The sequence below is a fragment of the Alexandromys fortis genome, unplaced genomic scaffold, assembly GCF_014885135.2.
Source record: "Alexandromys fortis isolate MF-2015 unplaced genomic scaffold, M_Fortis_MF-2015_v1.1 scaffold_64, whole genome shotgun sequence".
Lineage (NCBI taxonomy): Eukaryota > Metazoa > Chordata > Mammalia > Rodentia > Cricetidae > Alexandromys > Alexandromys fortis.
The window spans coordinates 808,668-880,607 of NW_026067976.1; the positions used below are offsets into that span (position 1 = coordinate 808,668).

Consider the following 71,940-nt stretch of genomic DNA (forward strand, 5'->3'; position numbering starts at 1 on the left):
GAACAACAACATTTTTGCAAACTCATCAGGGAAGCGGCAGGTTCTCGAGGCTGTTATGTTCCAGTCACGGCACCAAAGTTACTCAAGTGAGGGTGATTACAGGAGGCCAAGAGTTAGGGAGGCTGGCAGGCGGGAACAGCTCAGCTGTGGAAATCCACTCTGGGGGTCACGGCTCCCTCATGTCTTTATGTCTGGTCTATCTTTAAGTTATTACAAGACTCCAACATTCTCAGGTCTAACTGTATACAATTTGACTTTTAGTTCTGAAATTTTCTTCTTTAATGGAGCTGGTGGCATGGTAGGAGAATTGGGTCCTTCTGGTTGTCTATTGATCATAACATTTTACCCATCTGTCTGATTTGCTCATTTGTGAAGTTAGATAATGATGTTGTACCTGCTTACCTCAAGGAGACACACAAGGGAAGGAAAGTAAGTCGGTATTTTCCAAAGCATAGCGTAACACTGGAGTTCCTGAGCCAGTCCTGGGTGATGCATGGACTACAGGTGTAATGTTGGGGTACAAGAGTGCAGGGAGGGGGGCAACTTCTCACCCAAATTGCCTTTGAACTCACAGTTCTTCTGCCTCAGCCTCCCAAGTATTTGGCTACAGATATCCACCATCACAGCAGCTCACAAGTTGCTTAAGGTCTGTGTTGTGCAACATATCAGGAAAATATGATATTGCCAGAAAATCCATGATCTTACTGATAAAGTTGCTTAAAGTGAGGTGAGGTTGGAGGTGAGTCACTATGAAGAAAAGTACTTAGAAAATAACATTAAATGTTTGAGATCACATGTTGGTCTTGCAGAGGACCCAAGTTCAGTTCCAAGCACCCATGTCAGGCAGCTCACAATCACTCTGCATTTCTAGGGGGTTCTGATGCTTCTGGCCTACAGTCATCTGCATTCAACATGCATGCCCGCATGTACACACACACACAATTTTAAAATAGCTTAATAATTTTTAAAAAGTAATGAGAAGAAAATAACAATAGTGGTCTGAGAATTCAAACATAGTGGAGCAATACAGTGACTGTGTAAAATATAAATACACTCTTATAAATACACCAATTACCTATTCATTGCACTTCATGATAGTGGTTTAAGGAAGTATCTGGACATGTTTTGTTACTAGCACAGCAAATCTAAGTGCACTTGCTTGCTTAAAAAGTGATTATTTGACGAACTGGATAGATAGTTCTCGAAAGAAGAGATACAAATGGGCAATACGTACATTAAAAATTACTATATGCTTATCCAGAGGAGAAATGCAATAAAAACTACACTGGTTCCTTCTCTCCCTAGTCATAATAAGGATCAAGGAACAAATGACAAATTCTGGCAAACATGCAAAGCAAAATGAACACTTCCGCATTCTAGGGGGGAAGGGAAATGGATCCAGCCACTGCTGAAATCTGTGCAAAGGTTCCTCCAAAACTGAAAAATAAAGCTTTCCATATGATCTTGCTCTGTACCATTCCTGGGTATGCACACAAAGGAATCCAAGCCAGCTCACCATAAAAATGCCTGCACACCCACATCTACTGTAGACACGCTGTGAAGTCAGCCTACGTGCTCACCAATAAATGAATAAATGATTATTTGCTTCGCTTAGCTGACAAAAAAAATGGGTTCATTGTGATGTCTTCACACACATATATCATTATACCTCGTTCTTACTCACCTACCCACCTACCCTTCCACGCTGTACATACCCTTCCTTGCTGTTGTTCACTCACCCCACCTATGTCCCCCATTCTTCTGCTTTCATGCTGCGCATCATCCTTTATCACTTGCTGCTCCCCACTGCCTCCCAGTGCTCCTTCTGCCTCGCGTCCTACACACACACAGGTTTAAATCTAGCATCCACGTGTGACAGGCTTTGACTTATTTCATAGAACATAATGATCTTCCGTTGCATCCAATTAACTGGAGATGTCATAACTTCATTCTTCTGCACAGCTGAATGAATTCCGTCATACGTAAGGGCCACGCTGTCTTTACTTATCTACTGCCCGGAATCTAGGCTGGTCCTCTCTCTTGGCTATTGTAAATACTGCAGCAAGGCACACCTGCACTCATCTCTGTGGTGTGCTGACACAGAATCCTTCAGCAATATACCAAGGGGTGGCATAGCTGGGCCATATGGTTGTCTTATTTTCAGTTTTTTGAGGAAGCTCCATACTGCGTTCCACGGTAGCTGCACCAGTTTACGCTCCTACAGGCATTGGGCAAGAGTTCAGTTTCTCTACATCCGCATTTGCTGCATGCTTTCCTGATGGCAGCCATGCTGACTGCCGTGAGTTAAGAGTCGCAAAGCAGCTCTGACAGATGTGCTGGCTGCATTTCTCACTGTGCCCACTGTGTGACCTCCCTGCCAGCAAGATGCTTCAATGCGGTCCCTAAACGCTTGATGACCTCTTGGACCGCCAAGTCTCACCTCAGAGACAGACATGCATACACTACATGGCAGAAACAACTAAAATTCACTCATTCCCCTCCAAAGGGAAACTTACGTCTTTGGATCCAGAATGTTAAAGATCTATGAGTGGAATGGCACCATAGAGAAATCAATACTTGTTATAGTCAGATTATCCATAATCCACTTTATAATAGAATATATTGCCATTTGAATCATGAATCACAATTCTAATTTGAGCAGTGTGATATTTATATCACAACATTCAAATCTTGGTGATTACAAAGTAAGCTAAGTGAATTCAGTGAGCCCAACAAAATGGAAATTTGAACATACCTGAAAACTGGTCCCTGAACTATTTCTGATAGGATACAGACTAAAATAGAAGGGTTATCTTTCCATTGCATTTCTGTTTCCACCCAACCCTGGAATAAGACCAGCTTCCAGATGACACAGGCAACAGCAGGTGGGTGCCTCAGTGGCAAGTTCACAGTGACTTCTACAAAGAGAGTCATGCGGGGGTCCGGAGAGCAGAGACCAGAGGGGAAGCCACACTGTGGCCACCAATATTCTCTTACATTCTTTGGGAAGCAGCACACTTCTGCCAGTTCCTTTCTGGTTAGATTTGGATCAAACAGTCTATTAAGAATTCCATTCAGATAGACTTTAGATTATATGGTCAGGACCTCCTCTGTACTGTGTGGTTATCATAATATTCTTTCAGAGATTCCTTCCCTGTTCCCCCCTCCTCTCTCTCTTTGTGTCTCCCCCTTCCTCTCTCCCCCTCCTCCCTCCCTTCCCCCCTCCCTCTTTCTCTTTCCTCCATTCCCTTCCATCTGTCTTTCATTAATAAACCCGAGGTCGATCATGAAAATATTCTTTTCCCTAACTACACTCTATCAGTGGTTTTGCCACTCCAACAGGGGACTGAGGGAACAAAATATGGTATTTTTCTAATTCTAGAACTCACTCTATACTAGGTCCCACACTTCTGAAAGATTCCCCCACCCCAGATCTTTTCTCAAATTCAGTGTAATTTAAATTACATCCTATTGTTTATGTTAAAATTGTCCCAAATTAAGCCGTTTGAAAAGTTCATCACAATCAGCAACATAGTTTCCTGAGCACACGTGTTGAGATGAGGTCTATTGTGAAGCCTCAGGTGGCCCGGAATTCACTGTATAACCCAAGGGAGGCCTTAAATCAAAGCAATCCTCCTGCCTCAGTCCCCTGAGTTCTGGGATTTTAAGTGTGCACTACTCTGGCTGACTAATATTTCTTTGATAATTTTCTCCTTTTTTTTCTTTCTTTTTTTTCAGTTTTCTTTATTTTTCAAGACGGGGTTTCTCTCTGTAGCCTTGGCTGATCTGGAACTTGCTCTGTAGACCAGAATGGCCTCAAACTCCCAGAAATCTGCTTGCCTCTGCCTCCCAAGTGCTAGAATTAAAGGCCTGCACCACCACCATCCCCTGGACTGTTAATTTCAAGTACTAGTGTAAAAGCAGCATGCCAAATGAAAATTCCTGAGTTTGCTGCACATGCTTTTGTTAACTCTTGATTTTAACTAGCTCGTCACTTTCATTTCAGCGTGGTCTAGGCTGATGACCACATCAAAGGCTTTTGAGATGAGGGTGTCAGGGTTAAAATCCTAAAACTGCTGCCATCATAATGATACTGAACTCTGGCTTACCATGCTCTGGTTGAAGCTTTCAGTTCGACTATGTCTTGGTTTGTGATGACATCTAGATTTCTCACTATTGAATGCCTGAGTATTTTCTAATCTACAAACGACAAAATCAAAAGAATTTAATGCTGTCTTCATTTTCGAACCAAGTTCTGCTTGTTGAAAGCTTTAACCCTGCCAAGGTTTTCTCAGACGTGCTGTCATTTAGCAGTCAATTTAAGAAAATATTAAGATAATGGTTTTATTACTTATTTACTATATAATATAAATGTTTTAATGACTATACATGATTGGATACTCATTTCTTACAAGCCAGTCTTAACCTGCTTTATTGCAAGTATAAAACATGGAGGGTGTTAAATGATATGTAAACTTTTTTCATTTTCACATTCATTAATTTTGGGGGGAGTGAGGTGTGTGCCATGGCACACCCATAGAGATTAAAGGGAAGTTTGCAGGAGTCCGTTCTCTCCTTCCATCGTGTGGATCCAGAGATCAAACTCAGGTTTGACAGCAAGTCCCCTTCCCCACTGAGCCATCTCACAGGCCCAGTAATCTTTCTTCTTCAAGTGTGACATTCTATTTCTGTGTTGTGATAAATTTTACAGCAGAAATTACTGTCCATGCTAGAACATAAAATTCAAAAAAAACCTGTGCTGGGCTTGGCTTGGTGGGTGTGTGGCTGTTGTTCTTGGTCACTGACGAACTTCGAAGACTTAGAAGAGCGTCTGAGGTATGACGGGCACTTAACAAACACTTGTTGATGACGGTTAGGTTAAATGAACAGCCAACACAGACCTGTACCCCATTGTGTGGATCCAGAGATCAAACTCAGGTTTGACAGCAAATCCCCTTCCCCACTGAGCCATCTCACAGGCCCAGTAATCTTTCTTCTTCAAGTGTGACTTTATATTTCTTCAACTATATATGCTCGCTTTAGAGAATGAGCTCCATGGCTAAGACATGATGTGATATAATTAGCAAGCAAGTTATTACATGTAAGAGTACAATATACCACCTGCGTACCAGAAGGAGTCCAAATCCACCCAACACGGCTGAGGCGAGTGGGACTGTGTAGAAGGAATGGCCTCAGTGCTGAGAGGGAAGCAACTGTCCCCTAGAAATGGAAAACTCCTGATTTAGCTAAATAGTATTTTGATTCCATCTCTCGTTACCGATACATTATTTAAATGTGGTCTTTCAAAATAGGCATATTATGGGGGCATTTTGGATATTTATCTGATGCTTTTTTTTTTTTTGGTTGTAGTAATCATTCCAAGGACATACTTGCCCAAAGGCCCATGCTACTGAATTGTTAACAACTCCTTGGATGCTCATATTGCTGAAATTGATATATAATTATTCTGAGTTAAGAACCAACTAAGTGCCGGGAGGTGGTAGCAATTTCCTTTAATACCAGTGCTCAGGAGGCAGAAGCAGGCAGATCTCCATGAGTTCGAGGCCAGCCTGGTCTACAGAATAAGTTCCAGGAAAGCCAGGGCTACATGGAGAAACCCTGTCTTGAAAAAAACAAAAAAAAAGCAAAGAGCCAATTATGTTTCATGTATAAAGACAAGGGCCAAGACATACAGTGACCAACCTGCAAGCAAAAATGTTCCACCAACACCCAGATTGTGGCTTTTAAGTATTATTTCCTACTCAAAAGAAATTGTTGGTAATAAGTATACAACAGGAAGTGTGCAAGATTAACACTAGAACACACCATCAGAAGTTAGAGATTTTGAGCAAGACCATTGATGTCATGCCAAAATTCAGGAACCAACATACAAAGGACCAATGACAGAGCTCACACATCAGCAAAAATTCTACAGGATTGAAGCAAACTAATTAAATCTCTAACAATCTTCAAACCATTAATCATTCTCAGAATATGCTAGAGATAACTCATCACCTTGAAAACTTACGAGTGCGTCAGAAAACACTTTAGTGCTTGTCCTGACTTTCTTGGATGATGATGACCAAGCAGTGGTGAAGAGCAGGTCCTCTTTCAAGATAGTCCCCCCCCCCCGCAAAATAAAGACAATAAAGATACCACTGTTCCTCAGTTCCCTAACAATAAGAGAGAGGACCAGAGAAACCAGCGATGCGTGCACGCTACACTCTCAGCACTTAGGAGGCTGAGGCAGGGAGGTCAAAGGTTAAGGCCAGACTGAGCAACTTTGTAAGACCCTGTCTCAAAAGCCCAGGATAAGAAGGGGAGGGAAGGAAGGAAGAAGAACATGATGAAGGAAGGAAGAAGAACATGATGACATAAACACACACACACACACACACACAAAGTGGGATATATGAATCCTGTAATAATTATTACCAACTAATGGAATAGAGAAAATGAAGCCTCCTGAAGAGGAGGTGGGTTGTACATAATTTGAAGAGTCCAGAAATGATTCTGTATTTCCTCCTCGCCTCACTAGGAAGCACTGTACTTGGACACACAGATGACACCGTTTTGTCACTACTTCTCTCGGCCACTTACCTAATTCCATTCCCACTCTCATAGTGAGTCCGTATCCAGTGTCACGGACTCTAACATCAACACCTCAGTGACCTGCATGATAGAGAGTACTGGGACCACTTTGACCCATTCCCTCTAGCCATTCTCCAAGCTTCAAGCCAGTTTATTATTTGGCTTGTCTTCCTCCTCAATTGTGAGCACTCCACTCGACCAGGATCTGGCTGAAACCCTTCCACTGAAGCTATGTTTCAACCCTGCTTCACCTCTCGCTGGGTCTGAGTCACAAACATCCCGAAGGCAGCTGGGCTCCAGGGACAGATAATTGTCTCAGTCTGTTGTCCAAGACAAACACATTAACATATCAGTCTTACATATGCAACACCATCACTGAAGTCTATTCAGGGTGTGCTATGGTGTGAGCTACCTGAAAAAACTAATAGTTTGGAAAATAATTGCTGGCCATGTTCCTGCTTCTTTCCTGTGGAGCCTACCACAGGTGCTGCCCTATACTACCTAGTGCAAAGGGCAGAGGCTCTGAAGCCACACAGGTTAGATCCCACCTCTGTGATTAGGTAATATGCAAGTTACTTATTTCTCTGATTATTTTTGTCTTATCTGGAAAATTGCAACAGGAGTGTATGTTACAGAGGAGTTTTTATGGAGGTGGAATGTGATACTGCTTTGAAAGCACTTGGAACAGGAAACAGAATAAGTGTTTGTTTTCTTTCTTTCAAATCAGTGAATATTATTCTTTATAGAGATAATAGTAAATAACACAATAATATATGGGAAACAAGTTGAGCAGGTTTTTAGGGGGAAAGCCCATCGAGTTTCCTCATAGGATGTTTCCTGTTGTCTTGTTTGTGCTTTTAAAACAAGATCTTGCCCTGTAGTCCAGGCTGGCCTCAAACTTGCCACAATCCTCCTGCCACAGCCTCCCAGATGCTGAGATTCCAGGTGGGGGCAGGGGTGGCAATAAACCGTCAAGATTGGCGTCCTTCAAGTTCTGTTTGCTACCGGTAAGGACCACCCAGACTGGCGGAACGGGCTGGCGCTGTCCTTGGTGCTGGTAATTGCAATAGCGCGCTCTGTGAGCGTTGCCCCTACCCCAAATGCTTTTCCCTCCGCTGGACAAGCAAAGCTCCCATTTCTTCCTCATGAAAAATTCTCAGTCATTCTGCTCATTTGCTTTTTTCCTGTATTACTGCGATTTTCTTGTGTTCCCTTTAAAGAAAAACAATTCTTTTTATTTTCTTATTTATAAATGGTTTAATCCCCAGAAATGTTGACTATACAGAAGGTAGCTTAGAAATTGGTTCAAAGTACCTTTTACTTTGCAAGCTTCTGAGAAGTCCAAAGCTCACGGATTACATGAAGTAATGTGATTGTGGTGACTATTTTTTTAACGACTTCTGCATATCCTGGAGATGCAGCCTAGTATGCGAAAGGCCCTGGGTTCGGTAGCCAGTACTAAAATAATTAAGCAAACAGATAAAGACTCTCTTCAATAAAACTCCTCTAAAACGTTCCCTGAACCTTCATCCAGAGTTAAACTCCTCTCTTTCTTAATACCAAAATATCTCAGCAAAAAGAACATATTAAAATTTATCCATATTAAAAGTTAAAATATAGAACATAGTCAATAGTCAATAAAAGTATATTAACTAAATTTAATTATTGGATCCATTAAAAAAATAGTCCCTACAACATCCTTAAAAGACAGACTCCTGGGGCTAGAAAGATGGTTGTAAAAGAGCTTGTCGCATAAACATGAGAATCTGAGCTCAAAATCATAGCATCTGCATAAAAACGGTGAGCATTGTCCGGCTCACAGCTGTCACCACAGTGTTGGGGGAGTGGGAGGGGCAGAGACAGAATCACACCCAATAATATCAACCTGCTGGTTTAGTATTTCCACTTGGTAGCAAACACCAATGCCATTCATTCCAGCAGCTCAGATTTCCCACTATCCATCATTCTTCCTCTCTCCCGTTCTACCTGGGGAACACCTGTGACAGCAAATAGATTTTGGGGCTGGTTCCCAAGGAAAAAAAAAAAAAAAACAGAAACAGTTCATGCATGTCTCACTTAGATGGAGACTTTCTTTATTCCTTGCCGAAGACTAAGAGTTAAGCAGCCATCAACAAATGCTACTTCATGGGGAATCTCACAAATGGGTACCAGAAGGTGGGTCCTGAAGCCTTTGGTTTTTAAAAATAAAACAGCCCCCCCCCTTGAAGGCTGTCCTCATCAGCACTCTGAACCTGTTTTGGAAATAAGAACTGCCCAGTCATCTTCATGCATCTCCCCAGAGCTGTTTGGCCACAGGCGTACAGCTTGTGGCTCTCTTCCAATTTCACTGCAGCATCTGTTGTAATATTTTAAATCTGTAAAACAGTATGTTCGGCCCAACTCCCCTAGGAAGATTAGGGGGAAGTGCAGCACTTGATCTTTACATCTTCAGAAAAGGGCTTAATGACAGGTTCAGCCTGTTTAATGACAGGCCCAGCACCACGCCCGTGTTTTATTGTTTCATTATTCCTGCGTAAATGCCCTTTATTACACATGATAACTAAAAATCAAATACTGGCTGAGGTGGGTTAAAACAGGTAAGAGGGCAAACTAAGTTATACGGTGGACACGTGGAACCGGACCTTCGGGGTTGTGGAAGGAGGCCTGGCTAGTTACACACTGGTGGTCTTTGAACTTCCGGATTCCAGGGACCCTCCTATCAAAGCTTCCCAAGTAGCTAAGCCCACGTCCAGGGATCTTATTTTAAGACCTACTTTTGTATGTGTGACGTTATCTCTGTCTCTGAAACATTATTATTTTAACTTCAGAATTACAACCACAGCTCAAAGGGGGAAAAAAAAAGTGAAAACACGCGAAACAGGATTCTTGGAATGTTTTACTATTTTTTTTTTCTGGTTGACTAAATAGTAAGACATGGCCAACAGAAAATTGCTTTATCTGTCGCAAGGTGTGAAACTCGTTAAATTCAGATACCACCTAGAGATGAACTAGCCTCGCATGACAGATGCTGTCACTTTCAGACGTCTTCAGAAAGTGGGATTTTTTTTTCCTAAAGACTTTCCTTCGACCTCGATTGCAAGGGAACGATTAACGTCTCCAGAGCGAAACCCGCAGGCCTGGACTAAATAAACGCCTCTGCTCCGCCTGCTGGGTACAGACGCTCAGCTTTTTCAAAAATAGCCAACCCACCGTGTTGCGTTTACGGACTCGAGAGTTCACTCTTCTGCGCATGCCTCTAGGACCTCAAGAGGTGGGCGGTGTTGGACGAGGGGTGTGATCTGAGAGGGCGGGGCCGGCGGCGGTGCAGTTCGCCAGCCGCTGCTCATTGCCCGCGGGCTCCCCACCGCGCCCTGGTCGCCTGTGCTGGCCGTGCGGTTCCCAGGCGCTGGCGCTCGAGCCCGTGCGCTCCCAGGACAGGCACGGAAGCTGCTGGGCCCCCCGGGAAGCGGGGGAGTCGCTCACCGACCAGGGTGCTGCAATCTCGGCCAGCGGAGGACCATCCTTGCCGCTCCGCGTCGCGGCTGCGAGAAGAGGACAAGGGCATGCTGGGCGGCGGCAGTGACGCGGGCCTGGCCACCGCCGCCGCGCGGGGGCAGGTGGAGACGGTGCGGCAGCTCCTGGAAGCCGGCGCAGATCCCAACGCCGTCAACCGCTTCGGGAGGCGCCCAATTCAGGTAGCAGGGGACCCCGGAGCCTCGCCGGCAGGGGGCGCACGAGCGCGGTGCCCTCCGCGGCTGCGAGTTGTGACCGCGCACCACCTGGGCAGCTGGCTGGTGCTGGACGTGTGCGGCCCAACGGGAGGCAGGTTTTGAAAGAGCAGAAGCTCTGAAAAACAAAAATAATCGAAAAAAACCCACCGCACTTGCGTGGCTTTTTCTTCGTTTTGAGATGCTGGGTCTGGAACCCACGACTCCGTATATGCTGGGCGGGCAAGTGCGCTACCCTTGAGCAACATCCCCAGCCTCCCGATCTTTGTATTGGTGGGAAAATACCAATATTTATTCAGCCATCTTACAATCACAGATACAAGGCCGACATTCGGGGAGCGAAGTGGGAAAGGAAGGATCAGACAGAGGACGACACGATAAAGATGCGTAGATTACCAGTTACACGGCCTGGATTCAAGGAATTCCACAAAATTGTAGTATGGAGGGAGAGCATTCACTGAAAACTTGTAAACAACGGGGGGATAATTTCTTTTTCTTTTTTTCCTCAAAAACCAAAATGTATTCACAGGACTAAGGATTTCCCAAATCCAGCGCTTAATTTCCTGTATGCGGGCAGTGATATGGTGGGGTGTAGTGTTTCACTGTTTAATGCGAACAGGCAAAGCGCTCCCTATAGAATTGTTGGGTCCTTTCAGAATGAATGACAAGGCAGTTCGGTTCCTTAAACTTTCTCTTAATTTGTTCAGTGTTTACTAATCCTGCTTTAATTAGTGTTGACTTTATTTCTTGACAATCTAGCACAATGGTTTTGTAGTCTGTTGATTATTATAGCAGCCTTTGTTGTTCACCTCCATCCCTCTCTGGAACTAAGGAAACAAGGGCTCTTGTTAATAGTGTGGATTTTTAAGAAAATAAGTATTCATCCCTCTTGAAATTTTAAGAAAAAAAGGAGGTGTTTAACAAAAGAATATTTAAAGCAACAAAAACATTGTAAAGTGATTATAAAGACCTTATAGAAAAGATTTTCTTATAATCTTATTTTCTGTACTGAGAACTTTTAAATCTTCCTTTTGTGGCTGTAAAATTAGCCTTTACCTCACTAAAAGAAATAATAAGATTGGTATATTTCTTGAAGGAAGGAATGTTTCTAATGTTCATGTGATAAAAACTGACACATGACCACTGCCTCTCACTACATGTAAATTTCTAAGCCCGTAGACCAAATGTTTAGGACAATTAGATACCTAAAATTGTTTTATTATTAATTTAATATCTGCATAGCATACAAAATAGCTACTATAGTATTACATCTCCAAAACATCATTTTCCCTAACATATGCATCTTTGTGATTTAATAGCTACCAAGTAAGCTTTTTTATAGTATTTTTACATAGAAAAATACTTCTTAGCATTAAATTTTCATACAATGTAGATGAATGTCAATTTCATATTACAATGGATTGCTCTAAACTTTCCACTGTATGTCATACTAGGTCTAAGATATTATAAGATGCTAAACATTTACAACAAATAATTTGTTTCTGTAATGTATAAGAAGCTTGAAACATGGTAACTTTCCTCTGATCTCCACTTCTAGCTTAAATGATCAGAGTACAGTTTGTGAGCGCAGACATTTGACAGGGAAAGAGCAAAACCTTTTTTAAACTGACTTGTGTTTTGTTTCCTCCTCTAAAGCACTGCTCTAACTTCCAAAACAGAATAAGCAACAGTGAGTACCTATTTTACATGATGCCTCAGTTTGCTTTCTGTTGCTGCACTGATAACCATGACCAAAAGAAACCTGGAGAGAAAGGGGGTTATTTGTTTAGATGCTACATTGCATCACCATAGAAGTCCAAGCTGGAACTGAAGAACTACTTCCTGATTTGCTTCGCAGGCTCTAGTTCAGCCACCTTCCTGACATCTTCCAGGGCCACCTACGGGTGGGGTACACCTAGAGCAGACTGGGCCTTCCTCATATCTATCATGAGTTAAGAAAATGTCCCACAGACTTGCCTACACAGGCCAATCTGAGGGAGGCTTTTCCCAGCGGAGGTTTCTCTTCCCAAATGACTAGCTTGTGTCAAGTTGATAAACCAACAAGCATATACGGTTAGACCTAGAGGGATAAAGAAAGCAGTCTAAAAAACAACATAAAACGTTATCAAGCTTGGCTCTGGTGTCCTGCCTGCAAGTTATGCAATGCTGGAAAGTAATCAACCAATACCTGATTTGACTAAAGGCTCACTCCACAAGATGAAACCCATCTCCAACACTTCTTGGGCAACCAAAAACCAGAACTAAAAAGTCCCGGGTCCTGGGTGTGTGTGGGGGGCACCAAATAGTATTGTTTCAAAAAAAAAAAAAAAGCACTAAAATGACTCATACTGACATCCTACTGTACTCATAGATCAGTGCCTTGCTCAGCCATCACCAGATGGGAACAAATACAGATACCCACAGACAGACACTATGCTGAGTGTGAGAGACCAGTGTTTCCACCAAATCCCTCCCCCTCAGAGATCAGGAAACCCTGAAGAAGAGGAGGCTGAAAGAAAGTAAGAGCGGAGCAAAGCTCATATGAGCTCAGGGAGACTGAGGCAGCATGCACTGGGCCTGCGTGGGTCTGCACCAGGTCCTCTGTGTATGTATGTCTTCAGGCTTAGTATTTTTAAGGCTCCTGTGTGGCTCTCTGAGTCTTGTGCCTTCTCTTGGGCTCTTTCCCTTCTGTTTGTTTGGTCCAATTCCAACATACTAGTTTTTGTTTTGTTATATTTTATTTTGTTATTATTATCCCTTAGTAGCCTGTATGTTTTTTTAACAAGAGATAGAAAGGGCGTTAGTCTGGATGAAGGGAGGTAGGGAGGGGCTAGGAGGAGTAGAAGGAGGGAGAACAATCAGGGTAAATTATGTGAAGGAAAAAAGTTCGTTTTCAATAAAGGGACAAATAAAAAACAAATAAAAATCCCGGTTCAAACTGAGCTAAGAAGTCACTTAAGATAAATCCCTCTAGCCCAGTATTCCATATTACAAATAAACAATTTGTCTGCCCTTTCCTGTTACTTTACCTGTAGAGAATAAAATAGAATCTATTTTGAGTTCAGCCTAAACTATAGCGGGAGTGGATTACACAGGCAAATGAGAAACCAGACACCTGAGGTTTGCCAGCTCCTTCGCTGGGCTGGCTCTGCGTGCGCCCTTCCCCCCCTCCCCCCCCCACTATCCAGACTCACCCTGAGCACTCTCTTCCTCCCCCCCCCCCAGGTCATGATGATGGGCAGCGCCCAGGTGGCAGAGTTGCTGCTGCTCCACGGAGCGGAACCCAACTGCGCCGACCCCGCCACTCTCACCAGACCTGTGCACGATGCCGCTCGGGAGGGCTTCCTGGACACGCTGGTGATGCTGCACAAGGCAGGGGCGCGGCTGGATGTGTGTGACGCCTGGGGCCGCCTGCCAGTGGACCTGGCTGAAGAGCAGGGCCACCGCGATATTGCGAGGTATCTGCATGCTGCCACTGGAGACTGATGCCAGGTTCCTCAGCCTCCCGCAAGGACTTTTTCTCACCCCAGCACCGTGTAGGCAGACTGCAAGCATGAAGGGAGCTGTGTACAACCTGCAAGACTTTCAAAACTCAAAGCCTACCCAGGAAGGCAAAGCCAATCAGAATTAACTCCCTAAGTGTTTTCCTGCATCTAGATCTGGTCCTCTGCCCTCACCCTGAAGCCAAAGGGATCACCAATTCGATTTCATATTGTGTGAAGTTCCCGGGGGGCTCGTTACCCTTCAGGGTGTGGTGTAAAATAACAAGGGAAGTTCTTGAATCTCCACAATATGATGTTGCAGTGGGAAGGGGGAATTGAAGACATTTGGGAGGGAGCTGTCAGTACTTCCCCAGGTGAACTCCAAATGCAGATGGTTCACAGGCTAGAGGGGAACACTGGAGTCTAGATGGATACCACCAAACTGCACCTGGGGCTTTAAGCGCTGTGATGTGCCCGTGGTGATTCGCCTGCAAAATGGCATTCTGTTGAAACTGAGGACCTGCCCCCCAGCTCCACCTGGAAGATAGTATAAGATGAAGGCAGATCTCTGTTGAACTCTGTGAACCAAGGTGGCTTGATGCTCTGGTTCCTGGCAGACTCACCCTACACAAAGTCGAGTGGTGAATTCGTATGTAGCAACTTGTTTATGTAAAATAGCTTAAGAACCCCTTTAGGTAGGCATTTCCTACATTTGAATTCTTTAGTAACAGTGTATTTAATGAGTTATGCTTTTAACAGTGTAACTTCTGGTCCTCAGCAGAGGTGAGACTGAGGTGCAGCTTGTTACTCTATGGTTGTTTTTTTTTTTTTTCTTCCCTTCTTTCCTTCTTTTTTAAGGCAGCACATTCCTTGTAGCTCAAGCTAACCTCCAGTCAGGGCACCACTGCCTTAGCCCCCTAAGTGCTGGGCTTGTAGCAGGTATCCCTTCTGTAGTACAGCGTCTTAGTCAACTCCTAGTGGCAATGCACACTCTGCTTTAGTCCTTGACCTATTTATTTCTCTGATCTTTGCTTCCTGTATAGTGAGTGTCTGGGGGGGGGGGCTATTGTAGGTGCCCTTTTAAATGGCACATGTACCTGTTCTAGCCAGCTTCAGAGGGCTAACTCCTAGAATGTAAGACAAAGAGGTAGGGTATGAACTTACTGAAATTAAACGACAGCTTGTGAGCTGCCTTGCTTGTCTACTGAACAAACTGTGGATACACTCTGTGGGGCTTCCATTTGGCTTGGTTCATTACAGCATTGAAACGGTTGATTCATCCTTGTTTTAATAAAGAATAAGCAGTATAGAGAGACTCCAAGATGTGAATAATCTGGCATTCAAGTGTATTTCCAGAGCACTCAGGTCAAGTGGCTCAAAACCATGCACAACTCCAGCACCAAGGAAGTTCAATACCTCTGCCTCCACAGGCACCTTCATTCATGCCCCCCCACACACACACACAATTTTTTAAAAAGCTAAAATAAATCTGGGGCCTGGAGCGAGGTCTCAGTGATTAAGAGCCATTGTTCCTCTAGAGGACCCATTTAGTTCCCAGCAACCATATCAGGTCCAGAATATTATCACCTCCGCAGGCACATATACATGGCAGGCACTCAAATGTTCACACAAATTTTTAGAAAATTAATGTATTTCCATGGGCTTACCACTAACTCACAAATGTTAAAAGATTCAAAAGTGCTCACGGCTTCTATCCTTTATAATAAACCTATTTTTAAAATATGCTTACTTATAGTAAAAAAAAATGTAAGATTTGTATTTTGTGCTTCTAGATGTCAAATATAGTAAATATTCACCCAAAATAGAGAAGAGGAACCAGAAAAATTCATTTAAGAGTAAAGACAAGGAGGGGTGCCTTTTAACTGGGTACACAAACTCCCCTACCAATTCCTTATTTTCCAAATTAGCACATTACCAAAGATGAGTTGAGAACTAGACCCCATCTTCTCAGGGAAGGAAAACATGTTTATCGATACAGTTTTCACTAGGCATGCTTTAACACATTTGTTCCTTCAACACTTAAACCTTCCATGATGTGCAAAAGTAAGTCGATTTGGCCCCCAAATGTGGATCTTTGAAAGTTTACAAATAATGGAATTTATTTTGGCTTGGGGAACAGATTTGCAAGTCTGGCATCCAGAGGCCACACCTACTGTGGGTTTCTTGCTACATCATAATGTGACAAAAGGCATCATGTGGAAGACCCTCCCACCCCTGAGAGGGCTAAGTCTCAAGCAGTTGGGCAGCTCCCATTAATTAACTCATTAGGGTGGAGCCTGTTCTAGTCTCCTTCTGCTGCTGTGACAAACACTGACCAAAAGCAACTTGGGGAAGGAAAGGGTTTATTTGACTCCAGCAAGGGAAGCTAAGCCAGGAACTCAAGGCAGGAAGTAAAGCAGAGACCGCAGAGGAAGGTGCTTATTGGTATGTTCCTCTGCACTTGATCATCTTGCTTTCTCATAGAAACCAGGACCACCATACCTGGAGAGGCACCACCCACAATGGGCTGGGCCTTCCCACATGAACCAGTAACCATGAAAACAATCAAAGATTTGCACACAGGCCTATCCGATGGAGGCACTCCCCAGTTGAGGTTTCCTCTTTCCAGGTGACTCTAATTCACAAGAACTACCCAGCGCAGTGGTCCCTTGGTTTCCAGCACTACTCAGCATAGAACCACTGGGGGTTAAGTTGTGACCACTGCTTGAGGAGACACATTAAAGAATAGCAGAGGCTCATCTCATTACCCTTCATACCCATGACTTTACACAAGGCTTTCTCTCAAGCTCTTTGTTATGGACCCACTCATCCTTTATGTGTGTTGCTCAGTTCTGCTGAAAGAACAAATCCTTGTGGCTAATGAGATGGCTCAGTGGTTAAGAGCACTGGCTGCTCTCAAAGGACCTGGGTTCAATTCCCAGCAACCACATGGCTGCTCAGAGCTGTCTGTAATTCCAGTTCCAGAGTATCTGACACCTCACACAGTCAAATATGCAGGCAGAACACTAATACATATAAAGTAAAATTTAAAAAAAAAAGAACAGATCCTCAGGGAGCTTCCTCATTAGCTGATGACCTATTGATGACTAGGGAGCCTGTCCTGAAGCTTTCTCTTGTAGACCAGGTTGGCCTGGAACTCACAGAGATCTGCCTGCCTGCCTGCCTCTGCCTCCTGAGTGCTAGGATTAAAGGTGTTCTCCACCACTGCCTGGCCTCCTGAATCACTCCTCTGTGATGACCTGCACGATCCTCTAGCATAGAACTAAACCCTGATGACAAAACTGGATCTTCCTGGTTTTTGTACCTGAGCATCGTGCAGCCTCTGAGATGTAGTTGGCCCAATGAACAGAAAGGTAATTGTAAATAATCACTATTCAAGGTGGGGGGAGTAAAACTTATGATTGCTACATACTAGATTGCAAATATCAATGCTTACTCAGAAAACCAAGTTTCAAGGAATAATAAAGTCCTCCATGTGTGTAAAAGATATTCTAGGGGGCTGGAGAGATGGCTCAGTGGTTAAGAGCATTGCCTGCTCTTCCAAAGGTCCTGAGTTCAATTCCCAGCAACCACATGGCGGCTCACAACCATCTGTAATGAGGTCTGGTGCCCACTTCTGGCCTCCAGGCATACACACAGACAACGTTGTATACATAATAAATAAATATTTTAAAAAAGATATTCTACATTTCCCTTTACAGTTTGTATTATAAGTTTAACTCATAATCATATGCATTCGTAGAGTACAGAATGTTAGGATTCCTAGCCGGGCAGTGGTGGCGCACGCATTTAATCCCAGCACTCGGGAAACAGAGGCCAGCCTGGTCTAGAAGAGCTAGTTCCAGGACAGGAACCAAAAGCTACGGAGAAACCCTGTCTCGAAAATAAAAAAAAAAAAAAAAAGATTAGAATTCCTGAGCACAGTGGGGAATGGTTGAATCAAGCTAGTCAACACATTCATCATCACAAGCAGCACTAGGCTAAGGGAAACACAAAGGCCACAAGTCCTCCCATATGTGAAGACTCTGGAACTCACCAAAGCAGATATTTAAATACCACTCACAGACAGGAGGCATGTCACAAAACTTCAGAGCAGAGGAAAATGTTTGTTTTGCTTTTGTCTTTAATTCTAGTAAGTATTGTGGTAAATACAGTAGAGTGTGCAGATTTTCATGTGCTACAGCAGAAAACTGCAGACAGTTCCTACCACAGTGACTACATTTTTGTTCCCACTATACCATTCTGTCCTCAAATCATGAATGATACATGGATAAACGGGTATTTTTCTAAGGTGCAGAAATACATGATCTTTCTTTTACCCTCTGGGGGTGGCTCTTCTCATATAAAATCTCAGAAGTGTAAGCGTATTAAACATGATTTGTACTAGCTTTCAGAGACTAACTCCCCCCCAAAAAACTCAAAACTACCAACAGAAATCTTTCATCTCGGTCTAAAGAGACTTGCTAAGTCCTCCTGTAAGAGACCCTCCCCCATCCTAGCTCCACTCCCTGGGGATTCCACCTCTTGGTGAGGCCCCAGAGTCCCCTTAACTCTTTCCTGCCTAGCCTCTCAGCCTTCCCTGCTAGCTCACCCCCATCCTTTTCTGTCAGCCACCGACCTGCAGCTACACTGTCTACAGAAGATCCCCAGCGGCCACATCGTTCTGAGACCCAGGGAGACAATTTTCACCACCCTCCGTGGCCTCCATCCTCCTCTCCATAGCTACTCTTACTCCTGTAGCAGCCTGCCTGCAGGACTTCCTCCCATCCTGACGCCATCTTTGGTGCCCCTCTCAGTCTTCTCTCCCAGCCCATCAGCACCCCTTTGTGTCCTTCACCGACCCAGGAAGACACTCTCCCAGGAAATCCCAGTCACCACACTTGCCTAAGATCCAGAGTGGACAACAGCAGCCAAAGAGGGGAACCATCAGTCAACAAAGACAAAACCAAATAGCTACACCACAGGACACCTCCAACATCATAACTCCAGATGTTTAGATACAAGCACCAAAGCACAAACATGAACACCCAAGACAGTATGCCTCCTCCAGAAGCCAGTAACCATATTGCAACAGGCCCTGAGAAGTTCAGCTTAGCTGAAGCACATAAGAACCTCAAAATGGCAATTATGAGCATGTCCAAATCCCTTAAAGAGGGCATGAATGGATGCCTTAATGAAGACTGTATAAACACAAACAGCTGAAAGAATAAAAACATTTCAAGACATGAAAACAGAAATAGAAAATATTTCACTAAAGAAATTCCAAATTGAAATTAAAAATTTAGGATGTGAAACAAAAGCCGCATAGATATTCCTTCTAAGGTGAAGAGTAAGTTGTTGCTTTCTCCATGAAATGGAACCCATACCTGGCACTGCTAAAGTGGCCAAGAACCTAGAACAAGAACAAATCATAGTCAAGGGGGAAACCCACTAGTATTATTCTGCTGAAGAAACAGCAATAAAATGACTCCTAATGACATACACTACACCTATAGAACAGTACCTCGCTGAACCACGTCAGTGAAGGTTCCCTGCAGATGGGAACAGATGGGAACTAACACAGAGGTCCACAACAAGGTGCTGAAGCACCCAGTCCTAAATGAGGTGTCATTATCAAACCCCCGCCCCACAGAGCTTAGGGAACTATGTGGAAGAGGAGGTAGAAAGAGTTTAGGAGCCTGGGGGGTGGGTGACATCAAGGCAACTGTGTATTCTAAACACAACAGGGTCGATAGACCATGGCCTCAGACTGTGGCAGCATATACAAATATACAAGTGGAAGCACTGAAAGGGTGGAGTGGACACTGGGCCCCACCGCTAACCGGGAAGCTGCCTACAATTGATACCCACTGGCTAAGGCAGATTTGTTTTCTTCTATGGAGTCTCACTGGGTATATCAGCCACACTGCCAGGGCAGGCCCCATACTCAGAAGGCCAACACAACACAGATTCAATGGTATATTTGTGAACTTTTTGCTTTGTCATTTTTGTTTTGTTTCATTGGTCTTTTAATTGTTTCTGATTTTTGTTTTTGTGGGTTCAGGGGCTTTTGCCTTTGTTATTTGTTTTTTTTGTTTTGTTTTGTTTTTGAGAAAGAAAAAGACATAAAGTTGGGGGTAGGTAGGAAAGTGGGCAGGGGAAATTAGGGAAGGGAAAAAACACAATCAAAATATATTTAAGAAAAAAAATGAGCAAATATTATAGAATACTCATTTTCATACTGAGCTGTAAAAATGAAAAATATAATTCTAACCATCATTTAAATAATCAATAGTGGCCAAAAATAGAATTTTAAGGATATATTATTATATAATAGCTTCAAAGGAAAATCACAGAAGTGGTAATATGATATGTAAAATCCCTTAGCTTCTCCTTTATTCCTTTTGGCCCAAGGTATTTGAATTTGCTAGTTGAGGAAGAGTGACTCAGAAATTCATTATCTCTTAAAATACAAATATTTGACATCTGTTATTTCATTCCCAATTTAAAGAAATGGCGGGATAATTCTCAGTGACAGCTTAATATAATTAAAAATAATTTTTAAAAATTTATAAACTTCACAATAGTGTAGTACATTGTTTTATTAGTTTGTTTGTATAAAGCAAAATCAAAACATTCTTAGAAATCAACCACTACCCAGCTGTACTGAAATGGTGGACTGGACAAAAACTAATTAGGCTCAAGGCCGTCTGACACACAGTTTGGGTGGTGTGTTTGTTAGCAGTGCTGTGAGGGAGCTAAGTTCATCAGGATGTAGCCCTGCTAAATTCAATTGGCTTTGCAAATCCATGAAACAAAGGCAGCTAACTATTGTCACAAGCCTTTTTCCTCATTCCATTGTAAAACTACAGAAGAATAAATAAACCTACTAACTTCTGTGTATTAGTCAAAACACACAGACCCTCTCCACTTGATTCCAAGAGGGCGGCCGGAGTCAGGCTTCCCACTACAATCCCTTATTCACTTAGTCTTTCACTTCTCATCGTGGTTTTTTTTTCCCCTTGGTCTAAGCATATATTGGAGGAAACAGGTAACTTACTGTAAAAAATTTGCTCTGTTCTAATGGTTGTGATTACTTACTTCTGAACTAAGAAATAAAAGATGTTCAAAAGATGGTCAAGATTCATAAAATCCCCCAAAAGATTTGGAACAGCATTATGTAGATTGTTTTTAGCTATTTCATCTCTATATAGCAGTGAACAATGCATTGTCCAGTTTATCTTCAGCTAGATACTACTAATACATTCCCAACTGCCCTTAACGGGAAATAGTAAAACAAGTTATGTATATATTTATATAACAGTTAACAGAGACTTTAATTGCCTTTACAATGACTCTTTGACTATTTTTTAAATGAAAGACAAGCGAATTTCCTTTGATCCTGGTGCTTTTCATGGCAGGCTCAAAGCTTCACTATGCCAATCCTGTGCCACTCTAAAAAAAAGCAAAGCAGTAGGATTAAATATCCACAAAAGTTGCAGGATATATCTGAAGCAGTCTTGCATATGGCAGAAGCCAGTGTCCTCAGATGCAAAGAGGTCTGCTACCGTGTGTGTATGACCATCTAGCCACAACCATATTCTGATTTGGTGGGCATATTCCCATTACTAGCATAACTATTGATTAATTTATGAAAATTCAAGTTAGTGTAATTTGCTGTCATTTCAACATTCAGTTATTACTACTCATGACTGGATGGACAGATTTTATATTATTAAAACTAGTTTCAAATACTTAAAGAAGTAATAACAGTTGTACCTTAATAGTTTGAAAAAAATTCTCCAATTCTACTTGAAATTCCTGCACAGATTAGGGGAATGAAAAAAAGAGAAACTAAGCACTCTTTCATGTTATTAATTAATTTCACATGTGAATGCTAAGCCACATAGCTTTAATTAATCTCAATTTCCTTTATGTATAAATATGGAAGCTGGATTAGGGTCTTTCTACATTCTTATCATCACTAAAGGTCTATGCTTTTTGAATCTCTGTATATCTTACAGTGATATATGTATGTTGTGTGTGTGTATATATATATATACATGTATATATATACAGAGGAAGATAGATCTGTGTTTATTTGTGAATATTCATTTCCATATCATATTAGCAATTATTTTTGCCATGATCTAAGCAAAGATATATAAGGGACAGGGACAAGAGGGAAAACACTGAAACTCTGTGCTCTGGAGAAAGGAGAATCCTTTAAAATGTTACTATAAGTTCTACCCCGGAACCACCCCTGTTGCACTAGTTCACTGAAAAATTAACAGAGAAATCTGACAAAGGCCATTGCAACAGAAATACATGGCTTAATTTAAGTTTTTCTCAGTTCATCTTAGTTCTGATTTTTCTGTTGCTTTTTCTATTTTTTTTTCATGCTAACTGAGACCCCTGAACTAAATAGTTTCTTATAATAATCTAGGCAGGCAAGTATGATATAGAATATGGGGATTAGCTATTCTAAATTACTATGAGTACACTGAAAATGTGATTTTTGTGTGATTCCACTCTATGTTTGCGTAAGAATTCAAAGAGAACATGGACTTGCAGTTGCTCTCAGAGGAACTCCCAAATGAGAGAGTGACCTGGAAGGTTTCTGTATCCTCCCTAGAGATGTAACACTCTTAAATCCAGTCTCTGTATCTCATTAGGCTGAAAATAGTTTCACTGTATAACTAAAAACATTAAACAGTAACAGTCTAGTGCATTCACAAAAATGGACAACTGGTAACAAGAGTTTCTTCTTCCAAGGGTGACAACTGGGAAAATGTATGCACCGCAGCTCCTTGCCTCTCTAGGGATTAGGATGCCCCAAGATCTTTCCCTTCTCCTCCAGCGCTCTTGCTACCCCGTGCAGAGCTGTACTCCTGTCTGGAAATGATCTGATCACCTTTACTAGTCCCCTCTCTGGACAGCCACTGATACCGAGTGTTGCCACAGCAAACCCACTCTAGGATTTGCAGTGGCTTTTTTATGTTTAAATCCTCAACAGAAAAAATGGAAGGTTGTCTTCTGGGGGAAAAATTAAATGGCACTTCATTCTACTTTCAAGCCTTTATTATATCATATAGACATAATAGATATAATACATGATGGATGTTGGCCCCATTAGTTACTAGAAGGCAACAAGTTTAAAAACCTCTTTCTCTTGAAAAAAATGGGCCCCAGAAGGCCCCAAGGCTCAGAAAACACTGGAAAAATTCATACTTGCTAACCAGCCCCAGGTTGACTCGACGACAATTGATCTGTGGTGGTTACTATAATTCTTGTTGGTGGCAAACTTTGAAATAGTTCAGAAAAGTAGCAAGTATTAAATAAAATGTGAAACTTTTATACTATTTTGTTTGTTTGTTTTTCAAGACATGGTTTCCTCTATGTAGCCCTAGCTGTCCTAGAACTTGCTCTGTAGACCTGGCTGCCCTCAGATTCACGAGATCCACCTGCCTCTGCCTCCAGAGTGCTGGGATTAAAAGCGTGCACCACCACACTTGGCTTTTAAACTGTTCTTACTATCCAAAAGTACCTGTTACTCAACAATTTTAAGAATCATTCCAGAAACTATACAAGTGTTTGTGTGCATGTGTGTAATTTAAGCATGACTACCCAACAGACATTAAAATACACGTAGGATTATGCTATTCCAGCAGTCACTCTCTGCTGTCGTCATGGGCTCTGTGACAGCCGCTCCCCACATATACAACTGCGCTCCCATTTTCACAGCTATGAAGGCTTGCCTTTGTGGGGAGTCATGGTTTTTAGAAAACATCAATGTCACCAAAACATCATGTTTTATGTTTATTCTTTCTGCTTTTGCTACTGTATACTGTTATAAAGAACGTTTTCTCCAGACTTCCACGATCCACAGAGTGAAACAATTTGAAGTGAAATTTCTACAGTTAAAGAGATATTTGTGTCTTCACAATTTTTCTGTATGTGCATATATTCCTCACGCTTACAGATGTGTGTGTGCACATATATAACACACATGAGCTTTAAGGCTGATTTAAAGCTCATGTGTACATATATAAATATACACAAACATCTAACATGCATGTCCCTATACTTCTGTATGCTATCTGTAAGTACAGTATGTATGTGTGAGGGTGCATGTGCCTGTGGAGAGGTCAAAGGGTGAAGACAAGGGTCAATCTCTCCACTTTAAATATTGAGGTAGGGTTTCTCACTTGAAGCCAGAACTCGCTGATTTGGTTTGTCCAGTTAGCCACCTTGCTCAGGGAATCCCCTTTCTTCACCTCTAGCAGTGGGATTATAGGGTCTTAGTTCAGTCCTGTGAGACAAATGCTTTGCCCAGTGAGCCATCTCCCCAGCCCCACAGTGTCTTCTGCCTTATGCCTTGGTGGATTTGAGTCTGAGTGTGTGCCATCCTCATAAAATTTGTAATGAAAACTGGTCAGTTGGAGAGCTGAGATGCAGCTTGGTGAAGGAGTGTTTGCCTGGAACTCTGGGTTCTATTCCCAGAACACCTCAAAAAAGGAAAAGGTCCTCCCTACCTGAAAGACAAAGAAAACACTGTGTGCGGGAGGAGGGGGATATTTTCTATTCCTCTCTATAGAATGAGTTTGCTAATCCAAAACAGTACTGTTTTCCTTTATAAAAGACATAAGATGGACCATTAGTTTTTCAGGCCACTGATAAACAGCAAAGTCCCCATTACCACTGATTCTGTTTGCAAAGTGACTCACAAATAACTCACTGCCCATTAGTTGTCTCTGGGGCAACAGAAAGACAGCACCACTTGAGTCCAAGGATGGTCCTGCTGGGTCTAACCTGCACACTTGAAGCCAGGCAGCGTCCAAGGCTTGAGTCACCTGTAAAATAATGACAACCATCTTGAACTCAAAGGGCAACTCTGAGAACAAAATGGGTGATTCGAGTTTAAGTTAAAACTCATATCACCAGTTCATTATTCAATTTTTTGAAGAGCACGTAGCCAAAAGTCACTTGGGACTCCAATATCTTTATGATTATATTTACACAAAAATAAAATTTCACAACTTCTCCACATACAACTGATAGAGAAGCGACATCAGGGAATGGAATTAATTTTAAAAGTTCAGATTTTTCACTTTACATTCTTCAAAGAAAGGCTAGAGTAGCCTGCCTACTCAAAGGGCCTTCCTGGGAAGTGGGTAAGTGCCTTATGCAGAAACTTGGAGGAGGCCAAAGCTTTGTGAGGAGGGAGAAAGTTCTAAGTAGAGTGGTCAGAAGCCCCAGGGCCAAGCACTGTCTTTGGGAAGTTCGAACTCTGAGTGACGCTTACCCAAGTGCCCCTAGAATCTCATCCCATTTAGCCGACCTGGGCCTGAGAGGTTCTATTGAAAGTCGCACACCGGGATGAGGATGGAAAAGCAGCGGCTGGCCCGCCAGACCTCCCAGCTACAGCAAGGCCTGAGCTGGGTTTTAGTAAACCCCAGGTCTCGCTTTCCTCTGTGTCTAGGGCTGGGGCTTAGAGCTCTGTAAAGACCCTTGCCAGCTGTCACCCTGATGTGGACTTTTTACAGCAACCAGACCACTAGGCCCCAGCCTGTAAACTGGAAGCCACCGAGTCTTGGGCCCGCAATTCCAGGTTCCGAAAGCTAGCCCGGCTTCCACGTCATCTCGTACAGCTGGGCCACCCAGGCCCGCTAGGACCTTGCCGGTGAACTCGAAACAGGTCCCCTCTGTCCGGGGAGCAGCGACCCCGGGAAGCTGCCGCGCGCCCGCTAGAGGCGTCCTGGGCTCGACTTCCCGCTTTCGCAAGCGCAGAGGTCCGGACCCGCGACTGACCCAGCGCTTTCCCGGAGTCCCGGGTCGACTCGGCCCTCCGTTTTTACCGCTCCTTCCTCTCCTTCCCCCTCTCCCCCCGCTTTTCCTGTTCGGCGGGGTCCGCGGCGGGGGAGGAGGGAAGGGGGGGGGGGCGGCGGGGAAAGGGGCAGCCCGGAGGAGGGGGGAGGGGATCGCGGAGGGTGGGGACGCTGGGCGGAGAAAGAGGAAGACAGGCGGACGCTCCTCTGGCGCTCTCTCTTAAAACCGAAAATAAACACGGTCCCCGAGCGGCGGCCTCGTGTCTGCCCATCCACTCGGGGACCCGCCGGGCCGCACCTACCGGTCCGCAGCGGAGCACAGGTCCTGGGTTCCCATGCAGGCAGAAGCTCTTCTCTCCGCGCGGTCCTCTGCGGAGGAGCGCAGCTACATGGCGCTCGCGTTCAAAACGCCCGCGCGCGTCCTGATTGGCGGGCTGACACATGGCAGGCCTCGCTGATCTTCCTTTTTCTCCTTCAAATAGTTGAATTCGGAACCGGGCAAGCCTCGCCGAGGGGCGTCGGGCTGAGAGGAAGGGGACCGGGACCCAAACCTGACCGCAGCGACAACGGACCCGCGCGCGGGGCGTGCCGAGCCAGCCGCTCTAGGTGACCGCTGCAGCCAGGGGGCGGGCGGTGCGCACGCGTCCCGAGGCGCCGGCTGTCACCGCGAGGGGTGGCGAGCGCGGCGAGCGGCCGAGGCGGGAGGCGTGCGCTGGGCGGGAGGCAGCGGGACCCCGGATGCGGCCCGCCGGCCCCGCGCGCGCCTCCCTCTGGGCGCCTCTGGGAAGCTTTCCCGCGCGACTGGGGACGCGGGGACGCGCCGGGGGGGGCGGAGATGGGCGGGAGGGGAAGGGGGGCGGAGATGGGCCGGGGGCGGTGCGTGGGTCGCGGGGTGCTTCCGAACAGAATGGGCTGGGGGCGGCGCTTCTCACCTCTCGTGGCACACGGAGGCGACCGCTGGGCGAGTGCGGCGGCTGGAGCATGGGGTACAGGTTCCTGGTGACTGTGCGGATTCGGGAACGCGCAGATCGCCCACCCCGAGTGAAGGCTTTCGTGGTGCGGTTCCCGCGATCTTCGCGACACGGGTCAGCGAGCCGCGCACTGGCTGTCGTGGCCCTGGTTTTGATGCTAAGGAGGAGCCAGCGCAGAGGGCGGCCGCTGCACGCTGGACCAGGTAAGAAAGGCCCTCCAGAGCCCGGCGCACAGGGGCTGTGGTTCCGCGTGCTTTCGTGCATCTGACCCACGAGGTAGAAAGAGGACGCGTCCGGGTGCAGACAGGAGGGGGGAGGGGAGGGTCGCTTTTCCACTTTCGGGTGAGTTCCTCGGAGGTGGCGCGCTCTCTTTACCACATGGTGAATCTGAAGGCCCCCCACCCCGCTTCATACAGTCTTCCTCAATCCTGCGAAAAGTTTAGGATTCTCGAGTTTCTAAACCTGCTGCCTTAGAATGAGTGACTCCCTACGGTTCTCCGTTATGCTTTAGTAAGGTGCGGGCGTGTATACACATACACACACACAGACACACACACACACACTACTATAGGTAAAGTGGTTTTCTAGAACTCATAATTTCACCCTGGGGGCGGAGCAGAGGGGGGAATACCTGCTAACGGTCTTGTTTTCTAAGGGTTTGCCTATTTAGCCCCCATCCACCAGGCTGGCTCACATTGGGCCTGCGAGAGGGGCAGCGTGAACAAAGATTGACTTCCTAAAATAAGAAGACTTCGCGTTACGATTTTAATGTAATCAGTAGCAGATAGAGAAGCAAACACTCAATTCTTCAAGATTCCTCAGCCAGTATGGACAGTTGCAGTCCATAGAGTTGGAAACTTTTTACTGGCTGGCCTAAGTCACTGAAACATCTTTGGATAGTGCTTTCAGGATCCTCAGGTGTAGAACTTGAACGTGCGGTCCAGGAGGAGTCAGAAGTAGTCAGATTTTAAACATCCCAGACCACATTTAGCCTGGGTTTTACTTGAGGCCTACTGCTTGAAAAATAGAATCTGACACGTTTTATCCTCCCACCGAGTGATCTGGAAAACTGAAAGAAAAAAAAAAAAACCTGTGTAGATACTGTATGCTAAAATCTTAGAGCACACTGGGTCCCAAAAGTGAAGCTCCCACCCCCTGGGGAAAGCTTTTTATTGTAGTATCAATTGTCTTTTAGGCATGGATATGTAAAACTATTAACACTATCCAGGAGGGCTAGGGCAGCTGGAGCCCTGGCCTGGACCACAAAGAAAAAGAAAAAATGTAAAGAAAAGCTGTCAAAGTTTTGTTTGTTTGGTTTTTGTTGTGGTAGTTTCTTTTTCAAGAACGTGTTTCTCCGTTCAGCCCTGGGTGTCCTGGAACTTGCCCTGTAGACCAGGCTGGCCTCCAACTCACTAAGACAGCTTCCTGGGTGCTGATACTAAAGGGGCGCGAAATTTCATTCTTCCAAAAGTTAGTAGAGAGCATTGTTAAAGGTTTCTGTGACTTATTGCTAGATTTGATTTTAGTTCATTTCAAAACATTCGCAGGAACCAAGTCACCTTCCTTAATGGTGGGTTTTTGGTTTGTGTTTTTTTTTTTTTTTCTGTACAGCAAATGTCTACCCCTTGTAATATATTAGTTTGAATATAGTTGTTAGTGCTATGCCCTATTAAAAAGCTATTTTATGATTCTATATATTTCTCCCTACATAATTATTTTATATTAATAATTTGGTGCCTTTGGGAATCTGTGGAAAGGAAGTAGAAATTTTTAGCATTTGTAAATGTTATAATTGTATATTTTCAGGAATATAAAACACAATGCTGTAGCCATTTAGAGTTAAAGAAGGGACTGTAGTTCTTTTCCTAACATGCACAAAATCCTGGGTTCCATCCCCGAGAGGCAGAAGTAGGTGGCTGTGGTGGTGCTTTTCTGTAATTCCAGCTCTGGAGAGCGGAATGATCCTGATTCTTTGGGGAACCAAGCAGTAATAGAGACAGGAGAACACAGGACTTAAGGTTATCCTTTATGGCATTCATAATTCAAGGCAATCCTGGGATATTTGAGGCAAAATTAAACACAGAGTTGTAATATCCATTTATAATATTGGTTTTTTTATTTTTATTTATTTATTTTTGGTTTTTTGAGACAGGATTGCTCTGTAGCTTTGGAGTCTGTCCTGGAACTAGTTCTTGTAGACCAGGCTGGTGTCAAACTCACAGAGATCACCCTGCGTCTGCCTCCTGAGTGCTGGGATTAAAGGTGTGCACCAGCTGTAGTGCAGACTGTAAAGTATAAGAATAGATTTGTTGAAAGAAAGCGCTTACTGTTGCAAGTCAAAACCAGTTTTCAGGAATTTAATGTGGGAATTATCTCGAAGTGCTTCCAGTATATAAAAAGGCCCAATTACCAGCAAATATTTGATAGTAGAACTTATGGCGCGCATAGAATGTACCCAAAAAAAGGCCAATTTCCCAACTTTCTATTTGAAGCTAAGCATGTAATAGAAATATCTGAGGTGTTAATTACCAGGGTTTTTATAACTATGCACCTCATGTTTACATATTCCACCACAGTGGTATTGACTTAGGAATATACTTGGTGCTAATCACGTAAAATCACTCAGGCCCTTGGGGTGCAAATGTTTAAACGTTCCTTATACAAATTATTGACTATTGGTGCAAAGATGTCAGATGTCAATATTCTAACATTTTGAATTCTGTAGATGTGTTCATTGGATTTTTTTTTATTCCTATGCCTGAAAATGTGTTTAATAAAATTCTGTGAGGGAGTGGGGATACAATTCAGTAGTAGTCTGCAGAAGGCCCTGGCCCAGTTTCCAGTGCACGCAATACACAATACTCTTTGCTAAGCTCTGCCCTCCCTAGTATTCCTGGCTACTTAGGAACTCTCTCCTCCTTCTCCTCCTCCTCTCCTCCTCCTCCTCCTCCTCCTCCTCCTCCTCCTCCTCCTTCTACTCCTCCACCTCGCAGCCATTGCAAGGTCAGAGCCTTGCCGACCTTGCCGACCTTGCTGCTGACTGAAGCCAGTATTTCAGTATGGAGGTGATCCCATTGGTGCTGTGTTCTACACACAATAACAACCACCCTTTCCTTTTTATATTTTGATTGCCATCCTAGAAGCAGGATAACCTACTACTGTCTGTCTCTAGCAGTACTCTGGTTTACAGTTCTGCCACTCACACCGACTCAATTCTAGAATCACTGAGCATTTTGACCCGTGATTTCACCCCATCTCTCTTGTTCCTTCACACTACAGTACTTTGGGCCCCTCAAACTGAAACCCCGCTTCTGTGATTCAGTGCTTCTGTATTCTGGTTTGTATAAATGATGAGTATTATTTCATCCTCAAACTATAAAAATTATAGTATTAAGTATGAATTTTCCCTAACTTCAGATTTTCACATAGCTCATCTCTAATATGACCTTTTACAAGCACATTACAGGTAAGAAAAACACTTTTTTAGGTGTGGTCTCATGTATTTAGCCCAAGAAGGTTGCGAAATAAACATCTGAACACCTTCTGGGTGCTTGGATTTCTAGCAGTCGGCCACCCCACCTTGTTTATACACTCTGGGGACCAAACCTAGGACTTCCTGAGAGCTAGCCAGATCCTCTATGAACTGACCTTCATCCTCAGCCAACTTTATAGCACAGAGTGAGAACTTTACGTGAGCTTACTTACACTTGAACCTAGCTACCCTCAGGGAAGAAAATACTTGATGAAGATCAGTACAGGAAGAAAGAAAGTTGCCTAAAATTATAACAATATGGTGTTAAAGTATAACCTGGAATGAGATCATTATTAGGTTGGGATAATTATTAGGTTTTTCCCACTTTTCCCCTAGGTAGCCCTGACTAACCTGGAACTCTATGTAGACCAGATTGAGCTCCAACCACAGAGATCTGCTTGCCTCTGCCTCCTAAGTGCTACAATTAAAGGTGCGTACCACCAAGTTTGTTTGATTTTAATAGCCTCCCTTTGTAGTCCAGATTGACCTGAAATTTCCCTGTTCTCCTGCCTCAGCCACTGGGAGAGTGCAGGCGTGTGTGTGTGTGTGTGTGTGTGTGTGTGTGTGTGCCCACTCTGGCTGACATATTGACATACTTTTTTGTAAAACATTTAATATATTTTATACAATGTAAAATAGTTGCCTACAGGTACGCAATTATTTTTGTTTGGATTTGGTTTTTGTTTTGTTTTGTTTTGTTTTGTTTTTGAGACAGGGTCTCACTAGCCTTGACTGGCCTGGAACTCCCTGGGTAAACCGGACTGGCCTTGAATTCAGAGACCAGCCTGCGCCTACCAAGAGCTGGAAGTTAAGACCTGTGCCATCTTGCTCTTCACCCCACCCCACAACAGGCAATTTTAAAAATGAGACTTGGCATAGTAAACAATTTCCTCAGACTGGGAGGGACTGGGGACATTCACTTTTGAGTTTTATAAATTCATCTGATATCACTTATAGTCAACAAATTTCACTGCCAAAGCCTCTAGCACCATAATATTACACTTAGGGGTTGAACTAAGACTGTTAAATGAGTCAAGAACTGAGTTGTGAGTCTCTCGCCTCTATGAAGGTGGCTTTGAAGTCTGAGACTGCTAGCAAGGGCTGTGACTTCAGGCTTTAACTCTGCAGCACTAGTTCCCCAGACTTCAGGAAAGGATGCTCCTGCTGCCCTCACCCATCTCCGAGGCTCTTGGATGTTGGGTCTCATTTCAGCCTTGTCACCCTCCCTGCTATCCTTTCTCTTTGCTTACTCTCCCCCCTCCCCCCCCATCTCACCTGCTAAATTCATACTCAGGCATTTGAGTGACCACAAGCTGGGAATCCCTGGTTGGCAGAGCTAACATCTCAGGCGTCCTGTCCTGAGACACCCCCATGAGCACCAGTGAGTAGCTGAGCTCCACACAGCTCCAGCCCCCCCCCCCCTCTCTCTCTCTCTCTCTCTCTCCCCCCCCCCCCCCCCCCCCCCCCCCCCCCCCCCCCCTCACTCTCTCTCTCTCTCTCTCTCTCTCTCTCTCTCTCTCTCTCTCTCTCCATCTCTTTCTCTCTCCTTTCCTGTTTCTCCCCCCCCTCCTCCCCAGAGAAATGGTGATTAAGCTGGCGGCCAAAACAAGACCTGCTACCCAGGCACTCCTTCTGTTTAGTCCCCTCTTGACCACTTCCCTGCCCAGAGACACAGCCTCAGGTAAGATTTAATCAGATAAAAGTAACTGTAGGCGTTAGAGGCCTTGTGGGAAGGGGAGCCGCACTGTGCACAACAAGGGGTAGTGTCAGGCAGACTTAGACTTCTCTAGATTCTCTACATCACTAACTCAGCTGTTATTGAAGGGTTGATGGTGGCCAAGAGTAAATCAGTTTTATTTGGGTGAACACACAGAGCCAAAGCACTCCCAATCCGCTCTCCCCCCCCTCCCAGCCCCGCAGGCCATGTGGGGTCCAGGCCTCTCTGCTTTGAGATCGGAAGTGCAGCCACACCTTCAAGAGGCCAGCACTAATTTTCCAGTGTTGACTCTGCCTTCTCTTTGTTGTGCAATAGCCCTCAATTAGAATGTGCCCTTGAAATTACTAATCAGAAAGGAACCTCACCCACTTCAGGGATTCCGAGCAAAATATAGTCCAAGAAGACCTGTGAATAAACCTCCTACAAAATATCCCCCAACTTCAGGCCTCAACAGATCCTCCACGTGGTAATTCATGCTATGGGCTGTGTAAATAGGAAGCCCCGGTGGACTTAAAATTGTTGGTGCTACCAAATACCAATGTCATCTTTTTATTTTAAGAACAGATTAAAAGACACCCTTCTTTTCAGCTCCTCACTTGCTTGTTTCATGAGCCCCAGAACAGACACTGAATTTCTTTCAGCAAAACCATGGTCAGGAGAAAACGTGAAAAAGTGGGAAAAATAAGATACAAATCTTGCTAAAAGATTTAAAGTCACACAAAGTCACAATCCCCTCTAGAGTTTGGTTTTTGTTAGGAATTCTATATTGACCTTGCTTATGAAAATGAAAACCCATTATCACAAAAGACTTTTTAACTCAGTGTTGTCTCTCGGTGTCAAATCACCACCTCCTAAAGTACTCAGACAGAAACCGGGGAGGGGGGGGGGCTTGGGGAGGGAACTCTGGATGCACGGGGTCCAGGCTCCACCCCTGAGAAACCACACTCCCAATCCCCAAGAGAAATTGTGTCCAAGGAAAAGCTACTTTGTAGTAGTTTAGAATTGTCTGAATAAAGTTAACTAATCTCTTATGCACGTTGAAACTAATAACACTGTGCAGAGTTCTCTCCGTGTGTTTGCTTTCTTAATGGAAGCAGGCGAGAAACCAGAAATCGGAGGAGTGCAGCGCGCACAGCCAGGCAGAGGCAGCGGCAGCGCCTTGGCCTGAGAGCTGTTCAGGTGGCTTTCTCTCTCGCTCTCAATTTCTACCCCAGCAGAGTTCTGACAGATCCCTGGAGTCTGCACTGTCCTCAAGGGGCCTCTGGGCATGATTTGCAAATGTCAATATTGCTCATTTCAGATCTTATTTTTGCTTGTTTTTAAACTTAGCAAAGCCACTTAAAGTTTAAAGTTAAGTAAACTCTGGACTCCAGGTAGGAGAGGAACTGAATAATCAAAGAAGAAATTGTTTCACAAAATGAAAAAGAGACCTTTCCGTGTTAGAATTTGCAGGGGGGAATCTCAGGGCCACCAGATTTGTATAACCAAGGGTTCTATTAGGGAGGAGGACATAACAGGATATTTTTAAGGCTCACAGTGTCAGACTGAAAGTTGCATATACGAAAGCCACAATTCTAGGTATACTTCACTTTTTTTTGTACCAGGTGAATAAATCTCTTCATATGCATATAAATAAGGGTTTTTTATTTTATTATCTAAACCAGAATTGGAGTAAATAGAACCTAAAATGCTGTTTAAAAAGGAAGAAAGACAAAGGGGTTTCACTGATTTAAATAATTTATTTAGAATCAAAACCATAACAGAATGAAGCTGACAAAATGTCGGACCTTTGTGTGTCTGTAAAAGCCCAGTAATGGGAAGAGAGGGGAGAGGTGGATAATGGGGTGGGGGTGGGGGGGGGCGGGGGGATAGGGGGGTAGATGCCCTGAGCAACAGGAAGTGAAGTTGTAAGAAAAACTCAGAATGGAATCAGTTTCTCTGGGCCTTACCAGGGATCTCCTGTTACATGTGTACATTAATACAAAGTCTGTGCTTTACTTTCTCTTCCGAGTGCCACCACTTTTTTGCTCCTTTTCTGTTCAGTTGCCAGATCGGCTGACTAAGCATTTGTGTGATTCTTGCTTCCAATTTAAAGAAACAGCAGCCATCTGACTCCCTTTGGTTGAAAATCCTCTTCCACATGAAGAAAAGTAGCATCTTTGTTTGAGATGAGTAAGCGCCCCTGTAAAGTGAGATACTTTGAACTTTACACGCCAAGTAGCTGCAGCAAAATGTTTTCTATGGAATACCGCATTTCTCAGAAAGACGCTTATCCAGTCATTCTTCTGAAGTTAGATTTTTCTCTCAGAAGTGATTATGAGGAGCTCAGTGGAGAAATTTGATCCGCATTATCCCAGTTACCTTAGTGCTCTTGCGTTTTTGAAGTTTTACTTTCTCTTGTGTTGTTTAAAGATTAAGGCTCAAATAAGTATCACAACCTGTCAACCGCCACTGGTTAGTGACTTTTTACTGCCTTTGGTTGCCTCTGGAATTAAGAGCACACACACACACACACACACACACACACAATTTCATTTTTTTAATTTCTTCTAGCTAATACTATTATGTGAGCTGTTTTGAGGGGTTATTTGGCTGTTTGGTGAGGCAGGATCTCTCTCACTGTGTAACCCAGGCTGGCCTGGAATTCATAGCCATCCTCTTGCCTAACCTTCTGAGTGCTGGGACCATAGGTGTGCACCTCATGCTTTGGGGTTCTATACATTTTTGACCCCCTTAAGTCAGTATGAGGATATATGTCCCAGGAAATATTTACTGATTCCATGGAAAGCTACAAAACAATAGGCAATATGATAGTAACTAAAGTTCTTGACTTCCCCAAGTCATTGATCTCATAAATTTAAACTGAAACCTCTCATAAACATAAATCACTTGTTCCTGCATTATTTAGAAGCAGCAAATGAGAACCTCTGAACTAATGCAGGAGCAGTTTGAAGCAGAAGAAAGCTCATTGTTGGTATTCATGTGGCCTACATCGGGTGCTGTTCCCATAGCTTCCTAGCTGGTGTGGCTTCAGCAGGGAGCTGTAGAAACTTCTCTGCTTCCACTTTCTCATCTGGAAGCCCGGGGGTGGGGAGAGTAGCTTATAGTATTTATATAATGAGAAAAAGAAGGAAGTAGAGCATGTCGAGACTCACTGAGAACATCCAAATAAGGCATGGATATCATCAGTCAAGTCAAGCATCCGTATGCAATCACTGTAAACTTACCTTCTTTTAAATCTACACCGCACAGAAGCCCTGTAGGAAAGCCTGTAGGGTGTAATGCCACTTGCTATCAGGATAAAACTTATAATTTCCTATAGTAGAAAATCAGTATAATCATTGAAACTAAAAGTATTGTTATTAGCTTGTTTTTAATCTCAAAAAAAAAAAAAAGGTCAATGGCCTGGAATAGGGGTTTCTACAGAGAGCACTTTATTGAAGTTTACTCAAGACAGTTTTTAATACCGTTGTGTGTGTATGTGTGGTATGTGTGTGTGTGGTGGGATATGTGTACAGAAATATTAAAGTCATCTTCAAGCCCTTCAAGATGTCTGAAATGTAGAATTCAATATTTTGAGTCATTTGTAATAACAATTTAAAGAAATTATTCAGAATTGGGATTCCAGACATACAAAATGCACAACATACCATTCTTCCCATTGTCAGAGGGCAAAGATTTTGTTTGTTTGTTTGTTTGTTTATCAGGGAAAATCTATAAGGGATTTTTTTTAAAGGAGGTAGAACATAAAAGTTTGTCAAAGGTAAATTTTGCATTTCCACTGTTTTGCCTAGTTTTCCCTGGGCCAGCCTAGAATACAAGGTGAGACTGTCTCATAAATTTCTGCTTGAAATACACACAAAGAGAAAGTGGTAGGTGACAGCGCAGAGGAAACATTGGACACAGGGATCCGCCCCAGAGTCACTTCCCATGATTTAGTGGCTGTTTTTCTCTGGAACTTCTTTAGTTGGAACACAGGTCCATCTATTACCACAGTGCTGTTCTTAGAGAGTTGAGTCCCCAACAGGAGAATTAATCACAACTATTAGGAGGTTATTTGTTGAGTTTTTAACATGTACAGGAATGCGCAGTTACGAATCAGGGAAAAGCAGAATTTGATTTTGATGGCCTCTATGAACAACATGAGAGAACATGTGTGTGTTCTAAACTCATCTTTATTTATTTATTTAGAGAAAGCCCAGGTTTTAATGGATGCCAGTGCTCCCAGATGGCTCTCTGGGAAAAACAAGGGAAGGAGAACCGGGGAGATCACTCATCTTTATTTATTGAGAATCCTCTGTATACCTGGATTTTCACAGATCTAATAGTCCCCACAAAGACCTTTATTAGGTGAATTTATTTTCTTGCAGACTTCAGGAAGCTTAAATAATTTACTTAAACCTGGGGAGAGAGAACAAAGGAACAAAGAAAACAAAAAAATACATAATTTATTTAAACTAAGCCCAGATTGCTTGGTGCAAACCTATAAGCCCAGCAGTTGGAAGCAGGGCCCACCTGGGGATTCCTGGAGCTGGTGAATAAGGGGTCAGTTCTCTGCATTCTCTCTTGGTGGGTTTGTCTGCGATCCAGTCCCTCGTTTGTGTTCCTTCCACAGTTATTTGAAGGATCTGTCATTCCCATCACACACGTGTCCAAGGCAAAGTAGCTGTGGTCATGGAAAGAATATGGGGAGAGAAAATCATTCAAGATCTACAGAAAATAGTGCCAGTCCTGTAATTCCAGTCCTCAGAAGGCAGAAGCAGGCAGATTCAGGGTTCCAGAGCAGCTTTCTGCTGTTTGGTTTGTTTTGCTTTGTTAATAAAGTCTATAGACACTATTTATTAACCGGGTAGCTAGGACTGTCATATATATCTATATAACTGCGTGGTAGAGCGGTTGACGAGTCTTCGTGCTATACCTTTGGGGAAATTTGGAACGTTCTCATAAGCAGGAGTGAAATATCTTAAATGGTACAGGATCTTCAAGGTAAAGACTTAAAAGCAAGGAAGGGAATTTTTTTCAGCATTGTTATTTCTGTGTGGCACAATTTCTTGTTTTCTTCATGAAGTTCATTTCCTGGTGTCTCTCTCTCTCTCTCTCTCTCTCTCTCTCTCTCTCTCTCTCTGTCATTTTAGCTGTGTTTAAAGGCACATACCACCACCACCACCAAGCCCTGGTTTTTCTACATGCGTGAGCTACAAGCATTCAAAATGAACATGGAAAAACATCATCCACAATGGCTGTGACTACTAAGTGACTTCTGGAGGGACCTAGGGACCCAGTTTCTGACACTGTATTTTTACTGACAAATATCGCACAAGCTAGTACTTCTTACCCATAGATATCCTGCTGCATTGATTCAGGCTTTGCCGTTTATCTGAGCACTCAGAGAAAAAAAAAATTGCTGAGTTGCATACCACAAATGCGCTGCACCTTAGTCAACAGGAAGACATCTGTCTGGGAGACAGAAGGGGCCTCTTGCTGAGAGCACGGAGCCTGGGGGTTGGAACTGTGCTTGCTATAGAAGCACTCTTGGCTTATTTCATTCTACTTTGTGAAGGAAGGATAATACTTTTTATTCCGTAAGAGAGTGGTCTTGTTAGGAATGATGTATGTAACACTGAGTAATAAATGATGACCATTATGATTTCCTTGACCACTTGAATGGATTTCTTATTGTCTCTATTTCTGTGTCTCTTAATTATATGCCTGTCTACTTGTCATCAAGATGAGGCTTCCCATTATATATGCAAATAAGCATGTATGTATATCATGCAGTACACATATACATGCATGTCCACATACATGCAATTGCTTTTTCATCTATTTTCCCTATAATAAGCAGTTTCTCAACAATCAGAATGCATTTACATTAAAATAGTTTAGTTAGAGAGTGGTTATTTCCTTGGGCTGCAAAGTTAGCCTATGGCACATAAAATCTACTCTTTAAGATATTTTAATGGTAAAATTTTTATTTTTAATCACACTTGTTTTGTACACATTTTAAAAACTCTGCCTATAACAGGTAATGCACTTCTAACTTCTCCTGAAGATGGTTTTGGTATTACTTGGTTGTATTCCCAGGTTCCAAATCCAGTTAGCAGCTTGGAAACTGAAGCTGAAACTTTGTGACTTGCCTACAATTATGCATCATGTCTTCAAAAGATGGCATCCTTGCTGTGGTCCTGCTTGAGCAGGAAGAGAACATTTATAATAATTTTAAATAAACAGGTGGAGCCCCAAAAATGTTTAATTTGTCACAACTAATAATTCCCAAGAATTAACAATCCTGTTTGAGAATCTGATCTTCTCAGGGGCTAGCCTTTCTCCATGTGAAATATTACCATCACTTGTCATATTTATCAATTGAGAAAGTTTTTCCTTTTATAAAAAGTTAACTAAAATTTGACGAGATCACAATAAAAAGGCATTGCAATTGGACTATTAGATTATTAAATGATAACCATTATGATTTTCTTGGCCTCTTTGAATGGATTTCTTATTGTCTAGTTCTCTGTCTCTTCTAATTATATGCCTGGCTATAATAAATAATGAGGGTTCTCATTATTTATGCATGTAAGCAGATTTTACATGCACTCATAGGCAGAGGCCTATAAACAGGCATATATGATTGTGATCTTGTCTGCTCTGTGACTTTGAACAAGGGACACGTGCCTCCAGTTGCAGTGCCTTCACCTGGGGAAAATGGCAGCTGCGTCTCAAGAGGCTGCTGCTTTGACTCCAACAAGAAATATGTTTCTGAGCGAGTAATGTCACTCTCTCAGTGAGTAGTGTCACTGAATTGTAAGAGCTAGGTGGTGTCACATCTGAGTGAGAGACAACAGTATTTCAGATGAGAAAGAAACTTTGATCTGAGTATACAGCCACAACCCCCAGCCAGTTGCATTCAGTTCTGCCCTTATTGCATGCTGGCCGCCTTCTGGGTCTCTGATGAAGGGCTAGACTGTAAATGGTGAGAAAGGACTACAAAGCCTTCTACAAAGCCACAGAGGAGTCATTCATGCTGGGTTCAGATCTCCCTTGCACTGATGGCTGCTTCATACCCAGATTCCTGTTCATAACCCTCACCCATTGTTCAGTATGTAATTCTAATAAACTCCATGGCTCCCCACAGTGAGCTTGGTGGCATTTCATGGTTTGTCACTGGATCCTAGGAGGAGAGGGTGGGTTATGTCTCCTCAAGAAGAGAAATTTTAGCCACACCTCACAACTACCCCTCCTCTCTCACTTCAGTTTCCCTTTCAGCCCAGGTGCTTTAGTCTCTTCTGGTTCCCTGTACCTGTTTCACCTGCGTCCCTGGGCTTGACCAATCCCAGCAAAGCTGGAAAGGCGTGCCGGCCTATCCATCCCACCGTCTCCTGCTTTCCATCTGACTTCTTCACAGCTCTCTTTGCAGACTTCTCTTCCAGAAGTTGGTTCCTATTTTGTTTTCCCGGCTGCCCAATATATCTCAGTGATATTTCCCTGCACGTCTGCACCTTGACTCCTCTACCTGGAGTAACCTCCTTCTCCATCTGAATACACAGAAAAGTCCAGGTTTGAACCTACAAGGTCTAACTCCAGAGCCCCTTCCTTTAGCCTACTCCCTACTTCTCTACTCTTAACCAGGAGACTGAATTTTATATTTTACTCCATGTGGAGTGTTGGCATCAGGTCCAAGCTGAGATGGATGAACAAATTTTGAGTGTGGTAGTTTTGTTTTGCTTTAAATCTAAAAAGGGTTTGTACCACTATTATTTATTATTTATAGTAGCAGGGCCCATACACAGATTCCATCATCTTGGATGACCTCTACTGCAAATGCCTGCGCTGGTGTATACTTACCCAAAGCCCATTGTTGATATTTTATTTTTTTGTTATATTTTTATTATTTAAAAAATTTAATTTAAATATATATTGATCATATTCTGTCCCTCCCACAAGTCCTTCCAGATCCTCTTCCCCCTCACTACTTACCAAATTTTAAGTTCTTTATTTAAAAAAAAAATACAGCTGGGTGGTGGTGGTGCTCACCTTTAATCCCCACACTCCAGAGGCAGAGGTAGGCAGATCTCTGTGACTTCGAGGCCAGCCTGGTCTACAGAAGTTCCAGGACATCTAGAGCTGTTACTCAGAGAAATCCTGTCTTAAAAAAACAAGAAAAACAAAACACCACGCCCAAAAAAGTAGCCAAGTAAAACCACGCACATGCACGCGCGTGCGCGCGCGCGCGCGCACACACACACACACACACACACACCAAACAAACAAAAACTATGGAATCCATTGTATCTTGATCAACTACTCCTGAACATGAGAGCTACCTAGGAGTGGTTGATATACCTAGAGTGTCATTACATTGTAAAAACTGATTTTCCCTCTCCAAAAAGGTATAAATGACAATTCAGTTGTTAACCTTTATCCTGGTGACTAGGTTTTCATTTATTCATTTCATTTTTAAAATAAAACAAAATATAATCAAGATAAAAACACATAGAAGTTGGACAAGATAAACCAGCAGAAAGAGCCCAAGAGAAGGCCTTTATAAGAATCAGAGACCCACTCATTCACACCCTCAGGAATTTCATAAAAACACTCAGCAGGAAGCCATGATATGAGCACAGACCTGTGCAGAGCTGTGTAGAGCTCGCTCGTGCGTGCTACCCAAGTCCATGTGCGCTCATTCGTCTGAGCGTTGATCCTGTGGGTTTAGAGGGCCCTGTTTTCTTGGTGTCCTCCATCCCCTCTTACACTCATCTGCCTCCTTTTCGGCAGGAATCCCTGGGCTCTGAGGGGACGGACTTGTTGGAGATACTCGGTTTAAGTCCGAGTGTTCCAGGTCTCTCACTCTGCCCTGTGTTTGGCTGTGGGTCTCTGTGTTTGTTCCCATCTGCTGCAGGGGGAAGCTTCTTATGGTGACTGAACACGGTCTTGAAATGCCAAAGCAACCCTCTGCTCTTTAGTTGCTGTTTAACTTCCTTGTATTAAATGCAGGAGTAAAAGAAAAGGTCTTCGTGTTTTCGGTGATGATTGTTTTTTTTTTTTTTATCCTCGGTTATACCTAATATTCATTAAAAATGAATAACGTATTAGTGTCGTGCAGTCGAATTGCTGCAGTTCTTAATGTTTATAAGCATATCAAGTCATTTAAACGCACAACAGCCCCATAAAAAATAGGCATCAATTATGAGCAAGAAGATTGTCCTCCAGGGACTCCATTTCCTCACTTTTGTATTTGCGTACAGAATTCTTCTCTGGCTGTTGTTTAAAAGAACTCACAATTTTAAGAGCTAGCACCCAATACCATAACATCAGAACGGTTTCTGAGATCCCTCGCCAAGAGGCGGGTTTCACAGGGCGTGTGGGTCAGAGACCCCGGGCAGGCAGGAAACTCTGCAAAATTAGTTGTTTGAGCTAGGATTGCTGGCATTTCAGAGCCGCGAGAACGTAGCTCTTTCTTCTGAAGAAACGAGGCCATAATCTTTGCCTATGGAGTGAATACCTTAAGTTTCAGTTTGGCGGTGAAAAATACCCGCCTTCATTTTTTTTTCTAAAACCCGAGTATTGCATTGGGGAGGAAGGAAACGGGAGAGATTTCACGCTGGTGGAGAATGGACTAGCTCACCAGCTCAAGAACCCCACGTGCTCCTCTTTTGCGCGCCCGGAAGGAGCTTAGCGTCAAGGGGTGTCTGGGCATGGGGGTGGGGTGGTCTGCGCGGGCAGCAGGTGCCCCCACCCCATCCTCTAGCATTGCTGCAGCCTCCAGCTCTCTGCAGAGACCCGACGTCTCTTTTGCAGGAGTACAGAATACCGTTCCCTCCACGCCCGGGGCGGGAGGGGGCGGCGATGGGGGCGCGGGGAGGGAGGGGAGGGGCGGCGATGGTTTCAGAGACGTTCTATTCGGGGGGTGTTCAGGGCGAATTGCGCTTCCTATAGCAGACTGCGGAGCCACGTCAGGCACTGGGAGAGGCTCGTCCCCCACCAACCTTAGAGGAAGGAAGGAGGGCCGGGCTGGTCACGCGAAGGCGGGCTAGGCACTGAATCTCGAGAAGGAGGCGATCAAGAGGGGAGCGATTTGGAGCCGCGATGGAACTCATGGCAGACACGCTGGCTAGGGCGGCGGCCCAGGGCCGCGAGCACGAGGTTCGGGCTCTGCTGGAAGCCGGGGCTTTGCCCAACGTTCCGAACTGTTTCGGTCGCACCCCGATTCAGGTAGGCACAGGGTGTCTTATTTGCAGTGGGATGGTAACTTTCATACGAGAAAAGCCAACATCTCTGGGGAGTTTTCTGGGTAACCCTGACTGCAGTGGCCGTTCAGTTACCATTTAGAGAACATCCCCCCCTAATATTTTGCTGCCCTCCGCCCTCTTTAAACTAACTTAGTATAGTGTACCATTTTGGCATCAAGTTTTCAAATTCTCGTGACTGAGAATTATTATTTGTTCTCATCCATTGTCAGTAGATTATTTCTGGTTTTGATTTCATCAATTTACTAAGCTTCAACATAGGAGGGAATTTTTTTTTTTTACCGGCTAGTAATATCCATCCATAACCATTCTTTCTAATTCTCACAAAGAAAATTCCCATGAAACAAATAAGCACTCTTGAAAGCCTGTGCATAGCAAGGTAAAGGAAAGTAGCACCAGTTGCAGCTATGCAATACAGAATACATTTTACACACTTCAAAACCACACAATAGAAATAAAAGTGTTTGGAACCTTGAGATCTCTTACAAGTCTAGCGTGGAGACTGTGAGGCTAGACAGTATGGGTGGTTGTACAAAATAGGTATGAGCCTTTTAAAAAATAATCTGTCTATGGGTTACAGTTTAACATCTGAAGCATTACCAGCCTCTGGGGAGTTGGCCTTTGGAGTCCTAAAATATGTAAGAAAAGACTTTATTTACGGAATACAGAAAAGTTAAAAAAAAAAAAGTCAGGTCGATAGTTTTGACCGCCATTTAATAAGAGAAAAAGAGGAAATCGTTTTGGTTCAGAACCTTAACCAACTTGTTGTTTGAGACAGAAATCCTTAGTTTCTAAAAAGAAAAAAGAAAATAAGCCGGGTCTGGTGGCCGATGCCCTTAATTTCAGCACTCAGGAGGCAGAGGCTGGTTTACAGATCGAGTTCCAGGACAGCCAGGAGACTACACAGAGAAATCCCGTGTCAAACAAACAAAACAAAACAAAACAAGAAAAACCCCAAAAGAGAGAGAGAGAAGAGGAGAGGAGAGGAAAGGAAAGGAAAGGAAAAGAAAAGGAAAAAAAATCAGGGGACACAGTTCAAGGTACTTTTTTCAAAGGGTGTAGGCACTCTCCACATTTTCACTTATTTTCGCATTTTTCAACCTTTTTCTGTGCCATAAAAGATGTGAGCAATCTTTAAACCCAAATTTATAAGCAATTATTGAGGACTTTAACATACACATAAAGCACACAGTATTTTTTTTTCTCTCTTTCTGTAGTTCGCTTACAGCTTTCCTGGAAGCTAAATTAGTTCCACTTTCTTCAGGGGAAGATGCAACAATACTAATAACAACTAATTATGCTATCTTGATCTAGAAAAAACTGAGTGATTCATGTTTAAAAACTCAGAACTCTGGGGGGCTATGTCTCCTGCCTTCCTTCTCTTTGGCTCCCAGCAGCAGCCAGTCCTGCCACGTGGTGGTTCTGAAGTTGCAAAACTATCTGTGGCCATCAAACCCCAGCCCCTCTACCAAATGTTAGTGCCGGTTACACACACACACACACACACACACACACACACACACACACACACCAATGGTGAATCTAAAAGGATGACCTGCTTTCCAGGAGATGCGAGAACACAGAGCAGAAAAACTGATTAGGGAGCCAAAAATCCTTGAAGATTCACTCTTCAAGCTTATTTCGGTGGCGAACTTCTTGGATAGCCAGATTTTTGTTTGTTTGTTTGGTTTGGGTTTTTTTTTTTTTTGTAATGTTGCATGCCAGACTGTTAAGACTGTTGCTAATATGATTCTCAGAAAGAGTCTTGAGGCTAGTAAAACTTTCAACTGAAAAAGAGGAGGTGGCAGCTGGAGCACCCGCTTGTAGAGGAGGCAACACAGGGTGGTACACAGAAGTAGGGGTGTGAGGAGAAGGGTAGCATCAGGAGTAAGACTTGCTCCCAAGGCTGGTTGCCCGTGCTCAGTTTGTGATTGTTATTAGACACACAGTAGGCAAATACAACAGCACATCAATTATATCAGCCTGGCACCACCCTTAACTTCCTGTAGTCCGAGTGCAAATTCTAAACCTGTGGCCAAGTTTATTCTAGTGGGAGCACGTTTCTTTATTCTTTACCCTAAATAAAATTGAACTGTAAGTTCTCTGGAAAAAAAAAAAAAAAAACAGTGTTTGGGGGCTTTCTCCTTTGCTCTAAAGCAATTTCTGCCTAGTTTATTTTCCAGGTAACTTTACAGCGCTTTAAATCTTTTACTGCTCTGATTTATTTATTTAGTTGAGAGAGGGGGTCTGTGTGGCGGACAGAGGACAACTTGTAGGAAGTGGTTTTCTCTTTCTACCCTATGAGTCTGGAAAATGGAAGGTCGGGCTTGACAGAAAAGCGGTTTACCCGCTGAGCGATCCTGCTCACCCTAAAGAGCTTTTAAAAGTTGCCTTTGTAAGTAAAACAACCTGGGGAAAGCCTTATGTGATAGCTAATACAATATGACTTTCATTCATGCATTGAAATTGAAAACAGGTGACTGGAAGTTAACATTCCTATTGGGGTTGTTAGCATGACTTCCAGCCTCAGAACTAAGCTTCCAGTTTAGCAGCCCAACTACTACTGCTTAGGCTTATATCTAGCTGGGTTCTTTATTATTTTGTTTGTGTATAGGTGTTTTGCCTGAGTGTATATCTGCACCACATGCATGCCTGATGCTCACCTGAGGCCTGAAGAAGGTGTGGGATCCCCCCAGAACGTACACATCACACAATACTCATTTGCTTTTCTGGTGACTGTTGATTCCATTTCAGAATTCCTCTCTGGTGGACGGAGGGAGCTAAAGGTCAGAGCTCTTGCTTGGTGTGCACACCAAGGATTAAAGGTGTGTGCCACCTAGTTTAGGATTGGTTTTATTTCCAAGACAGTCTAGGAATCAAGAGCAGGCCTGCAATCACGGTTTCTTGGGAAGGGGCTTGTACCAGGACTGAGGGTCCAAAGATAGGCTTTCAGATCTTAAACTTGAGAAGTGTTTTTTTTGTCTTATTACTATTCTAACAAATCATGTTTTTTCTTTTATTGTAAATAGATTTCCCCTCATACACCATATCCTAATTACAGTTTCCCTCCCAGTTCTTCCCCACCTTCTTTCCTTTAGTTTGTAAAAAAAGAAAAAAAAAATAGGCAGCTCGGGAGACTGGCTTCCAACTTGATATGTGAGCGAAAGTTCTGACCCCCTTCCTGTATCCCCTGAGTGCTGAGAAGACAGGTATGCAGGATTTATGTGGTGTTGGAGTTTGAGCCAACACTTCACACGTAAGGTCTTATAGTTGCCTTTATGGTCAACATGACAAACTAGAGTAATTTAAAAAGAAGATACCTTAAGTAAGAAAATGCTTCCATCCGACTGGCCTGTAGGCAAGTTTTGGGGTGCATTTTCTTGATTTCTGATGTGGAAGGATCCAGCCTAGTGTAGGATACCTGGGGAGGTGGTCTGGGTTGCATAAAAAAGCAAGCTGAGCAAGCCGGTGAGAGCATTCCCCCATGGTTTCTGCTTCAGTTCCTCCCTGAAGGTTTCTGGACAGGTTCCTGTGTTGGCTTCCCTCAGTGATGAACTGTGATACCCTTTCTTCCCCAAGATACTTTTTTTTTTTTTTTTTTTTTTTTTTTTTTTTTTTTTTTTTTTTTTTNGGTTTCTCTGTGGCTTTGGAGCCTGTCCTGGAACTAGCTCTGTAGACCAGGCTGGTCGCGAACTCACAGAGATCCGCCTGCCTCTGCCTCCCGAGTGCTGGGATTAAAGGCGTGCGCCACCACCGCCCGGCCCCCAAGATACTTTTTTAAAAAAATTTATTTTATAAAAATTGCTGTGTTACCATGGGTGTTGGATTCACTGGAACTGGAGTTACAGACAGTTGTGAACTGCCCTGTGGGTGCTGGGAATTGAAGCCAGGTTCTCTGGAAGAGTAGTCAGTGCTCTTAACCCCTACGCCATCTCTTCAGCCTTCACCAAGATACTTTTGGTCACAATCTTCATCAGGGCAATAGAAAGTGAACCAAAACACTAGGCAAACATTCCACCAATGGAGCCAGTTACACACACGTTTAACAAGACTAAGACAAACACAGCATTGTCAGTATGAAATTATAGGAGCTGGAAGTCTAAAATGAAGGCTATAAGTCAGAACCTGTTTTCTTTTTTCCCTAACTTTAGTGGCTATTAGCCCAGGACTCCTGCATCTTTTCTTTGACCTCTGCATCCCTGCTTCCATCTTCCCTTTGGCAGGATATTTGTGTTAACATTGAGCCTACTCTGGTAGTCCAGGATAGTGTATCTCAAGATCCTTAGTATAGCTATGTCTGCAAAATCTCTTCTCTCTATAACATGTTCACAGTTTAGAGGATAAATAATTTATAATGAAAAGGGAACATTAATATTTTAGGGACATTTTAGACTTTCTGATTTTAGACTTCAAGGAATACAAGTATAACATCCCAGGAAGAAAAGGTTAACAAGTTTTGTGAGAATTCTGGTTGTCTTTTTTTTAAGGTTTATATATTTATTTTATGTATATGAGCACTCTATTGACTTTATGCCACAAGAGGGCATCAGATCCCACTACAGATGGTTGTGAGCGGCTACGTGGGTACTGAGAATCGAATTCAAGGCCTCTGGAAGAGCAGCCAGTGCTCTTAACCGCTGAGCCTGAGCCTTCGCTTCAGCCCCTCTAGCTGTTTTTTATCAACCACTTTTAGCAGTTACCATACAACCATAGATCGTCTTTTTTTTGTTGTTGTTGTTTGTTTGTTTGTTTTTCGAGACAGGCTTTCTTTGTAGCTTTGGAGCATGTCCTGGAACTAGCTAGTTCTTGTAGACCAGGCTGGCCTCCAAGTTACAGAGATCAGCCTGCCTCTGCCTCCTGAGTGCCATTAAAGGCATCTGCCACCACCGCCCTGCTCAAAGGAAGAAAGTGCAGTATCCTTGCTCCTAGTGATGTTCTACAAAGGTTTGAGCACCATGAAAGCATGGGAAATACCCTATTAACTTGTGTGTAAAAAGAATGGAATGGGCGGGAAGGGAGCAGCAAATTGGTACAGGAAGCCCTTAAAGGGTAGAACGTCTGCACTGGGTAGTTTAATATAGTGATGAGGCTTCTTAAATGGGTCTTCTTTCTCTGTCCCTACCGCACGCTAGCCTTGACCCCTCTACTCTTCTTTCTGACTCTTTCAGGTGATGATGATGGGCAACGCCCAAGTAGCCAGATTGCTGCTGCTCTACGGTGCGGATCCGAACTGCGAGGATCCAGCCACCCTCACCCGACCCGTGCACGATGCAGCGCGGGAGGGCTTCTTGGACACCCTGGTAGTACTGCACCAGGCGGGAGCGCAGCTGGATGTGCCTGATGCCTGGGGTCTCCTGCCGATAGACCTGGCCCTGGAATGGGGTCATGTCGATGTCGCGTATTATCTGCTTATAGCTCAGAACATACAGCAAGCATAGCTTCTGCTCAAGCACCCCCAGGTGAGCACAGTTGGTCCAAGAGTTTCAAATCTGAACGTATCTGAAATTCGTTTACCGATGGAAAAGTTGAGCAGGGTCAGCTGGTTGCCTTCAGCTCACAGAGCCAAGTTGTGGGGCAACCTAAGAAGATGGAACCCAAATGAACTAGAGAACATGAACGCTGTCCCATAAATCCCAGCTGTACCCACCCACTTACCCCTGGTCAAGGCCTAGGTGGAAGTCAGGAGGGCCAGAGGTCTAGGGTTCGGTTCTGCACCGTGGAGCAGCAGCAGGACCTGGCTGCCGCTTACTGAGCCTCGGTTTTGCTGCTTCGCAAACCTGCCTGGTGGATTGATCACGCAGTTTCAAACCCCTAGGCCCTGTTCTTCAGCCCGCAACTTTGTCAACCTCGGCCCTTTACCTTCTCAATGGAAAAATTTCTAGCCCTCCCTCCTCCCCGCGAGGGGGTTGCAGTCTCCCCTTCTAAGGAAAAGCGACTCCTTTCTTTCCTGTCTTTTCAACCTTTCCATTTCATGCTGGGGACTCAGCTGGTAAGAGCGCACTGCTCTTCCTGAGGCAGGATACCCAGTACAGTACCCACATCAGACAATTTACAACAGCCTGGAATTTCAGTTCCAGCAGATTCGATTCCTCTGGCCTCAGTGAGCAAGAGCAACAAGCACGCGCGCGCGCGCACAAACACAGCACACATTATTTAAAATAAAATCTAAGCTCTCTACTTCTTGGAGACATGGCTAAACCACAAATCAGTATAAGCCTCTTCTCCCTTTCAAAGCCTTCAGCCACCACAAAGGCTTTCTTTTCTTGTATCCCCACACACGAAACTTCATATTTAAAGTCGTTTATTGTCTAAAAAGAAAAAAAAATTAATTAAAATAAAATATATAAAGCAATACACCAAAATAACATAAATGTTTAGTGTAAACCATGACGTAGAAATTACTAGAATATATACTGGACCAAGGGCGCTGAAGAGTCTCGCTCTGGCCCTCTGGAAGTGGAAGTGTTAACTGCCGACACAGAATCCAAGTTGCCAGCCAGGAGAGGCTCCGGGCAGGCTGGTCCTTATTCGGTGGTTCCGATTTCTCCCAGTGCAGACGTCTTCCAGGGAGCTTGTGGGAGGAAACCTGTCTTCAATAGTAGGCTTGCAAACCGGAGGGTCCATTTTGTGATAAGAAATCATTAATAGGTTTGCGGGGGCGGGGGGAGAGGAGAGGGGAGGCAGATGGAAGCGGACACTGCGGGAATCCTCGGCCTTCCAGAACCCGAGACGCGGCCTCCGGGGGAGAGGCCGGGAGCTACTCTTCCCGGCTGTCGCAGGCCGGGTAGTATTCGCCACCCGGTTTTTCTTCCTCAGCTAGGCCCAGGACCACTCACACCGCTTGAACGGGAGGGAAAAGCCGGGACTGGCGGGGGTCTGCGGCTGGGCTGGCTGGAGCTGCCGTGAGAGCCTAGCGGGGGCGGGGCGGAGGGGGAGAGGGTTGCTGCACCAGCCCGGGGCACTGCCGAGGCGGGGCAGGACTGGAGCCTACCGAGCTGTTTTCTAAAACGCGTTTTCTCTCTTTTCGTTTCCTCAGACCACCCCTAAAGTCTGGCTAAGTTCCTCATCTCACTCGTCCAGTTCTCTCCCTTGGATCCACGTCTGGAAAAAAGAACGGCGCTTGGCTGGTCCCGATTCGCGTCTGTGATTCTAGCGTGTGAGAGGCTGGGCTCGAGCACTTTGCTTTACAAGGAAATAAAAGGAAATAATACCTTTTAAATGTCCTCTGGTTTTTTTTTTTTTAACATAGAATTGCCTTCCACTGTCCAAAATCCCGCTTCAGCTTCCATTTCTATATCATTTTACTTCAAAAAGTATTTTGAAATAAGCTCGTTTCTTGTGAGCAGTGCTCTGGCGCACCCCCCAACCCTACCTGGTTCTGTCAACGTAATAACAGCCATTTAGCGAAATAAAGTTCAAAAGGGTTATTGACTCTTCTATAATTTCCTACAAATTTGCAGACTCTTAACTAAAAATAGTTTTTATCCGCTCATTCCGTCAACATTTATTATTAGGGCACTGTGCCAGAGACAGGGAATCCTCACATAAAACACCGAACTAGAAGTTTTAACAATTTCACTGAATCACAGACAACATTATCTCTGATACTTTGTTTCGTGTACCTTCTACCATAGACAAAACGCACGGATCTCAGAAACAAGATTTATCAAACAAAAATCCTTGTCTTGAGGTGTGCTTAAGATGGTGGACGGGAATTCCAGGGAGCCTGGGTTTGCACACTTGGCCCTTGGTCATGACTTGACCACAGTTAGCTAAGTGGTTCGAGATTCTTTGCTTAGGTAATATAGCAGACCCCTTACCTCACGCCTCCCTTGCCGGCTGGCTGCGGAGGACTGTGGGAATCCTAGCTGAGCTGGGGTTCCCTGACAGTGACCTGGGGAGAGATTGCCAGCTAGTGGCGCTCCAAACCCCAGAATGCAATGCGCCACCAGAGCTGGAATAGTGCTGCGCTGCTACCCAGGCTCATCAGATCATGGCTGCTACATTTTTTTTTTTTGTCTGCGTCACGTAATCCTGTTTTTTAAATGTACAGTAAGGGTCAAGGTGTCACACATCTATACTCCCTATACTCCAGTCCTCTTGAATCCCGAGACTGGAGAAGTGTGCGTTCCAGGCCAACCTGGGCTACACAGTGAAACTCCGAGATCTCACGGAGAGAGATCACAAATGACACCCTTGTTGCTGTGCAAAGGACTTCCTCATCTCGTCCCTACACATTTCCCCAACTGTAGGGCGCTCCCTCCCCACTTCTACCGTGGATGTGGAGGTTCTCAGTCTTTTCCTTGCCAGCAACCACGGGCCGGGCAGAGCCAGAGTGAAAATCTGCCTCCCGCTGGCTGAGACACAGCTCTCACACCCGGGAACAGCCCGGGAGTCAACAAGGAAAGGTTAGCTTTAACTGCCAGAGGGCTGGGGAGGGAGCGGCAACTCGCAGGTGGCAGCGAAACTTCAGGGCTCAGCAGAGGCTGCGTCTTGGATAAAATTTTCTGAAGGTAGGGTCAGGATTGGGGGTTTACAACTTTAGTCTCAGGACTCTGGAGGCAGAGGCAGTCAGATCTCTAGGTTTGCAGGCATTCTGGTCAAACATAGCAAGTTTCTGGACATCCCAAAATACATAGAGAGACCCTGTCTCAAAACAAAAGAAACAATTTCTGAAAGAAGTTATATTTAAACATGGTTATTAACAGTTGTCTACAAACTACCTTTTTTATTTACTTTTTCAGAGACAGGGTCTTGCTGTGTAGCAAAGACTGACTTCAAACATCACTGAGGGCTGGATTATAGGCATGTGCCACCACACTCTTTTCTCTATGAAAAATTTCGGGGAATATTTCTTGGACTAAGCAATTCAGCTTGTGAAACTGATTCTATAGACATAGTTTCATGTTGATAAAATAGCCCATTTATGAAATCACGATGGAAACTTTGTAATAGGAAAAAAAAAGAAACATCTCAATGACTAAACCTGCATCACGTGTTGCATTTTTGAAACTTGCTATAAACTTTGTAAAGTGTTACAGTCTTTGAAACATTGTTTGTCAAAATAATTGAAGAACTGTGATGAAACTGTCTGTCTCCAGAAGAATTCATCTTTGTTTTGCCTGGCAGCAGTCAGTGTGCTTCCTACTCAGGACTAACTCAAGTGAATTTTGCTTCAGGTATTCCATGACTCACTGGAAAAAAAGTGGATCTGGTCTGAAGATATCTGGACAGGCCAATTTGTTTCTAATTCCCTCTTGCCTGGAAGGCACAATTCAGCTGTCCAGAACTGGTAAAACAAGAAAGCCTCTTATCAGACATCTTGTCTGGAAAAGGTCTTGGCTTTAGCCCCACCTCTTTCTTTCTCAAGGCCTTTGATAGAAAATGGAGTAGCCGGCTGAAGCACTAAGACTGTGGCAAGTTCAAGGCTAGCCTGGGCTACTATGCCCACAGCAAACCCTAAAGTGGGGCCACAAATAAAGCCTATCATACTAAAGAAGAAAGGGAGGGAGGGAGGAAGACTCTGCCAAAGAAAAGAAAAAAAGAAAAAAGAAAAGAGGAGAATAGGGGAGGGAAGGGGAGGGGAGAGGAGGAGAGGAGAGGAGAGGAGAGGAGCATTTTGCAGTTCTTACCTGTCTGGGTTCCTAGTTTTTCTTTGTCATTTGCCTTGGTCATGGTTTATTAGTTTGTTAGTGTTCCAATACATTTTAAAAGAGTTTTAAAAAGTATTCAGAGCTATTGCACTTGCTTTCTTGCAGGAGGAAAGCTGGAAGTCCCTGGATTCATGCTCTCTGTAAACAAAACCCAAGCTAAAGAGTTACTATGTAATTTTTGAGCTGTAGTAAGAAGATAGAGTAAAACTAGGCTTGGTCTTCAGCCTTCTTGGCCCTAAGCACACAATTTTGTTAGTCAATAGCCTAGCTTTTTGTTGGATTCTGGTTTTATTCTGTCCATATTGGTCTGTATACCCATTGGAATCTTTCTAGCTGAAAAGTAATGGCCCTGGTCTCTAACAGCATGCTCCCTAATTTTCTTCCAATTCAAGGTTTCTGTATAGTCTTAGTTCTCTTCCTGTAAACGCCTGATTTATAACCCCTGCTCAAACCCAAAGTCTTCCTATACAAATATCATTATCACCATCGTTCATGGGTTTTTTGTTTCTTTGTTTGTTTTAGTTTTTTTTTTTTTTTTTTTTTTTTTTTTTAGTAGGTGAAGAAAGTGTTTGTCACCATTTGCTCTCCGTTGCTGTGGTAAAGCAGAACACAAGCAAAACATCACAGGGGAGGCTTATACTTCCAGTCATAGTTCATCACTGAGGGAAGTGAGAGCAGAAACCCAAGCAGGGACCAAAGGAGAAATTACAGAAGGCTGCTCACTTCCTGGCTCCTACTCAACTAGCTTGCTTAGGCAGCCCAGACTCTCCTGCTTTGTGGTGCTGCCCACAGGGGCCTGGGCCTTCCCACCTTGACTGTCAATCAACACAATCTGCTACAGACACGCCACAGGCCAGTCTAACCTGGGCATCTCCTTAAAGGAAGTTTACTCTTCCTAGATGGTTCTAGGTGGAGTCAAGTTGTCAATAAACACTAAGCGCAACACAGTGCTTTATGGTCCTGAAGGGAGTCAGTGATCAAACTTCACCTTGACAGAGAAAATTTGAACTCCATTCTGACACATTTCTTCATATGTTTTGTGATTGGACACAATTCCTCATTCTTAGGTCTGCATACAGAGAACTTCGCTTTCTCTTAATTTTCTTAAAACTTAACATATTTAGCCAGTTTTGAAAAATTCTAGAGGGAGGTCAATATGGTCTGTTACCAGTTACTGGACAGTTTTTATTGTGTAGCAGAAACAGGTAGGGCTGTTTGCCCAGCTTCCTTCATCCCCTTAATCTAGTATCCCCTACTTACTTCTGCCCGAAGGAGTGATCTATATGTCTAAATACACAATATGGCAACAGTTTCAAAAATTTGGATAGGTCATCCCTACAGTCCAGTTCATATTCCTGTAATTATTTGGAAGAATTCCAGCAAGGCAAACTTCCCTAGCTCTAGGAGTTTGAATGTGTAACTGAAATTTCTGGATCTGCCAATTCGTCTGTTTAACTAAAACACTGGCAAGTTCAGAACACAGAAAATATGTACATAATGATCAGACTTGTGTACAAGTTTTACGAGTACTTTAGTACCAACAATTTTGGGGTTCTCTAAGACAAATATCAAAATTGAAAGACATGTGATTTTTTTTTAGTTCCATGAATCCTGAATTAGCTAACCAGACCCAGAAAGACAAATACAGTATATATTCATTTATATGTGTATATTAGCTATTAGGTCAATGATAACTGTCGTAGTTAGGGTTTCTATTGCTATGACTAAACACCGTGACCAAGTAGCAAGTTGGAGAGAAAGGGGTTTATTTAGCTTACATATCACAGTTTATTGAGAGAAACCAAGGCAGGAACTCAAACAGGGCAGGAACCTAGCGGCAGGAGTTGATGCAGAGGCATGGAGGTGTGCTACTTAACTGACTTGCTCTCCATGGCTTGCTCAGGCTGCTTTCTTTTTTTTTTTTATTTATTTATTTATATTTTTTTAATTGAAAAAATTTCTGCCTCCTCCCCGCCTCCCACCTTCCTCTTCCTCCCCCCACTCCCCTCCTCTCCATCACCAGTCCAAAGAGCAGTCAGTGTTCCCCGCCCTGTGGGAAGTCCAAGGTCCTCCCCCCTCCATCCAGGTCTAGTAAGGTGAGCATCCAAACAGGCTAGGCTCCCACAAAGCCAGTACTTGCAGCAGGATCAAAACCCAGTGCCATTGTCCTTGGCCTCTCATCAGGCTCAGGCTACTTTCTTGTAGAATCCAGTACTACTGATCCAGGGATGGCACCACCCAAAATAAACTGGACCCTCCACCACATCAGTTACTAATTAAGAAAATGCTTTGCAGGATTGACCACAACCCTATTTTATAGAGGCATTTTCTTAATTGAGGTTCCCTCCTCTTAGGTGACCGTAGTTTGTGACAAATACACAATAATCAAACTACAATCCATAGAACCCCAGAGGTTAGGTATAGAGTATGGGAGTGGGGGTGGGGGTGTCATATCTCTAAGGAAAGGGAAGTAGAATAGAGAGTTATGGATGGATGGGGGTGGTGACTGGAATTGGAGGATCAAGTGGAGAGTGGGAGGGAAGAAGGGGGATGAAGGAGGGGATACAGAGAGAGAGACATCTAATTAAGGGCCATTTGAGCGGTAGTTTGGGCTACACCTAATTGAGTTGTTGACCAAAGAAGTCCCATGGGAAACCAAGCAACCCAGGCAGTTGTCAAGAGTATACATTGATCTCCACAAACTGAAACAAGATCCCATTGCTGATGTGGGATATCTCTGTATGCTGTAAATATGTTTTATTACCATTGGTTAATAAAGAAGCTGCTTTGGCCTATGACAGAGCAGAACATAGTAAGGTGGCAAATCCAAGCAGAGATAGAGGAGGAAAGAAGGCAGAGTAAAAGAGATGCCATGTAGCTGCTGAAGGAGAAAAATGCTGGAACCCTACTAGTAGGCCACAGCCTTGTGGTGATACATAGATTAATAGAAATGGGTTAATTTAAGATGTAAGAGCTAGCTAGAAATATGCCTAAGCTATTGGATAAACAGTATTATAATTAATATAGTTTCTGTGTGATTATTCTGGTCTCGGAGGCCTGGAAATGAATGTGCAATCCCTGTTTACACATTGCTGAAGACAGCACCATTGAACATAGAGAAGTCAAGTTGGTACCCACATAGAACCTTCACCTACACTTGCTAACATCTTTGGTACAGGAAGATACTCTTCAGACTAACAAAGGAGAAACATAAAAACCAATCCAGCCACAAATTTCTTTCTGATTTACAATGGTGTCCAGCCTGAAAGATATGTTAGTGCAAGGGTAGCATATAGTTTATGGGAACAGCCGGACAGTGGTGGCACTCACCTTTAATTCCAGCACTTGGGAGGCAGAGGCAGGCAGATCTCTGTGAGTTCCAGGCCAGCCTGTTCTACAGAGTAAGTTCTAGAACAGCCAAGGCTGTTAAACAGAGAAACCCTGTCTTGAAAAACAAGCAAACAAAAGTTTATGGGAGTAACCAACTGATATCTGATTTGATTGAAATCCCATTCCACAAAATACAACCCATACTTGACACTGTTTGGATACCCAAGAACCAGAGACAAGATAGCTCAGGAACCTGGAGTAAAACCAAATACTACTGTGTGTGTGTGTGTGTGTGTGTGTGTGTGTGTGAGAGAGAGAGAGAGAGAGAGAGAGAGAGAGAGAGAATTCCGTGTAGCAATAAAATGACTCCTAATGACACTCATAGATCAGTGCCTTGCTCAGCCATCATCAGACAAGCTTCCTCCTGCAGCAGATGGGAACAGATACAGAGACCCACAGACAGACATTATGCAGAGAGTGAGAGACTTTGGAACACTCTGCCATAAATGGGATATTTCCATCAAAGCCGTCTCCTCAGAGTTCAGGGAACCCTGTGGAAGAGGAGGCAGGGAGTGTAAAAACCAGATCAGATGGAGGACACCAAGAAAACAAGGCCCTCTAATGTAGCAGAAACCAGATGCCTCAAACCAGACCAATGACTCTTTGCAATGAGCACTTGCAAGTACAGATATACTGATAAAAGGGTTTAATGTGTGACTTGTTAATGTCACACCACAGCTTCCACGATGAGATTTTCTTTTCTATTCCTCTTAAAAGTTTTATTTTATTTGATGGGGAGGTTGCAAGAGCAGAGGGTGGATATGAAGGGACGGGAAATGAATGGGATCGAGATGCATGATGCAAAAGACACACAGAATAAATAAAAAGGAAATTAAACTGTTTTTAATTCTGTGCTTGTGAGTGTCTGCATGTGAGTATCTGCACATAAGGCACCGTCTCCCCTAGAACTGGAATTAGAGACCGTCATGAGCCACCTGATGTGAGTTCCAGGAACCAAACCTGGTCCCCTAGAAGAACAGAAAGTGCTCCTAAATGCTGCACCACCTTTCAGACCAAGAGCCCACAACTTTATCTCATTTGACCATAGTGACGTCTTTGAACATCCTGTACCAAATACAGCTACATAGGAAAATCTAACTTTCACATGAGAATTGTAGGGGAATACAGTGTAGCCCATAACAGATTTCAACTAATATATCTAACCAACTTGCCTCTTACTGCTTTCAACACCTTTATACCTGGCTGGATGAAGAAACACTGGTAACACATTGGGTTTGTAGAAGCCCATAGTAAAAAGGTTCTGTTTTCAACAGAATTTGTCCTAATATTCATATGGAATAGGGAGGGAAATGTGTGTGTCTGGGTGTCTGTGTGTGAGTTGCTGGGATTCAAATGCAGGGTCTCAATCATGGTAGGCAGTCACTGGACCACTGAGCTCTATTCCCCACCCAACATCTACTGATTTGTGTTCTTTTAATCCCATGACATACATACCACAGTCATGGCTTATTTTAGTATATCAGTTGAGTGGCATCATCAAATACAATTGCAAAGCAGCATGCCATTTCTGCCTTATATATAAGATAGACAAAAGATCAAAAGGATATAAAATAGTAAAATAATTGGGAAATAATGTGTCCAGTATTTGCTACTTTGGTTGCTAATGATTTAATTAAACTATTTAGATGGGCATAGTTGTGTATGTCTTTTTTCCCATCACACCCTCCCCCAGAGCACCCCTGAAGTCTATTCTCATTTCTCCTTGCCAGGAAGATTCATGCACCCTCCCCTGAGCCCTCCTTGTTACTTAATCTTTCTGGGTCTGTTGGTTGTAGCATGGTTATCCTTTATTTTATAACCAATACTCGCTTATGAGTGAGTACATATCATGTTTGTCTTTCTGGGTCTGGATTATCTCACTCATGATTTTTTTTCTAGTTCCATTCATTTGCCTGCAAATTTCATGACGTTATTTTTTTAACAGCTGAGTTATACTCTATTGTGTAAATATACCACGTTCTTTATCCATTATTCTGTCCAGAGACATTTAGGATGTTTCCAGTTTCTTGCAGTTATGCATGTCTTTAATTCCAGCACTTGGGAGGCAGAGGCGAATGGGATCTCTCAGTTCAAGACCAGCCTGGTCTACAAAGCAAATTTCAGAACGGACAGAGCTACACAGAGAAACCCTGTCTAGAAAAACAAAAACGAAACAAAATAAGTTTTTTTTGTTTACTTATTTATTATGGATACAATATTCTGTCTGTGTGTATGCCTGCAGGCCAGAAGAGGGCACCAGACCCCCCTCCCATTACAGATGGTTGTGAGCCACCATGTGGTTGCTGGGAATTGAACTCAGGACCTTTGGAAGAGCAGGCAATGCTCTTAACCTCTGAGCCATCTCTCCAGCCCCCAAAATAAGTTTTAAAATAATATATGTGTTTAACTACTGGCTTGAAACACTCCTTAAATTTAACATTTGGATCTCACTGTCTGGTCTGTTTGTTTTAGCAGACTTGTGTGGCTAGTCTCTTTAAATCAAAACATCCTCTCTTTGGAAGGAGAAGAGAGACTCCGAAGACCCAGGAAGTTTACCACCTTTACAAGACCACGAGTGCCCTCAAGGTCATACAAGGTCATACAAACTGTAAATAACAGCAGTGCTGGGAGAGACTCCCCAGTGAATTTCAAGTTGTGCAGTGAATGCTTGAGTTATAGCTTTCTAGGCTGTTGAAAGGACTTTGGGCTGGGCAAATAATCTCCACCCTTTCTATCTCCTTCACAGTTTCTGTATTTTCATTTCACCCCCCTAGGCAGTCCATACTGTGTCCTAATAAGGCTAGGCAGCCCTACAGTTTCCCATGTTTGCCCAACCAAGTATGACTGACTGCCTTCAGTTTGTGTCCTCAGGTAAAACTCACCAACAGTGGTATGTAGGATGCGCCTCAACAATGCATGCACTCCCAGAATGTTCTCTTGCAGTAGTGAGATGCTCACCATATATTGTTGGAGGAAGTGAATGTAATTGCCCACCAGAGAAGTTTAATATATTTTACACTTACTCTTCTATCCCTATTCCATCCTTTGATACCCATATTCCCTGGTGCTTTAGGGAAACCGTGAATCCAGTTACCCATGACTTCAGTATTCACCAAAGCCTAAGTATTTTGCACATTAGCAGGGGACTAATAAATCTACAATTTGACACAGGATCTCTGGTCACTATGTATGATCTTTATTTGTAGGCAACATTGGTCACCCCACCGGAGGCGTAGCTGAATTGGTTCTTATTCCCCAGAAGACCTTCTTTCTCTGTAGCAGTAGCTGCTATGGGCATCTCTTGTACAGCCTTTCCCACCCCCCACACCCCACCCCCACCCCCAACTCCCAGGTCTTCTGCTCCCTTTACCGCTTTACATCTGGTCTGGCTGTAAAACCTTCTAGATGCTCACAGGCACCACAGGCACAGACTTAGTCTTTCCATCACTTCTTTCCCTGGATACTCCAGCTCAGCACAAATCCTGCTGTATTTTTTTTTTTCTGAATAACACGGACCCATTGTCTGCTTTCTTTTTCTCTCCACCTCTCTGGTGTGCTTTAATACTTTATGAATCCAATGTCTATTTGCATATGGATAACTCAGGTCTGCCAAAGCCTCTCATAACTCATAAGGATCTTACCACACCACGGGACTCAACAATGCCACGTAGGCCTCCTACTAGTTCTGTTATAAATACAGTCTCTGATGAATCCGTTTCCTTCCCGATGCTTCTGTAAAAGCAGTCTGATGTGGCCCAGCGAAGTGGGCACAAAGCATGCCGTTCTCACGTCCCATCCCTTCTGTAGGCATGCTCTTTCTCTGTTGTTTTCTAGGGTCTGACCTTCAGAGGTGGAGGGATGTCGGATGTGATAACACAGCTAGCCCTCCAGGGACTGATTTCGTTCAGATTGGCCACACGTTATGCAGCCTGTCTTGATGGACGGTTATTGATCATTTCTCCACGTTTGCAGCACGTGCTCTTTCATTGCTCTTTAAGTTTTTCCCAATTCAAAGCGTTCAAGTACTGAATACTCAATGAGTTTTGTGGTCTTGTGTATAGAGTAAGTCTTAAAGGCCTGTCTGTAATGGTGATCAAGGGTTTTCCCTTCTTCTGAATTAAAGGTTGACCTGAGGGGTATCTTGGATCTCTTCCAACTTGTTCTCTTTCTTCTCAATGCGTGGCACTTCGCAGGTTTTGTGTGTTCAGATCCAGGAATGACATTTCTGAGCACAGATCTTGCTGGCTCTCCTGCAGCTGAAGAGACTGCAAGCAGGAGAGGGGATAGATGACTCAAAGGCAGCTGCATCCCCAGAAAGCCTACCTCAGCGCGGGTAATGGTGACTCAGGAAAGCTACCACCCTGAAGCTTCCTGGAACTTGCAGGCAGCTCAACAGGCCCATGGGTCTCCTGCAAAAGCTTAGCCAGTCCATGAGTCTCCTCCCCTCAACAACTGTTGACATCTATAATCTTGGGGTGAGGTCTCATGGATGCTGTAAGTTTCAGTTTTCCGGGACTTTCATGGGTTTATTTACTCAGTCTCCTGCGCCTTCTTCCTCCCGCCAGAAGGGACTGTTTCACTTCAGAGGAAATGACTGTACTGCTGTTGGCCAGCATGAATCTTTTACCTCTTGATATAAAAACTTTGAGACTTACTTGCAAATATAACAAATCATTCCACTTGTATTTTCTTTGTTATTTTTGTATATGTAATCAAGTTTTCTGAAGCGTAAAATGAACATGGAATATTCTCAGTTTATATCTCTTTGATAGTTTTTTAAAAATATTTATTTATTTATTATGGATACAATATTCTGTCTGTGTGTATGTCTGCAGGTCAGAAGAGGGTACCAGACCTCATTACAGTTGGTTGTTAGCCACCATGTGGTTGCTGGGAATCAAACTCAGGACCTTTGGAAGAGCAGGCAATGCTCTTAACCACTGAGCCATCTCTCCAGCCCTCTCTTTGATAGTTTTAAAACTTTTATTTATCTCTCTCTCTTCCTCTCTCTGTCTCTCTGTCTCTGTCTCTGTCTCTCTCTCTCTCTCTCTCTCTCTCTGTGTGTGAGAGAGAGAGAGAGAGAGAGAGAGAGAGAGATTTTCATGTTGAAGAGTCAGTCTTCTGTTCTTCTTAATATTTATACACTGATACATTTGTCTTGCTGTTCCAGAGGAGAAGTATCAGATGCAAAGTTGACCGAAGCGATGAAAGCAGACATCTGTGTTTTGCTGCTTACACATGGGTTAGAGATACATAATATATTTTATTAAAAAGTAAATTGTCTACTAAAGTTTCTATTGATATTACTTAAGAACATGCAGAGATTTCCTCTCCTAGGTTGTTGAAAGGCATATTTCTTTTTCTTTGTGAATGGGTGTTAAATTTTGTGAACTACTTGCTCTGTGTCTGTGATAATTGTAGGTAATGTAGTTTTTTGTTCATTTCTTTTCCCATTTTCCTGTCTGTACATGTATGTGGTGTGTATGTGTGTGCATGTTTGCATATATGTATGCGCTCATGAGTGTGCATGCATGTGGAGGCCCAAAGTTTACGTCAAGAGCATCCTTATCCTTAACAGATCTCCCACTTTATTCGATGAGGCAGGATTTGTCAGTCAAACTTAGAGCTTGCCAATATGGCTAGTCTCGCTATTCAGCTTGCTCAGGAGATCCAATGTCTCCATTTACTGAGACTGGGATTACAAGAGGGTCACCATGCCCACTGGGCTCTGGGGATCTCATATGCCTACTTTCTGAGGCTGGGATTACAGGTTGGTCACCATCCCTACTGCGTTCTGGGGATCCCCTGTCTCCACTGTCTGAGGCTGGAATTACAGGCTGGTCACCATGCCACACTGGGCTCTGGGGATCTCATATGTTCACTGTCTGAGGCTGGGATTACAGGCTGGTCACCATGCCACTGGGTATTTCCGTGAGCTCACTGTTTCTGTGACAAGTGCCTAAGTACTGAGCATCTCCCCAGTCCTATTTTTAATGTTCAGCTTCACTTTCTTGAGTAAGTCCTCCTTGGTCATAAGTATTGTATATACATTATGTACAACTAGGTAGACTTTCTGGCATTAAAATTTTCATAAGATTTATCATTTCATTCACAACATTCTTTTGTTTGTTTGTTTGTTTGTTTTCGAGACAGGGTTTCTCTGTAGCTTTTTTGGTTCCTGTCCTGGAACTAGCTCTTGTAGACCAGGCTGGCCTTGAACTCACAGAGATCCGCCTGCCTCTGCCTCCAAGTGCTAGGATTAAAGGCGTGCGCCACCACCGCCTGGCCATTCACAATATTCTTAAGGGGAATCAAAAAAACTAAGCCCAGGTGTGTCAGCTTTCAGTTACTGTTACAAAGGACCTAAGGGAAGCAATTTAAAAGAAGGAAAATTTTTATTTTCTCTTAAAATTTTATTTTACTCTATATGTCAAACTCACGGTGTGGGTTTCAGTCTGTGGCAATATGCTCTGTTGCCTTGGGCCTGTAGCATCAAGGTACCTTGTGGCACGAGCACATGACAAAGAGATGGTGTCTTGTAGTGGCCAGGCAGCCACTGGGGTTCCCACTGTCCCCTTCTAGGGTACACCTCAGTAACCTTCTTTTTCACCCCTGTGGTTGGTGACCAATCCCTCAGCATATAATCCAACACCCAAATGACAACACCAACTCTGCTTGACTTTACACTCATCACTCTTCCTAAAGAGCAGGCTGTGATACTTCACAGAAGCAGTTCAAGAAACCTGTACTCTTCTAAACGTCCAAGTAGAGCCTTGAACATCTGCTGTGGGACAATGGTCTGGACCCTTTCACTTGTATTTTAAATAAACACTGATTGGCCAGTGGCCAGGCAGGAAGTATAGGTGGGACAACCAGGCAGGAAGTAGAGGCAGGGCAACAAGAATTCTGGGAAGAAGGAAGTTTCAGTCTGCAGTCATCACCCGGACACAAAGGAAACCAGACACAGAGCAAGCAAGATGTGACTGCCTTGCCAAAAAAGGTACCAAGCCACATGGCTAACACAGACAAGTATTATGGGCTAATATAAGTTGTAAGAGTTAATAAGATGCCTAAGATACTAGGCCAATCAGTTTATAATTAATGTAGACCTCTGTGTGATTTCTTTGGGACTTAACGACTGTGAGAACCAGGTAGGACAGAAACCTCAGTCAACAGAATGGTGCCCAATGTGGGGCTGACCAAGTCCACTTAAAAGCCTGAGAGAGTTTGGGAAGTTATTCTAGATAGAAAAAATAGAGTTAAGCACACCTCTTGTGCTGGTATTAAAGGCATGTGATCCCAAGAACTGGGATGACCTTTGTGTGAGCTGTTTCTCTTTTAGACAGATTCAATCTTGTGCAGCCCAGGGTGACCCTGAACTCACAGAGATCTGTCTGCCTCTGTCTCTCAGGTGCTGGGATTAAAGGTGTGTATCACCACTATGTGGCCTCTATGGCTAACTAGTGGTTTAACTCTGTACTCTGATCTTCAGGCAAGCTTTATTTCTTATATCACAAATAAAATATCACCACACACCTGTTAGGGACTTTTGATTAATTTTAAATTCTGCTTAATTGGAAAGATACACTTCTAAACCAAATATTAGTTATTCTCAAATGGGAAGACCATTTGAGGTGGAATGACCCATCTCTAATCTGGGGCACACTTTCTGGTGGAAGCCTCTATAAGGACATGAAAGAAGGAAGTTTTTGCTCTTTGCTGGCTTGTTCTTGCCTTGTCAGCAAGTCAGTTCCTTCACTGACATTATAGCCTACTTCTTCTTCTTTGGGATTCCATCGTATACTGAAGACCAGCTGAGACATCCAGCCTCTTGAACTGAACAACTACCAGATTCTTTGATCTTCCATTCATAGGCAGCCATTGCTGGATTAGCTGGACCACAGCCTAAAATAATTCTAACAAATCCCCTTTATATACATATACATATGGGATTATATATCATATTCATTCTATATCTTCTATTACTCTAGAGTACCCTGATTGATACACATATTTTTTATTATCTGTTGACTGGCACCTGTGCTAATTAAAACCTTTGCACTGTGAATATTATCAGAGTGAACAAATGCGAATACAAAAAAAAAAAGGAATGAGCAAAATACAACCAAAAATCCTCAAAGAAAATGGGAATTAAATATAATAAATTCACATGCCCCAAATGTTGAAGCAGCTCTCCACTTTATTAAAACAAAACAACGTACTACTAGACATGAAAAAGTGATTGAGGTGCCGATATAAGAGTGGGTGGTGAATACCAAGAATAATTTTGTGGAACTAGGAAAAACTGGCCCAAATCATGTGAAAGCACAAAAGACACTAGTAGCCAAGGAAATTCAATTAAAAACATTGCCAGAACATTGCAACCAAAGGAATTGCTATTGGCATAAAAGCAGACATGAACCAAGAAACACAAGTAAACTCATATCAATATCTCTTCAGCCAACTGATTCTTAGTAAGAGATGTTAAAATATAGAGTGGACAAAGGACATCTTCTTCATTAGCTGCTGATGGGGAAATTGGATGTAGGAGATTGAAGCTAGAACATTATCTCACTTTATTAAAAAGTGGGCAGGAGGTTTTAAGGTTTAATTAAACTTCATTTTAAACTACTAGAATAAGACAAAAAAGAAACACTGAGGATTTTGGCACAGACAGATTTCCTGGATAAGACTTCAAAAGGAGAGAAAATAAACAACAGTTGACAACTGGAACTACACTCAAAAGTTCTATTCACCAAAGCAGAGGGAAGCCACCTACAGAATGAAGCAGTCTTTGCCATCTATTTACCCAGAAGGGGTTCAGACTGTATAAAGAACTCAGGCTGAGAAAACAAGTATTTCAAATGATGTGAAATTCTGATTAACTCTTACCAAAGAAGAAATGCAAATTGCCAATCACTTTATGAACAAAAAACCATACTCATTCATTCATCAGTCAAGTTAAGAACATAATAAGATTCCATATAATATACAGTTAGAATGTATATTATAAAGAAATGTCAGTGAAGATCTGGAGACAAAGGTACCTTCATAAATGAAACTTAATACAACCAGTATGGAATACAATATGGAGGCTCCTCCAAACATTGGAAATAGAGCTACTAAATCTTCCTCCTGTGAATTAAGATGAGATGTCTCCCCAACTGTTGCTGTTACCTATTCCTGATTCCGGTAATTTGTAGAAGTTTCCTCTAGTTCTTTTTTTAAGATGGTAATTGTGATGACAGTTTGGTCTTCACAATATCAGAAAAAAAAACCAACAAGATAATTTTGCTTTTTTATTTTTTTATTTTTTTACTTTTTGGTTTTTCGAGACAGGGTTTTTCTGTGGCTTTGGAGCCTGTCCTGGAACTAGCTCTGTAGACCAGGCTGATAATTTTGCTTTTTGTTATTTTCCTGAAAAAGATATTTGTGCCCAGACTGAATCTACACTAATATTAATTTCAACTACATAATATTCAGATAGTTATCAAAACACATCATTTGTTAATTTATTTTGCTCTTATTCTGGATACAACTCAGACATCATGACCTTCCATACACCAAATTACCATCAACTGTGATAAATCCTGTCAATTGTCTTCCTTTTAAATTCTCATTAGCTCTTCCAAAATTGAGACAACTAAACACTTTTGAATTTTTGTGTGTATGTTTGTGTGTGATACAAGCGTGTGGTGCATGCAAAAGTATGCACAAGTGCATGCATCTAGGTGCAGACTACAGGAGACGGTCAAAAGCTCGGCTTTATTAGCCATCACTTTATTCCCTTAAGACAAGGTCTCTCATTGAACTTGGATCTAGGCTGGTAGCCAGCAAACACTGGTGACACACATCTTAACCCACAACAACGTGAGGGCTATAGGCACAAACATGGCTTGGTTTTTATATGAGTACTGGGAATTTAGTCTCAGGTTCTCATGTTGCTATTACTCGCCAAACCTTCTCCCCAGGCAGAATTTTCAAATTTAGAAAAAATAGTTTCCTTTCCTTTGATAGAAATGTGGTCTTAACCTGGATCGCTACTAGCTTATAAATAGGCCAGATTTGACTTTCTAGCCAAGAGACACGATCTTTCACGTAACACCCAAGGAAGTTCACATCTATTATCTGACCTTTCATTTACTTCCTGCTTAAGTAACATTGGCTGGGGCTCTTGGCATTCACTGAGGCACTGGAGACGTTTTATATGATTTGAATAATGTGAAATCAGGAAAAGAGTTATCATATAATTAAATCTGAAGAAAAACGGTGACGATGGAGACAATAAAGAAGGAGGAGAAGGAGGAGGAGGAGGAGGAAGAGGAGGAGGAGGAGGAGGAGGAGGAGGAGGAGGAGGAGGAGGAAAGGACACACAAGAGGAGTTTTCTCAGAGTATTTTATCTCGAGTCCATCGAGAATAGACAGACTTGTGCTACTATTCTGACCTCTCCTCTAAATAAAGTGCAGGCTCTGAGGGAGCCCATGTTCGTGAGCGGTGCAAACCAAGACAGTAATAGTGAGTCATCATTATCAACACCAGGAACACCAGTTCCTAGTTCCGGATGACTCCTCCTAAAGAGCATAATAAACACAGGACTGCAGTTATAATCACAGATAAATCACAGCTGAGAGTGAAAATAGATTGGGTTTGAGGAAAGACATCTAGACACTGACACACTGCGATTTTCTACAGCAACTTCAAGAGACAGTGACTTATCACAAGGCTTCTGAAACTACAGCTTCAGATCGCTTACTGTTAAGGTTTGTGACAGATATATGTTCTGTCGGGAGACAAATCTCCCAGAGGACAGCTACTTATTACTCACCAAGCGTTATAGGGGTAGAGCCTTACCCCACACCCCAGTTTCCAGCCCAAGGGATGATGCAATGAGGTCATTTGTGCCTTCAGATATTGCAACACAGGATACAAATCTGGCAATCCTGAGACTCATGGCTTATAGCTTTTGGGTACTTTCTATAGAACATAAATAAATCTTCAAGAGTAAAATATGATAAAATGTTCTTCTTTACTGCTAAGAATGTAAGCACAATGTTTCCAGGAAGATGAGTCTTGAAATGATGCCACCCTTTCTAGCTTCGAAGGTATACATACTATTTAATAATCTTTTTAAGATTTATTTTGTTTTATGCTTAGGATTGTTTTGCCTGAATGTATGTATATATGTACACCACATGAGTGTTTAGTGCCTGAGGAGATCAGAAGAAGGCACTGAACTCCCTGGAAGTGGAATTACAGATGGTTATGAACCACTGTGTGGGTGCTGGAAACTGAACCCAGATCCTCTGCAAGAGTAACAAGCACTCTTACATCCTGGGCTATCTCTCCAGTCCCTTAAAAATCTTTTAGTCAAATTTTCTAGAACAAATCTCAGAAAGGTGAAACATATGAATCCATATCCATGCATGAAAATCATTCCCAATGGCTTTTTTCAAGACCTCAAGGAGGGTAGATAGTGGGATCTGTAAGCCAGGCGACTAACTTTACTCTTGATCTCGGTGTCTCTGGGAGCCTCTTCCTGTCCCATTCTCAGGTCTCAGTAGATGACACCCCTTGCTTTTCCTGTCTCAAGGGTCTCTCCTCTGAGTACTCTGTCCCCTACTCTATGTCACTTGTATTCTTACATCCCAGATCACCATGACATACAATTACAAATATCAAGGTCTCTATTCCATTCATTTTACCTTCTGACTGCCTATGCTGGCTCACTCCCTTTTCGCTATCATGAACTGACGAGATGGCTCAGTGATTAAGAGCACTTGCTGCTCTTGCTAAGGACCTGGGTCTGATTCCCAGCACCCATATGGTGGCTCACAACCATCTGTAATTTCAGTTCTAGGAAGTCTAATGCTGTCTGACCTCTGTAGGCACAAGGCAAACTGATGGTACACATACATAATGCAGGCAAAGCACTAAATACACATAAAATAAAATAATTAAATCTTAAAAAAATTGAAAAATAAAAGGTTTTTTTTTTTTTTTCGAGACAGGGTTTCTCTGTGGTTTTGGAGCCTGTCCTGGAACTAGCTCTTGTAGACCAGGCTGGTCTCGAACTCACAGAGATCCGCCTGCCTCTGCCTCCCGAGTGCTGGGATTAAAGGCGTGCGCCACCACGCTAAAATAAAAGTTAAGTGGCCCGGCTAAAATAAAAGTTAAGTGGCGTGGCTTTGTCTACCTAATACCACTTTGCTACTAAAGAACAGATGGTGGTGGTGTAAGAAAGACTGACACATATGTGAGTGGAAGAGGACAGCGAGCCCAGAAATAGACCTACATGTAAATATTCCCAATATTTACATTGAGTACAAAATTTTAAGAAGGCAAGATAGTTTTTCAGCAAATGGTGCTAACAAAATTGACTATCCATAGGCAGAAAGAAAATGAGCATGGACTCAAGTCTTATACTTTATATATTAATTCAGTTCAAATGAATCACGTTTTTAATGATAATGTGAAAAACTGTGTCCCAGTTAGAGTTCCTATTGTTGTGGAAAGACACCATGACCACAGCAGCTCTTATAAAGGAAAACATCTAACTGAGGTGGCAGTTTGCAGTCTCAGAGGTTTAGTCCATTAACATCACTGCAGGGAGCATGGCGGCATGCAGGCAGACATGGTGTTGGAGATGTTGCTGAGAATTCTATATCTTGAATAAGCAACAGGAAGTGATCTGTCTCATTGGGCTTAGCTTGAGCATGTATGAGATGTCAAAGCCTACCTCCACAGTGACACAACCCTTCAACAAAACCACTCCTACTCTAACAAGGCCACACCTCCTAATAGAACCACTCCCTTTGGAGGCCATTTTCTTTCAAACCACCACAAACTGTCAACTGGATAATGTATGTTATGTTGATAAATTGTTATATGTTGTTTGAGAAACTGGCAATGGAGACAGGGTTGACATCTCTGCTCCTGATTCCGGACCTAAGTATGCTTGTTTCAAAGTGTTCCCCTAGAGTGCTTAGCTGGGAATGGGATCCCTCTTTTATACTGTGATAAGGAGAGAAGGACATAACAAACATAAAAAAAAACATCATGTCAATAGCAAAGATTTAAAGAAAGAGTTTTCTATTACATGGCAACAAGGCTAAGGTGATTATACAAAGATGTCCTACTTGCTCTTTCTATAACCAAAACCGCTACCTGCAGGGACTAACCCAAAGGGTACTCAAAGGAATGAAATCTGGCAGATGGATGTGTTCTACTTTGCAGAATTTGGAAAACTAAAATATGTACATCACACCATTGACACTTATCAGGTCTTCAGTGGGCAACTGCTTTAAGCTAAGAAAAGGTGGATTCAATAATCACACATTTATTAGAAGTTATGGTCGTCATGGATATACCTGCACAAATAAACACAGATAATGGTCCAGCATATATCTCTAAGAAAATGAAACAGTTTTTTGCTTATTATAATATTAAGCATATTACAGGTACACCACACAATCCTACAGGTTAGGAAGTTATAGAAAGACCAAACTGAACTATATATATTACATGCTTTATTAAGTTGGAATTTTTTTTAACGCTAATGAGAAAGGGACAACAGCAGCAGAGAGACATTGGATAATAGAAAACTCTTCTGAATTAAATCAGCCAGTTTATTTCAAGGATGTGTTGACCTCACAATGGAAGCCAGGGGATGTGCTACGTTGGGGGAAGGGAATTTGCCCTTGTTTCCACAGGAGAAGAAAAACTATGGATACCATCAAAATTAATAAAGATTTGGTTTGAAAAGGAGAAACCTCTTGAAAAAGAGAAATGACAGCTCATCCACAATGGTGATAACCATACAGATGGTAAGGGTTGGGGCAGGGTTCTGTTCTTGTCTTTACAAGAAAATACTTATCTTCAAAAATTCAAGAGTCCCTGGATGTTTGAATGTTAACAGATAGAAAAATAACTATTCACTAAGGATCACTGAGAAAAAGGAATATGATTTATGAAATCAGGTAACTGATACATACATTTATACACACACACACACACACGGATATATAGAGCTGGCTTTGGAGTTGGGCACTGACTCTGTCCCTCTCTAAATCTAAGCATGTTATTAAAATAAAAATTCAGAGTTTCTGTTTCATGTCAGGAGCCATGATATGGGACAGAAAGAAAAAAGAATTTAGAAAAAAATTTTACTTTTCTTCATAACTATTTTTGTCTCTATCATATCTTTCATTGAATATATATGTTTGTATATGTCTATATAAATAATGTTTAAGTTTTCCACAAGGAACAATGAATTTTCCTGTAGTAATCTTTGAAGTTTCCAAGAAGAAGATGGGGCCCCACAACAACTTCCCCTGGTTGATATAACATCATGATGTTGATAGCGCTACTATAAGACCTGTTTTGGGTACCAGCTGCTCAAGATGGTTCCAACTTGGTTAGCTGAAATGGTGCACTTTTTTTTTTTTTTTTACAATGTTCTGGCCAGACCTCCACCAAATACTCAGAGACTATTTGCAATTATACCAGACAGTAATCTTAAAGCTTAATTATCATTTTACTTTCACAGGATCCCATAGAAAGAACATCACCCCCATGACAGCTGGAAGTAATTTAAGAGGAGGACAACATCCCCTCTCCCAACAAAGATTGTCCTTAGGGTTAGGGACATCATGTAGGGGTTGATTATAATTGGTATAGGGTTGGGGGTTGAGGGGGAAATTTTGTAGGCTCAGGGATCTCTTTGGAAAAAAGGGAAAAATGGATGGGATAATAGATTCGTGTGAAGCTTACTCACACTAGTAATAATAGTGAGTAATAGAATGAATACTTGTGAGTTATTATTTATAGGCAATTTATATTGGTCTAGGTTCTTGTATATTGATATAAACTTAAATTATATTGAATATGTTCCTATTTTTGTCCACCATATTTGTATACCTAGGCAAAGTTATTTTGTCATATTGTATGCATGCATGCCTTCTACCTCTGCTTAAAACATTTTTGTAAATTGATACAATTTTAGGATATATTTATCATATTGCAATGTACATTTCTAACTCTGACCAAGGTACTTACACATTGTTTACATTTTTAGGTCATTGTCCTCATTTGTTGCACAACATATTGTTTATTGTATAATATTCTAATATGAAGTCTTTGTCTTTAAGTTATATAAGTATGGGCTGGAGAGATGGCTCAGTGTTTAAGAGCATTGACTGCTCTTCCAGAGGTCCTGAGTTCAATTCCAGAAACTACATGGTGGCTCACAACCACCTATAATGAGATCTGGTGCCCTCTTCTGGCCTACAGGCAGGATACTGTATAAATAAATAAATAAATAAATAAATAAATAAATCATTTAAAAAAGTTATATAGGTATTAAACATTATAGATCAATAGTCATCTATGTTTGTCATACTTATGGTTAGACTAATCAAGTTCTTTAGATACATAGAGATTATATTCTGCATAGATAGGCAATCTTCAACCACTTCAAAGAGCTGTAGAACATGGCATTTAAATAACTTAGGGTTCGAGAGTCGCCATGATGCTCCCACTCCAGACAGACGCAGGTTAAGATCCTCTCTGGTAAGCCAGCTCATGGGCTACACAGAATATTAGAAATGGGTTAGAACAATATGTAAGAGCTAGCCAATAAGAAACTGGACCTAGCCGGGCCAGGCAGTGTTTGAAAGAATACAGTTTCCGTGTAATTATTTCTGGGTATAAACTAGCCATGCGGGCGGCCGGGTGCCGGGGACGCAGCCCTGCCGCTCCTATTTCAACAGATGGCGCCCAGACGTGATGGGCTAAATCCACTTAAAAACCTGAGAAGGCTTAAAAATAAGGGAGAGAGAGTTTAACACAGATTTTTGCTGTTTTGTTGGTGGCGTGCTGTAGAGAGATTCCTGATTCAGCAACAGCAGCAGAGAAAAAAAGCTGCGTCATTTTAAAGCGCGGCTTCCTGGTGCTGTGCTGCCAGCGTGAACTCTGGCTTTAAAGCATTTCAAGGCTTTTATGGGACTGGATGTTTCTGTTCCCACTTGGGATCGGAGGAGATTGCTCTGAGACCTGCCGATGGCTCAGCGTTCCCTGCCTACACCTGGGCAGATGGCGGAATCAGGCTTAGGCAGGCGGAAGAGCATGGCGGATTCCTGCTGCCATACAGAGACGCGTTTTCAGACTGCGCAGTGCTCTGCGTGTCAGATTTGGCTGTAACTTGGATAAAAAGAGTTTCTGTGCTGCACACTCAGTCTCAAAATTAAATTGCTGATTGCGGCTCCAATGTAAACTGCTGTTTGCCTGTAACTGTGCTCAGCTCAAAAGCACCAAATGACTCTGAGGCAGGAGCGGCTGCTCCTTGCTGAACTGTGCTGATCTCAGGCAGGAACTACCGTAATTACCTTAAAACCGTGCAGTTAAGGTTTAGACTGGGCAGGACACAGGCAGTACCGTATTACCTATACATGGTGCAACTTAAGTTTTTAAGAAATGCTTAACATTTTAAGAAATGCTCCTGGATAATAAAAAAAAAAATACAGATTCACAGTAAAACAGATTCAGACACCGTTGGATGAATGTACGTAGGCTTGGGGAAAAAAAGAGAATATAAAGAATAAAGTTAATGTCTTAAAAAGAAAAAGGGTAAAGTCTTTAAAGAGACAGAGTACAGAAGTACAGATAGTTATAGATTAAGAGAAATAAAGAAAAATAAGCCACGTAAAAATGAAAAATTCACAGAGAGTCTGGATTATGTACATTGTGTTTTCTTTAAAATTTTTGACTGTGAAGGAGCTAAGTACAAAGAGACATTTTATTATA

At 43.0% G+C, this 71,940-nt stretch overlaps 2 protein-coding genes and 1 long non-coding RNA gene across 4 annotated transcripts; all 3 read left to right on the plus strand.

Moving 5' to 3' along the window:
* Positions 1-9,889: 9,889 nt before the first annotated feature.
* Positions 9,890-15,110, plus strand: LOC126510717 (cyclin-dependent kinase 4 inhibitor B). The gene is made up of 2 exons (XM_050157399.1): positions 9,890-10,286; positions 13,545-15,110. Exons 1-2 carry the CDS (start codon positions 10,155-10,157, stop codon positions 13,803-13,805), a joined length of 393 nt encoding a protein of 130 aa, XP_050013356.1. The 5' UTR covers positions 9,890-10,154; the 3' UTR covers positions 13,806-15,110.
* Positions 15,111-26,504: 11,394 nt separating this feature from the next.
* LOC126510708 (cyclin-dependent kinase inhibitor 2A-like) lies at positions 26,505-49,315 on the plus strand. Of its 2 annotated transcripts, none has more exons than XM_050157390.1 (3): positions 26,505-26,803; positions 47,265-47,555; positions 49,133-49,315. In XM_050157390.1, the coding sequence occupies exons 1-2, from the start codon at positions 26,611-26,613 to the stop codon at positions 47,435-47,437; spliced, it is 366 nt and encodes a 121-aa protein (XP_050013347.1). In that variant the 5' UTR covers positions 26,505-26,610; the 3' UTR covers positions 47,438-47,555; positions 49,133-49,315. The 2 variants fall into 2 exon arrangements, with proteins under 2 accessions (XP_050013347.1, XP_050013348.1); XM_050157391.1 differs by lacking the exon at positions 26,505-26,803 and adding an exon at positions 41,791-42,061.
* LOC126510724 (uncharacterized) lies at positions 31,658-37,505 on the plus strand. The gene is made up of 2 exons (XR_007594474.1): positions 31,658-31,813; positions 36,985-37,505. It is a non-coding gene; the product is annotated as an uncharacterized lncRNA (long non-coding RNA).
* Positions 49,316-71,940: the final 22,625 nt, after the last annotated feature.

Excerpts from the sequence above, each read along its gene's own strand:
- LOC126510717 (XM_050157399.1), top strand. The coding sequence starts at position 10,155 with ATGCTGGGCGGCGGCAGTGACGCGGGCCTGGCCACCGCCGCCGCGCGG. Across the intron at positions 10,287-13,544 it reads TCGGGAGGCGCCCAATTCAG|GTCATGATGATGGGCAGCGC; the intron begins GTAGCAGGGGAC and ends CCCCCCCCCCAG.
- LOC126510708 (XM_050157391.1), top strand. The coding sequence starts at position 41,936 with ATGGAACTCATGGCAGACACGCTGGCTAGGGCGGCGGCCCAGGGCCGC. Across the intron at positions 42,062-47,264 it reads TCGGTCGCACCCCGATTCAG|GTGATGATGATGGGCAACGC; the intron begins GTAGGCACAGGG and ends TGACTCTTTCAG.